The sequence below is a fragment of the Arvicanthis niloticus genome, chromosome 9, assembly GCF_011762505.2.
Source record: "Arvicanthis niloticus isolate mArvNil1 chromosome 9, mArvNil1.pat.X, whole genome shotgun sequence".
Taxonomy (NCBI): domain Eukaryota; kingdom Metazoa; phylum Chordata; class Mammalia; order Rodentia; family Muridae; genus Arvicanthis; species Arvicanthis niloticus.
In genome coordinates, this window is record NC_047666.1 from 83,623,791 (window position 1) to 83,679,648 (window position 55,858).

The 55,858-nt window shown below is 46.5% G+C and overlaps 1 protein-coding gene across 6 annotated transcripts; it reads left to right on the top strand.

Annotated features, from left to right (window-relative positions):
* Positions 1–203: 203 nt before the first annotated feature.
* On the top strand, positions 204–43,972 carry Bmal2 (basic helix-loop-helix ARNT like 2). 6 transcript variants are annotated; one of them, XM_076940857.1, is made up of 16 exons: positions 206–614; positions 8,294–8,441; positions 11,035–11,136; positions 14,464–14,621; positions 17,669–17,748; positions 20,199–20,291; positions 24,895–25,009; positions 26,623–26,766; positions 31,516–31,756; positions 32,207–32,313; positions 32,699–32,882; positions 34,973–35,031; positions 37,123–37,231; positions 38,946–39,030; positions 40,594–40,702; positions 43,670–43,972. In XM_076940857.1, the coding sequence occupies exons 2-16, from the start codon at positions 8,329–8,331 to the stop codon at positions 43,804–43,806; spliced, it is 1,836 nt and encodes a 611-aa protein (XP_076796972.1). In that variant the 5' UTR covers positions 206–614; positions 8,294–8,328; the 3' UTR covers positions 43,807–43,972. The 6 variants fall into 6 exon arrangements, with proteins under 6 accessions (XP_076796975.1, XP_076796974.1, XP_076796972.1 ...); XM_034511920.2 differs by having other exon boundaries at positions 209–614; positions 32,732–32,882; XM_076940860.1 differs by lacking the exon at positions 20,199–20,291 and having other exon boundaries at positions 204–614.
* Positions 43,973–55,858: the final 11,886 nt, after the last annotated feature.

A 55,858-nucleotide genomic window follows, 5' to 3' on the forward strand; every position in this document is an offset into this window, starting at 1 on the left:
GATAGGAGCAGCAGCTCTGGAACCCACTTAACTAAGAAGGTCCACACCCTCTGCCCTCTGGACCTAAGAAGAAGACTCTGCAACCCAGTCCTTGGAAATCCAGTGGCTCATGCCAAGCCCCGCATTTTCCGCCCTGTTGCTTTAAGTGGGCAGAGTGTAACTGAGGAATCCTCCTCGCGACCAGTGGGCTGGAGCCAGTTTGTGTGTTCTGGAAGTATCTCCGTAGGATGAAGGGAGATCGCAAGCTCCAGGGAGTCTGGATTACATATGTGCCTGTTTCAGGAGTCCTAGGGCGGTTATTGACAGAAAAGGGCCGAGCCCACGGACGAGTCTTTCTTGCACCATGCAAGGGTCTCTCTGTCCTCCACCTCTTGCAAGGCTTTTCAGCGCCAACGAGGGCGTGCCTATTGACTTAGGGCGGATCTCAGTCCGGCTCCACCAGCCTCTGCGCGGGGCTCGGCTGAGGCTCCGCCCGTGCGGGTGCCTAGTCCCGCCTGGTGCTTGCTAAGGGTCCCCGGGCTGCCGTGGCCAAGCCCGGTGCCCCCGGTCCGTATGCAGGTAGCCACGGGGCTACGCGCGACGTGCTATAGCTGCAGCCGGGGCTGCGGCGCCAGGTGAGTGGTTTGCCGAGACCCCGACACTGTGTTGGTGGGGTCCCCGACGGCGAACCAGGACCCCTATCTCATGCTGGGGGGAGGGGTCCCCGCATGTCTACACCAGGGTCTTATCCGATGGCTGAGGGTCAAGGCGGTGGGTCCTCCGGGATCCAGTCCCAGGTGTGGGGTTGAGTACCAGCTGCGTCCTGCAGTGGGCGAGCTGCGGGCACAGTCCGGAGTTTGTGTGCTCTGCAGCCAGCAGCTGGCAGCTCAGTTTGCTTCTCTCTGAAAGAAGCACCGGTTCCCGGGTGCTGAGGGAGGCCTGGCTGCGCTGTGTCCCATTGGTCAATTCCGGGCCTGGGGAGTGCAGAGGAGCGCAAACACCCTCTTATCACAGCCTCTGTAAAGCGCAGTGGGGTGGGAGTGGGGAAAACAAACCCGTTATCTTCTGGGATTGAACCCGGGACTCCAGGCCAGCGCTGTAACCTCGGCTTCTTTGATTTTGTGAGTCTCGTTGGGAGTTTTGCCTCACCTGTCCTCTGTTGCTCTCAATGGTAAAACTTGGAAGTGTTTCCTCCGGAAAATGGTGACCATTATTTCACGGAAGATAATCATAAAAAGCTGTTATTTATGGCAGGCTGGAGTCAGGAGGAAAAAACCCACCAATACATAAAAACAGGCTGGGAAGTCAAGGTCGCAGTTATTTTGATTGACAGGCTTGTTGGCTGAGATTGATTGATGATTGATCGATTGATGATTGATCGATGATTTATTTCTTGCTGTGTAGCCCTTGGCTAGCCTGGAACTTACGGTCCAACCAACTTAACCTGGACTTGCATCCCAAGAGCTGGTTACAGGCTTGTCTCACTTTCTGATGTAACTTTAATAAATGGTGGGAAATCTCTGCCTGTGACCTTTCAAAGGTTCCTGTGGTCTCCCTGCATGGTGCTCAAAGCCATTTTGTTTAAAAGAAGGTCCCTTCTTGCTCCGAGTTCTGTTTCACGATCCTCTAGGTGCCTCAGTTTCCTCCCTGTAAAATGGGGCAATGAGTACAGTGGCCTCTACATTCTGCAACTGTAAGGACTGCAACTGTAAGCAAAACAAAACAAAATAAAAAACCAAAAGCCTTACAACTTCAGGGCTGTTTGGAAGGTAGCCACAAAAAAATTAGGTGGAGCCAAACATAACTTGCCTGTTCACTTAAGGTTAGACCCTGATACTGAGCCTGCTGCCCTGTGGCTAAGCATCCTCTTGGAAGATGGTTCCAGAACCCTTGGAGCTAGAGAGAGGGCCCTTCCAGAAAGCTTTGTGCTGGCCAGAACTGCCTGCGCAGCCTCTGAAACAGCTCACACCCCTTCCCCCGCACCCGCACCCTGATTCTCAGCTACTCATCTCTGTGAGGTTACCAGACCAAGGTCTTTTGAGTTGTCATTTTGCACCGGTAGTGGCTTAAATTCATGCTCCTGACTCAGAAAGTATCCCATTCTGCTTTGCATAAACTGTTGTTCCTGGCCTGTGTTCTAGGCAGTTCCTTCTAGGAGTGCATCACACAAGCTAATTCAGGACGGCTTGGGGCCTGACTTGCTCTGGTGTGTAGGATCTAATTCATCCCAGAACCCTCTCAGAATTATCAGGGACTCGAGTGTTAGCCTGCAAGGCTCAAGGGAAACTGAGCCATCTGCCTGCTCTGCAGGTTCGCTTCCCTGCCCTGTTGTTTGTCAGTCTGTCCCCTGCTCCTCCCAGCGTTCAGTATCTAGCTTCTCTGTAAAATGGGGACAATGGGGGCTTCTGCTTTATGGGATACCTAGGATCAGGTGAGACTGAGGTGCATATTTAGGGGCTGGAGAGATGGCTCAGTGGTTAAGGCACTGCCTGCTCTGGCTAAGAGCTTGGGTTTGGTTCTCAGCAACCACATGATGGTGCACAACTGTCTCTAACTCCAGATCCCAGCAGTTTGACGCCTTCTTCTGGCCTCAGTGGGCTCAGAGGGCACACGTGTGGTACATATACATACATACAGGCAAGACACTCATACACAAAACTCTGTTGGGTAATTTTTTCAGTGTGTGTGTGTTTGGTGGTGCAGGGGATCAAGCCCAGGCAGGACCTCCTGCATGCCAAGCTCATGTCTTACCATTGGGCTCCACCCCAAGGCCTGTGGAATCTTAGCAGACTCGAGTCCCGAGCCACAGCCTATTTTTCTTTCCTATTTGTTTATGGTGGAGATCTGTTTAAGAAAACCATTGTTTATTAGCTGTGAGATTTTGGCCAAATTATTTCGCTTCTCTGAGTTCCACTTTCCTTCTTTATAAGATTGTACTAAAACTCTCAGACTCTTCAGGTGGCAGGGCAGTTAAACAGGCACTGATTACAAACTGTGTGGAGTACGCCAGCTTTTCTGCTGAGCTCCTCCGAGGACATCATCTTTACCTCAGAAACCCTTCCTAATTCCTATTTTCATATTGCAACGCTTTTGTCTTGGGAGCATTTCTGTCTGTCTGTCACGAGTTGTTTGTATGTGTTGATTTTGTGGCTCCACCTTCGGTGGTCCTAGGAGGGCAGAGTTGCTTCTTGTCCACCCCTTCCATCTCTGATTCCTTCTCCTAGTAGGTGCCCAGTAGAAACTGTGGGTCTTAAATGAATGAGGCTTTGCTTAAGGTGCGCACGGGGCTGATTCACTCATGAAGCACCCATCAAGTTCACACTGTTGACTCAGCAGAAAGATAGAGCCCTGGTCAGAGATTTCAGTCGCAGCATTAGTCTGGGTGAGAGGTTACTTTTATTACTCTTCTCCTTACTCTAACTGAATATGTCACAGAAGTGACTCAGAAACAGGTCTGTTCTGGCTCACAGTTCAAGGGGAGACAGCCCACCATGGTGGAGAAGGCACGGCAACAGAAGTGTGAGGCCAGTGGTCACCTGTGTCCACAGGACACAGAGAACAGACAGGAAGCGAGGCTGGGCTTTAAAACCCCAAGGCACAGCCCCAGTGATCCAATGCTCCAGCGAGGCTCCACCTCTAAAGGTTCCACAAGTTTCCAGAACAGCATTACAACCTGGAGACTAAACGTTTCAATAACATGAGCCTATGGGAGAGAGTTCACATTCGAACTCCAACAGAAATGGGCTTCAACATTACATTGTGTTAACAAAACAAAAAACAACAGGCCAACCACCGAGCATGAGCCCCTCCCTCCTCTAAACCGGGGAGACATTGACTAGTTTATGCAGAGGGAGCATGTCAGCATCTGCGGGTGGGTATCTCTCAGAGAAGCAACTGCACATCTTTCAGGGGACAGAATAGGAACAAAGATGGAAGATGGCGGGTAACTAGAGTGGTTTTTTATACATTGTTGCTTCATTGTATTGTTTGCATTCATTGCTTTGAGTAGAATCTGGGAAGGGAAGGCCAGCTTTGCCGAAGTTGCCTTGCTGTGTGGTGTTGGACTTCCCCTGCAAGGTCTGGGGGTGGCGAATCAACACTTAACCTAGAAAGTGCATTTGAAGGGCACAGATGTTTCCAAAATGAAAATCACGTGGGCCTTTTATTTTTTTGGTTCCTGTTGGTAACAGCATTTTCTTCACTGCAGGAGAGAATAAGTTGTACCTGCCCACTGAGGGAGAGGTCTGGGAAGCAGAGGAATGCCTCTCATCACAGCCCCTGCCTCCCTTCACACCCATCTTTCCTTCATCCTCTCATTTTCTGGGAAAGCAGCTGTTTATATCTTCCAAGCTACTTCCCATCTGTCTTTCAAAAAGCATTCTTAGGACTTTTCATGGGGTTTGTCCCCATGACAGTGTTTTGGAAAGCAGGTGCCTGCCCCTCTCTGTCCACATCACAGGCCACATTAGCTCACAGTTGCCATTTCTTCTGCCTCCCAGTGGGGTTCTGTGGTCTGTGCATTAGCCAGGAAAAAACAACAAGCAAAAACTGCATGGAGTTCCAAGAGCCTTCCCATGGAGCTCTGTAGGGCAGAGCTGAGACCCTCAGCCTTGACGTCTAATGCACCTGCAGAGTGAATGCTTATCCAGGAGAGGCCCCAGGCAATCAGTGTGCAGGAGAAAACCACCTGGAAACCCTCATCTGCGATATCAGATGTTCCTGAACCAACTCAGTTGTGGGCCAGAGGCTCCGTGGCTTACGGGTTTCTTCAGAGCAGTGAGTATGGTGAAATAATCACATCTGTGATTCTTAGCCTTCATGAGGCAGGAGGATTACTACAAATTTGAGTCTAAACTAGGTTACATGGTGGTTTCAGAGGCGATTCTGGGCTACCAGGGAGATCCTTTCTCAAACAGGAAACAAACCAAAAAGCTCCAAATGGGTGTGTGTGTGGCACTAATGAGCAGAGTCTTCATCCAGTTCTTTTAGTTGGAGGCTGTAAGGGGCTCTGTACCGCTGCCCTCAGAGAAATGTCCAAGTTCTGCTGTCTTTCTTAGAGACACAGATCTGGAGAGAGGCTGGGGAAGAGACTCAGCCAATAAACTGTTTGACAGCATGAGAACCTGAGTTTGATCCCCAGAGCTCATGGGGGGGGGGGGGGGAAGCCAGGCCTAATGAAAGATGCTGAGGACGCAGAAACAGGAGAATTCCAGGGGCTCAGCCAGTCAGCCTAGTGGACTTGGTGAGTTCCAGGCCAGAGACACTGTCTCAAGAGGAGACAATCTCACCTGAGGCCCCAACACACTATTGCACCTGAACACATACATATATACAAAATAGACACAGGCCCCACCCACCACCCAACCACCTTTTCTTCTTATTCAGCAGGTTCTCACTACATTTCTTAAGCTGTCTTGGAACTCATGACATAGCCCAGCTTCACCCTGAACTTCAGATTCTCTGGACCCAGCCTCCTGAACACTGTTTACAGAGCAGTACAACGGATGGTACAGGTGTTTAAAGCTAGTATGCAGTAAATGCAGCTGATGTTGACTGAATGCTCTGTCTAAGAGGACGGAAGATTGTCAGGGCCCAGAGGATGCTCCGATGAAATATTAGGTGTGAGCCCCCAGGTCCGCTTTCACTCTCTGAATGTATACCATCTCCCTGATTGGAGACTTAAACTTCCTGCCTGAGTTTACATGGCAGCCAGGGGCCAGCAGCCCTTGCATCACCATGGAGACACACAGGACTGTGCTCTAACTAGCTATCACTGCTTTAAATGGGTCTCCTAGGCAACCGCACTGACTTACTGGAGAGAGACAAGACCCAGCTCACCTGGTGTCATGGCACTTCCCGTTTCCTTCCAGTTAGCACTTCTGGCTTATCACTTCTTTAAAGATTTTTTTTAAATTTTTGTTTATTTGTGCATGCATGTGTGCACATGCATGAGTGTGTATGTGTAAGTGTACATGCTGAGGCACACTTGTGAAGATCAGAGGATAACTTTTGAGACTCAATTCTCTCCCTCCACTGAGGGTTCCAGGGATGGAGTCTCAGGCTGGTGTGGCAGGTGTATTTACACCCTGGGCCATCTGTGTGGCCCTTATTGCTTCTGTTACACAGTCACCACAGTTACCCCTGGGACATGTGACAGAAAGCAAAATGGCTGATGGGGGTGTGTGTGTGTCAAATCCACATCTCAGAACTTAAAATACCGAGAGGGCAAGCTATTCAGAGAAAGAGTTAGAAGTGGCTTGTTTTTTATTTCTCTATGGGCTGACAGCAATTTTAGATTCTGGGCATCGTTGTTACTATGGTAACAGTGGTGTTAAGGGTATACATGATAGGGTTATTTTATTGCTTTTAAAATATTTATTGTGCTGAGTTTGGTCACATAAGCCTGCAAGCACACACCTGCAGTTGTGACTCAGGAAGCAGAGGCAGGTGGGTTTCAAGCTCACGGCCAAGGTCAAGTTTCAATGAACACAAATTCTTGTCTCATAAGAAAGCAAACAAAACAAAAGCAATCCCCCCAAAATAAAACACAGGGCACGCACACACGTGTACACACATACACACACACACACCCCAATTCATCCACGAGGGCCCGGTAGAAATGAGACTAATGCTTAGATTACCAAAAGGCTTTATAAGTTTGGTAATGCTCAATAACAAGACGCCCACACAATCAGAGGTGTAACCTAATACCCAACCTAGATATACCAACTACCTTTGACTGCTAGAGACATGTGAACGTCCGCTGCCACGTTTCCTCCCCCTCTCTCTCGTCCTCTTTCTTCCTCTTCTTCTCCTTACTCCTTCCACCTTAGCTCCTCCCAACTTTCAGGAAAATATGCTGCTACAGATCTCCTTGGAAGCACTGACCAAATCCAGTGTACATGAAGCTCCCTGGCGTGTTTCTGACCTCACAGGCTCATGAGAGGCTTGCACACTGTGCTGGTGCTATGGTGGAACAAGAGGTAGAAGGCCCAAACCACTGAGATCTGAGATTAGTGAGGGAGATCCCGCTGCCCAGTCCTAGCCGTGTCCTCTGTGACAGTCCATACCTAAGCCACTGCCCAAGTGAGGGTCTGCTGTCTATGCCTCCTGACCTGGTCTTGTCTCCAGGATGAGACGGCTGAAGCTTGGCAGACACAGTGCCTGATTCTGACTTTTCCTTTGATCCTGTGGTTTATTGAGGATGCTAGAGGATCTGATCTCATAGCTGATTGGCAAGTGGGATCTCCTGTAGCCCAAGTTAGCCTCAAAACTGCCCTCTCCATGCCTCTGCCTCCTGGATGCTGGGGCTGGAGGCTTGCATGTCATACCCTGTCATTGTGGATGCATTTGTTAGAGGAAAGTCTTTAGTGCATCTCTGGTATTCCAGGGTCAGTCAAAGGGATACATGCTGGCTCAGGTACAGCCTGTGCCATGGTCCTCAATACCATGTTTCATTCAGATTGCTTTCCAAAAATTTACAATTTTCATGCGTATCAAAGTCATGGGGAATGATGCGGCTGGCCCTGCCCTTCCTAAGCCGCATTGGTTTGTATTTTTTAGCATTAACTGATTGGTGGCTGTTACCACGATATAAAACCTTTGTCTGTTTTTGTTATGGGTTTTTGGGGTGCTGAGGGTGGAATCCTTGGCCTGTGTGTACTAAGTGTTCTACACTGAGCTACAGCCCTGGTGTTATGTCTCATTCTTGAATTCAGCAGTTCTCTCTCGTAATAGACAGCTCTTAGGCGACCACAGGCTTGGCAGGAAAGCCGATCACAGTCGTGTGCTTCAGAGCCAGGAAGTGAGGCTGCCATTTATCTGGCCTTGTTACTGTCCCCACTGTCACCTAACTCTCTTCAGTCCAGCGGCCCCTGTGCCGCGCGCCCTTGTACACCTGTCTGGCTGTCTTTTACAGTCGGGGGAGGGGAAGAAACATTTGAAGATGGATGAACACTAATATTTAAATTCTCTAGATAACCTCTCATCCTGTCATGGTTTTTCTTTTCTTTTTTTAATTTTATTTATTGTATGTATGTGAGAACACTGTTGCTCTCATCAGACACACCAGAAGAGGGCTCCCATTACAGATGGTTGTGAGACACCATGTGGTTGCTGGGAATTGAACTCAGGACCTCTGGAAGAGCAGCCAGTGCTCTTAACCACCGAGCCATCTCTCCAGCCCCTATCATGGTTTTCCTTGGCTGAGTTTTCAGATATCAAGTCAGAACTGCTGCTTAAATTGTGGAGCATGATGACACGTATGATGAAAGTCAGCATCTAAAGCATGTGTCCTGTGCTTCCTCACCTACAGGGAAAGGGCTGCTAGAGAGCCAGAACCTTGCTCTTATGCTGTCTAGTCACACGAGCCCAGGGACAAAACTCACTGCTTCTGGACCTGTCAACTCTCTTGTCATGGAGTTTCCAAGGAAACGCAAAGGAAGTGACTCAGAGCTGCCCCAGTAAGTGCACGCTGTTCTGACTCCATGACATTTTTCGATCAGAAAAAGGGAGCTATGCTTATGTCATTATTTTTGAGTCTGTGCAGCATGGCAGCTGGCCACCGCCTACCGCTGACCTTTCCTTCTGGTGCTGGTGACGATGGACACCTGGGAGGGTCAGCTAGAATCTGGAGGAGATGTTGATGCATAATCAATACACAATGCTCATGGTCACAGCTGACTCCCCTCCTTCCTCTTCAGAATACTCCGCCAGGAGCTAAATATACATGCATGTTTGGCTTAAAAAAAATAGTTCTCCCCTCACTGGCCACCCAGCTTATCAGTTTCAGGCTAACTGGGCCTTGGTGATCGGTTTAATCCTACAAAACTCTTGTTTCTATGTTTACTAAGAACTGTCATTACCAGGTCAATGATAAAGAGAATGTCCAGTCTGCGGTTCCTTGTTGTTTGTGTTGCTGGAAATAAACCCAGGATCTCAAGTGTGCTAGGCAAGATTTGTGTTTCTGAGCCGTACCCCAGCTCCTCGCTGGAGGATTCTAGGCAGGTGCTCCACCACTGAGCTGCACTTCAGCCTGCCCCGACACTCACACCGTCTTTATATTTTGATAAGCCTTAAGCAGTGCAACAGCTGGGCCTCTTCCTAACTTCCACGTGGTTAATCCATCTCCTGCCAATAATCCTGTTATTACTTACTGAACTCTGTACTCTACCTGGGTTGCCCTGGACTCGGAGGGCTGCCCATCTGGGCCACATGGTTCCGGCTCCTTCACATGCCGGCTATGCCTCCCGGTCCTCCACTCTTCTCAGGCATGGCGGCTCTCCTCTCCTTCTCCTGGCATGGTGGATCTCCTTCTCCCCTTCTCTTTGTCCCAAGCCTGGGAATCCTAAAAGTTCCGCCTCTGTCTTTCCTACCCAACCATTAGCTTCTGGCATCTTTATTTACCAATCAGAACCAACTGAGGGCAGGGTCCTGCTAGCTACTTGCCAGCTGGTCCAGGCGAGAGGAGAGAGAGGTCCAGGCCCCACCAGGCCTCTTCTCTGGGGCTGAGCTGAGCGGGACGGTGAGTGTTGATGGCCCAAAAGAAACACACTGAGCCCGGGGAGTCTTGTCGAAGGAGGAACTCAACTCTATTGCATCAGCCTCTCACTTATATAAATTTGGAACATAGGGAGGAGGATTTTTGGTGAGGTAGGGGGTGGGGAAGGGTGATGGAGGGTATGGGGTGACTGACAGGGCCAATGGCAAAGCTTTACATCAGCAATGGCAGGGCAGAGGCAGGGCCAAACAGTTCTTGCTGAGTCACCCCATATGGAAGTGACTAAGATAGGTCTCAAAACTCAAGCCAGGCTTAGGCTCTCCCATAAGGCCGCAGAAACTCGAGCCAGGCTGGGGTTTGTCCTCAAGGCCCAAACCAGGACCAAAATGGGGCCCAACAGGGTCCCTAGTGTCTTACATGCAGACACTCCTGTAAGCAGTTTTGGGGACCAAAATTAACATTATAATATAAGCAACATTGGGCCACACTCTCTCTGTCTCTCTTTCTCTCTCTTTCTTTCTTCCTTCTTTTCTTTCTTTCTTTCTTCCTGTCTCATCCCCTCTTTCCCCTCTCACTTATGCAGCATGTAGCCTGAGATAGTCTTTAATTACTCTCCCAAATCTAGGATTATGTAGTGAAAGCATTAGGGACAGATCTGAGGCTGGCACTGCACGTGAGTGAAGAAGCCATGAAGTTTCCCACTTTACTCGAAGGGCAGAGTTCTGAGTCAGCGGGGAGAACACAGAAGATCCTAGATCTTTATAACCCCCTTCTCATCGGGATCTTTCATCTCTTAGCTCTGATCCCCAGGACAATGGTGCTGGTGTGATTCGACTACCAGCCCCACAGTACTTCCCAAGCCAATTGCACATGACTGGAAGATTTCTTCCTCTTCTTACTGCCTGTATTCTTTACCTTTCTCCTGTTAACAACATGTACAAGTGGACAGCCACAGGCCTACGAACATGTCCCTTCATCCTGAGTTATCAATTGATAACAAATGACAGTTCCCTCCTATTAGGATTTGGGGTTTTGGTTTTTGTATTTTTTAGATTTTTGGGTTTCGTCATTTTTTGAGACATAACTTCAGTATGTAAGCATACCTACACTGGAACTCACATCGTAGCACAATGTAGCTCAGGCTGGCCTAGAACTTCATACATTCAGAGTGGGTCTTCCTTTCTAGGTTAAACCTCTCTAGGAATACCTTCTTAGAAATGCCCAGTAGGGCTGGTTAAGAGCACTGGCTGCTCTTTCAAAGGTTCTGAGTTCAATTCCAGCAACCACATGGTGGCTCACAACCATCTGTAATGGTATCTGGTGCCCTCTTCTGGTGTGTCTGAAGACAGCTACAGTATACTCATATAAAATACATAAATAAAATCTTGAGAGAGAGAGAGAGAGAGAGAGAGAGAGAGAGAGAGAGACAGAGAGACAGAGAGAGAGACAGAGAGAGAGAGAAGAAATACCCAGAGGTGTGTCTCCTAGATGATTATAACAAGGTCAAGATGGAGATTCACCATCCCAGGGGTGACCCACGACCTCTTTCCTTCCAGGTCAGAATTCATGACAGACACAACGGTGGAAAGCCTTCCCCAGAATCCCTTTACCTCTCTTCTTTCAACAAGAACAGGAGAAGCAACGCCCAGTGGCATCAGGTAAGTTCCCCTGCTGGTCTCCCTGCCATGAAAGAGGGTGTTGCCTGTGACTAAGCTCTGTGCTCCTCAGGGGTTCACCCTGCCCCAGTCCTCCTCTGCTCCCACCATTTTCTGTGATTTTTCAAAACATAGTTTTTGCCAGATGCTGGATGTCCCTGGTGTCTCACTCAGGCTGAGGAAGGCAGTCCATGGACATGTGAGCATTTTTGTGCCCATAGCCCCAGATTATTTTTATATATTTGTAAAGAAGATCCTGTGAGACTGGCCACTTTCCTATGGTTCTATTGGCTTTGGGTAGATAGCTGATCCTCTCAAAGAAATGGTGACCAGATTCTGTGGTATGTAGTCATCTGACGCTTATCAAGAATCTACTATGTAGTGTTAAAGAGATGTCTCAGCAGTTAAGAGCACTTGCTCTTGCAGAGGGCCCGAGTCTGGATCCCAGTACCACAGAATAACAAAATCAATCTTGGAAAAAAAAAAAAGATTTACATATCTGAGTGTTGGCCCAAATGTCTGCACCACATGTGTGTGTGCAGTGCCCACAGATCCCAGAAGAGGGTGCCGGACTCTGGAACTGGAGTTACAGGCAGTTGTGAGTCACCTGTGGGTGTAGAAACAGAACCCAGGTTTTCTACAAGAACAGCCGTGCTCTTAAGCAATGAGCCATTTCTTTAGCCCTCAATTAAAGAAAAAGAAAAATAAAGGAGCCTACTGTGTGACACCTGGTAGAGTAAGTCACACTGTGTTTCAAATGGAGAGCAGTGTCCTTTGGGTGAGGATTGTTGACTGGCAATTTTGGAAGTGTGGGTAGCACAGAGCAGGAGAAGGAAGCTCGATTTAAAAGCTTCGGGAGCCATGCACAGCCCCAGAGTGAGGCTGATGGTGACTGGAGACGGGGAGACATAATTGTGGAATATGGTAAAAACCAGACTCTATTGAGCTCCGTGACAGTTAGACCCTTTGAGGGAAAGAAAAGGGAGGGTTGGGAATGAATATCTGTGTCTGGACATCCAAGGTCCACCACAGAGAGGGAGGGGAACGTGGGGGGGGCAGGTGAGGGGGGCAGGTGGGTGGAGCACGTGGGAGGGGCACGTGGGAAGGGCACGTGGGAGGGGCACGTGGGAGGGGCACGTGGGAGGGGCACGTGGGAGGGGCACGTGGGAGGGAGGGAGGGAGGAGATCCGAAGGGGGAGGGGAGATGCAGGGAACGCATTTAGTTTGGAATTTTTTTTTGTTTTTAGTTGCAGATTTCTTGGGAGGCATTTGGGGGCAGGACTGCTTCCAAAGGCCGAAGGAAGAATTATGACAGATGTTTTTTATAGTACATAGCCAGGGAGCCGTGGGGAGCCCCAAGGAGCCATGGGGAGCCGTGGGGAGCCACAGGCAGGGGTGCATTCTCCTCGGTGCTCTGCAGAGTGGAGACATAGGCACCAAGCACAATCATGGTGGCACTAATATTTAAGGCGGAGTAAGTTGTCTAAGGTGCTGAGCCTGGCAAAGAGAACCATGGAGGCCGAGGAGGGGGAGGAGTCACCGAAGCCAAGGGCTCAGAGGGCAAAGGTCCTGTCAGTTTGATAATTCGAGTTCAAGCCTTAGAACTCATGAAAAGTGCAAAGAGGCCCAACTCCTCAGAGCTGTTGCCGGGACTCCATCTGCGTGCTGTGGTGTGCACCCCCATGATGATGATGATGGTGATGGTGATGATGGTGATGGTGGTGATGGTGGTGGTGGTGGTGATGATGATGGTGGTGGTGGTGATGGTGATGATGGTGATGGTGGTGGTGATGGTGATGGTGGTGGTGGTGATGGTGATGATGGTGATGGTGGTGGTGATGATGGTGATGGTGGTGATGGTTGTGATGGTGGTGATGGTGGTGGTGGTGATGGTGGTGATGATGATGGTGATGGTGGTGATGGTGGTGGTGGTGATGGTGATGATGGTGATGGTGATGATAGTGATGGTGGTGGTGGTGGTGATGGTGATGATGGTGATGGTGGTGGTGGTAGTGATGGTGATGATGGTGGTGGTGATGGTGATGGTGATGATGGTGGTGGTGATGGTGATGGTGATGGTTGTGATGGTGGTGATGGTGGTGGTGGTGATGGTGGTGATGATGATGGTGATGGTGGTGATGGTGGTGGTGGTGATGGTGATGATGGTGATGGTGATGATAGTGATGGTGGTGATGGTGATGGTGGTGATGGTGGTGATGGTGGTGGTGGTGATGGTGATGATGGTGATGGTGGTGTTGGTAGTGATGGTGATGATGGTGGTGGTGATGGTGATGGTGATGATGGTGGTGGTGATGGTGATGGTGATGGTGATGGTTGTGATGGTGGTGATGGTGATGGTGGTGGTGGTGATGATGGTGATGGTGGTGGTGGTGATGGTGATGGTGATGGTGATAAGGAGGAGGAGAATGGTGGTGATGATAGTGGTGATGGTGATGATGAGGAGGAGGAGGAAGAGGAGAAGGATGGTGGTGATGGTAATGATACTGGTGATGGTAGATGTTGGTGATCGATAGTAGCAGTAGTAAATGAAATATAAATTGTAAAATATTTTCTAGGATGGTAGGCAGGGTGTGGACTTATCATTGGTCTGCTGCTTTTGAGACAGGGTGTAGTTGCATAGACCAGGCTGGCCTTGAACTTGCAGTGGTTTTTCTACATTGGTTTCCAAGTGCCGGGCCTGCAGGCTTGAGCCACCATGCTCTTAAACATGGAGAAGGGCCTGGGAGTGACGGCTCCAGTGGAGACTGCGTGCTTTTCAGGAGCTAGCTGGAAACCAACGACTTGAGGTCAAAGGTCACAGTAACAACAATGCTAGAGTTAGCGCAGGTGTTGTTCAGAGGAGGGGCTCAAGGGCTTTCTAGACATAATCAGGAGCTGGATGAGAATGGAGCGTGTGCTGTGCACATACCAAGACAGCTTCAACTAGCAGAGGCCGCCTGCTCTCCCACAGGAGGGAGGAAGGAAGCCAGGGCCTCAGAGCACAGGTGTCTCAGCTTAGAAAGTTCATGGTCAGAGGCATTGGATATGGTGGAGGTGTGATGGTTTACAAGCGCTTTTCTCAGAAGCTCTGGCTTCTCACATAAATCTGGGAAGGAGAAGATCCTGAATGTGGTGGGCTGGATCCATACCCCCAGGTGCCTCTGGATGGTGGGGTTTACATTAGCCAAGGAGGTCTGCTTGTCCTTTCTTCACTCAATCCCCCCTCCCTCCTTCCCTCCCTCCCTCCCTCCCTCCCTCCCTCCCCCTCCCTTCCTTCCTTCCTCCCTCCCTCCCTCCCCTTTCCTTCCTTCCTTCCTTCCTTCCTTCCAGGGAAGCCCACAGCCAGACAGAAAAGCGCCGGAGAGACAAGATGAACCGTCTGATTCAGAAACTGTCATCTATGATCCCTCCACACATCCCCAAGGCCCACAAACTGGACAAACTCAGCGTCTTGAGGAGCGCAGTGCAGTACCTGAGGTCTCTGAGAGGTAAGCCAGAACGAGGGCTGCTCCAGGCCAGGCATTGACTCTGTACCAGAATGCTGTTTCTCTGGTCGGTCCTAGCTGCGAAGATTTGGTACAAACATGTCTGCCCACCTTACCCACACACATGCTGAATGGTGACCCCATCTTCATCTGAAAAGGTAGCATGTCAGACACCAGAAATCCCAGCACCAGAAGGTGGAGGCAAGCAGATTAGGAGCTCTGGGCCAGCCTGGGTTACATGAGATCTTGTTTTAAAGCAAAGAAACAAAAGTATAAGAATGGTGTGCACAATGGCTGCCTTCTGTCCTATTTAGAGATCTCTGTCTGTGAAGCCAAACACAGAGCAGGGATTTCAGAGATGAGGTTGTTCTGTGGACATTTCCAGCAACCTGACTGGGCTGCGGCTGCTGCAGAGCAGAGCTGTCTAGATGTCTCTTCGGGGTGCTTGGAGATCTGGTTTCATGAGCCTGTTGGGAAATGCCAGTCTCTATCAGTCCTGAGGGTTGGGCAAGTCGTTTATGTTTCCCTTGAATCCTTAACATTCTCAGGCTCCATCGAGGCCATTCGATACCAGCCCAGAGATCACCCAAGTACCTTCACGTTAGCCTTGTCCCAGGGGGAGGAGAAGCGATGCCACGAGCCAGTGGGCTCATTCGACCCTCATGAATCCAGCACCAGCTGCAAACCTATTCTGTACTGAGCTTGAAGAGAGAGGGGACAGGCGATGAGGCAAAAGTTTCTGTTGTTTTGACGAGGGGGCCAGACCCATAGTGAGGTCATTGTCACCCAGTGCAGGACTGGTAAGATAGCTCAGCAGGTAAAGGAGCTTGTCAGCAAGCCAGACAACCTGAATTTGACCCCCAGGACCCACGTGGTAGAAGGGAACTGACCACCCCCTACACACACACAGACACACACAGACACACACAGACACACACAGACACACATACTCAGACACACACACAGACACACACACACACACAGACATATACACACACACACAGACACACAGACACACACACAGACACACACAGATACACACACAGACACACAGACACACACACACACGTGCAGGGAGGGACTCATCAGGAGACCCATGGTGGTTCCCTGGAGCAGATGCTGTAGTTCCTCTCAGCTCACATGTGGTCAGCTGCTGGTCCACACAGCCTGAGCAAGCCTGACCAGCACAACACTCATTAGTGGGACTGGTTAAGACGTTTGGTTCTGTGATTATATGCAAGCATGTACCCTTATACCCGGCTCCAACAGCTAACTGCTACGACTGTTTGGCTTTTCAATACAGGGTTTCTCTGTGTAGCCCTGGTTGTTCCGGACTCTCTCTGTAGACCAGGCTAGCCTCAAACTCAGAGATCCATTTGTCTCTGCTTCCCACACACCTGCCTTAGAGTGTATGTGTGTGGTGTGTGGTGTGTGGTGTGTGGTGTGTGGTGTGTGTGTGTGTGTGTGTGTATACATGCATACAAGTATTCAAGTGTTAGCAAAGACCAGAAGGAATGCTTGGATCCCTTGGAGCTAGAGCTACAGGCAGATCTGAGCCACCTAATGTAGTTGCTGGGGACCCAACTTGGGTCCTTTGCAAGAGTAGCTCATACTCTTAGCCACTGAGCCATCTCTCCAGTCTCTAATAGCTTATTCTTAAGTTCCCAGTGTGCATGTATTTGGCCAGACTCCCCATAGCTTCAGGCCTAGCTACACAGCCCTGGTTCTGTCTCTAGGATGCCCTCCCTCATCTTCCTGGGTGGGGCTTCCATTTTTGGTTTCTAACTCACTTCTGCAGTGTGTTCTGCTAATCTGTTTCACTGCCCAGTCCTAGGCTGACCCTGGGACTATATGCTTATCCCTCCCTAGATCCTCAGCGTCAGCCCCAGGGCTGCTGTGTGGCAGTAACCAGGGAAAACATAAAATTCAGAGCACAGGCAGATTTCCATGAGTTTGTCTTCTTATGCCAGGGTTTTCTGGTGCTGCTGCTCCAAGGAAACTCTGCCAAAGTATAGGAGGCTTCCTTGTTTCTGGAGTGGGCTTCTGGGTCATCATGGAGCTGGCTTCCAGGTCATCAGTTCAACACTTAGGTTGCAGCTAAATGTGACCTGCAAACCAAGCCAAGGGCAACTTGTGATTCAAGTGGATGTAGCCCCTCCTATCATCGCCAGCAGGAAGGGCTGGGGCTGGGGTGACTTGGTTTATTAAGGACTGCTGGTTCCTAGTCTTCAAAATGACCCGTGTTCTGGGGCGTCTTGACTTTGTGGTGTGACCACTGTGTCCCCTTGTAGCTACCACAGCCACCACACGTTGGCGTTGGATGTTTTGAGAATGTGGTTCCGTCCTGTTCTTGTCACAAGCCAAGCATGGCCCAAGCTTTGCCTTGACGAACTTCTTACCTTTTTCTTCGACTGTCTAGTTGTTTAGAGACTTCCATTTTAATATAATAAGCTCTGAAATAAGATCTCAAATGATTATGTTAGGTACATTTATTTTATTTAGTGCTGGACATTATCAGACGTCTCTATATGATCTTTAAAGGGGTTTTTCTTTCTTCTTCTTCTTTTTTCTTTTTAAAGTCTGTGAGTTTATAATGTTTGTTAAATATTCCAGAATACTGTAGTCTGACACAGGAGGATTGTCATGAGCTAAAGGCCAGCCTGGACTGTAGAGAGAGATTCTGTCTCATGTAGCTCAGTTGGGAGAGCTCTTGCTTAGCATGCATGAAGCTCTGGGTTGCACCCTTAGCACTACGTAAACTGGATGTGGTGGCGCACACCTGTAAATCCCAGCACTTGAGAAGTAGACGTCATGAATGACATAGTGAGTTCAAGGCCAGCCCAGGACACAGAAGCCCGATTTCACAAAAAGAAGCAGAGGAAGAAAGAAAGGAGGCGAGGGGAAGTGAATAGCCACAAAAGTCCCAAGAGACTGTGAATGCCACCTCAAGTCATTGTATCAACAGTGGCCAGGCACTGGCCAGTGTTCCCCAAGCAATTGCTAAGTTTCTTTCTCTGTATTTTTAGTAACTCTGGCCTGTTTGTTTTTAGGCATGACAGAGCTTTACTTAGGAGAAAACTCTAAACCTTCATTTATTCAGGACAAGGAACTCAGTCACTTAATCCTCAAGGTAAGTGGTTATAGCTAGGTTTGGATGGGGGCAGGTTTTCTTGAGTCCACTCTGTTGTAGACACCAGAGAGCCTTTGTCTCACATCTCTTAAATTAGACATGAAGACAAGAAGCTAATGCCTTATTAGTGCATTAGGGGAGAATGCACACTTCCTACAAGGAAGAGCGGTGGACTTGTCTATAGCAGACCCCTGGACTTGTCCACAACAGATACCTTATACCTGGAAACACTCCCCTCAAACCAAGGACCAGCCATACCTGCCACCTCCTCAGAGCCACCCACCTCGAGTCCAGTTCCTGGGGATCTGTCTTCTGAAGATTAGGGATGAGTCATTTGGAGATCTGCTGTCTAAGCCTAGTTCCTCTCAGGCAGGGCTTCTCAGACTCCACAGTGGAGAATTTGATTGACGGTCTTGCCAGGTGCTATGACATCTTACTAACTAGAATGTGCATGCATACTTTTGTCCATTTTTCTTTAACTTTAAAAAAAGTTAGTCTTTTATTTTAACTTGGTCTTTAAGATTTATTTTATTCATGTATCCATTTGTGTCTCTCTGTGCATATGTGGGGGTGGGGTGCCCTCAGAGGACAGAGGTTCTCTTGGAGCAGGGTTACAGGCAGTTGGAATCACCTGACGTGGGTGTTGGAAACCAAACTCTAATCCTCTGACAGAACAGCAAGTTCTCTTAGCTGAACTGTATCTCCCAGTTCCTGGACGGTTCACTTAAAACATTTTATTATATTGGTTTGTCAGGGGAGGGGAATGCATGTCGCAGTGTGTGTGTGTGTGTGTGTGTGTGTGTGTGTGTATCAGAGAACAACCTGTGGGAGTGGGTTCTCTCTTCCCATCATATAGCTCCAAGGATTCTAATTCATGTCATCAGGCTGGTCAGTGAGTGCCTTTACCCACTGAGCCATCTTGCTGACCCAGACAGTGAAGTCTGTGGCTACAAAGGAATCTTTAGGTTGGATAATCATACAAAGTGCTTTGAAAGCCCAGCCGCTGTCACGAAGGTCTTTTCCACTGGCTACTCCTGCTACCCAGCTCCCTGCAGCGTGTGTCTGCCTAAGTCTTCTCCTGATTGTTGCATGCAAGCATGAGTCAGGGCACTAGGCATGTAACTCAGTTGGCGAGTTCCTGCCTATCATGCACACAGCCCTGGGTTTGAGCCTCAGTTCTATGTGCACCCAGTGTGGCGAACGCCTGGAGCCATTGCACTTGGGTGGTGCAGACGGGGATCAGAAGTTCAAAGTGCTCCTTGACTACATAGCAATGTTGAGTTCAGCCCAAACCACATGTGACTATTTTAAAAGAGACAGAAGGACACTGCCCCATGGAGTACTATACCTGGGTCCTGTCCAGCTGTACCCTCTTCTGTGCGGGGTGGACACTGCCCCGTGGAGTGCTATACCTGGGTCCCTGTCCAGCCGTACCCTCTTCTGTACGGGGTGATTAGCTAGCTGAGCGATACAGAAATAGAAAATATATCAGAATATTGAAAATTTATTATTAACATGTGACATCATAATTCAAAAAGCAGAGACAGGGTTCCTATCAAGAATGTCCAGTCTGGAGACATGACCTACAGGTTAAGATCACTGGCTTTTCTTCCAGAGGATCCGGGTTCGATTCCCAGTACCCACATGTGGCTCACAACTATCTTTAATTCGAGTTCCATGGGATCTGATGCCCTCTTCTGCTTCCGTGGCCACCAAATATGTATGTGGTGCACAGACATACATGCACACACACATGCATCTGCACACATGCACACATATACCCACACATATACATACATTCATATGCATGTGCGCGCGCACACACACACACACACACACACACACACACACCATTCAGCCCTTCCTCTCCTGCTTTGCTCAGCATGCCCATAGCAGCGGCTGCAAGCAATGTGTTTGGAGAACTTTGCAGGGTTTCTCTGTGTAGCAGGTGGAATTTGGCAAGGGTGGTTTTATTTTAAGATGTTATCATACAAAGTAATGGAATTTACCGTAACATGGGCACATACATTTGTTTACACTTTGTCCGTCTAACCTTTCCTATCCCCTCCTGTTCTCTCTTGCTGGCCCCTTTCTCACCCTGAATGGTGATTCTGTGTCACGTTGCCCAGCTGTGCCTCTTTTCCTCCCTTTATCCTCCCATCCTGTCTCTTCACCTCTCCTGGTGTCTGTCTACATCCATGGCCCTACATACATGGTAAAGTAGTTTGATAATAAGGGATAGGTCAGCTAAATAACCTACAACTAAAAATTTCATGTTAAAACCTTTATACTAGAATTCATTTGGCATTCTTTACACATCGTATGAAAACTTTAGACTGAAATCTGCTGGCTGTCTAATGGCTCTGGGAGCTTTAGTGCCACAGTAATTTTCTTGAAATCTGAGTGAGTACGAGGGGAATTACTCAGTCTTGGCTCTGCTTTAATCCTAGACAGCAGAAGGCTTCCTATTCGTGGTTGGATGCGAAAGAGGGAGAATTCTTTTTGTTTCTAAGTCCGTCTCCAAAATGCTGCATTATGATCAGGTATCAAACTGCCATGTTTTTCATGTGGTACTGGTTTCTTTTTTTAACAAATTCTACGTTGAAGCTGCGTCTGGTCCCTCCTTCCCTTTGCCACTACATTAGAGCTTGGAGAGAGATGGGTGACGGTGGGGAGAGTGGATTCTCATGACCATCACTGGCATCTCCATCAGGCACTGAGAGGCGATGTCATATGACCATCACTGGTGTCTTCATCAGATACTGAGAGGCAAAGTCATGTGACCGTCACTGGTGTCTCCATCAGACATTGAGAGGCAAAGTCATGTGACCATTACTGGTGTCTCCATCAGACATTGAGAGGCAATGTCATGTGACCATCACTGGTGTCTCCAGACATTCAGAGGTGATGTCATGTGACCATCACTGGGGTCTCCATCAGACACTGAGAGGCAAAGTCATGTGACCATCATTGTCACCTCCTGCAGACATTGAGAGGTGACATCATTTTCTAGGCCCTAGTTTTGTCCAGTGTCACGAGTGGTGCCTGGGGTCAGGAGGCAATGACTAAATAAGACGCCATACATGAGTCTCTGAAAAGTGTGGGCCATCCTTCTTGGTCCCTTCCAGAAGCTCCATCATTGCTTATTACTGAGCTATATGCGTTGAGTAATAGCTTTGATCCAGCTGCTGGCCACACACTTCAGCCACACTGTCCGTGTAGCCAGCCTGCTAACCATCTCCTCATGCTAAGGTCCACTCGCTTCAGGGAGCTGCTGGGACACTTGTCCCCAAAGCAGTCCCACAGAGCACTTGTGTATGTAGCTGCAGAACCCAGGTGGAGAACAGCTTTGATGGGGGATGCCTCCCTCCAGCTTTTACTGCGTTCAGTTCTAGGGTTAGCAGGCAAAGGGACAGAGGACAGAGGGGAAGTCTGAACCTCTGTGTGGGAGGCTGGAGACCAAAGAACCCAAAGTTGGAGACAGCTAGGTGTAAGAATAGATGATCCATCCTCAAATTGGAACATATCACACATACATACATGCTGTACACACATGCACACACACATGTGCACACACACATAGGAAACTAATAAGTCAAGGTAACCTTAAATTCCATATTAGTGATACTGGATACTGACTGTATCTGAGGCCATCGATGTCACTCCCTGTCTGCTCTGGATGACGTTGGGTCCAATGGTTACAAACCTTTGTAACCACACAGTTCTCAGCTTTCCAGAATCAGAAACCTGACAGTGCTGTGTGAGTTCTCCAATTGAACGTATATGAACAGAGCATACGATAGACTGATATAAAAGGTGGATCTCTGGGCTTTTTAGTATAAGCTGTGTAACTGGCTGGTCCGCCTGTTCTGTCTCCTGTAGAACATCTACTGGGGACCAAGGTGAGAGAGGATGGACTAAGGTCTCAACTTCCATGTTTGCCCTTATGGTCCCACACAGGCAATCCATTGGACACTTTGTTTTATTTGAGATAATTTACCAATTCCTATAAGCTGTGTATAAACTCTCTGAAGTGGCCATTCGGAATTCCAGGATTTTGGGGAAATGATAGTCGTGTCAGCTCCTATATCCACTAAACCTAGTATTTCAACACCATTTACTTGAAATTTTAATTTTGGTCTCTGAACATTAACCATTGTTTGCCAGAACACGTTTTCCAGTGATCCCAAATTCCCTCCTTCTTTCTACTGGAGTGGCTTTGCCATTAATACAGGGAAACAGTGACAGCTGAGAAGTCCTGTCAATTGCATTCATTTGCTTCTCTCTCTCTCTCTCTCTCTCTCTCTCTCTCTCTCTCTCTCTCTCCACTTCTTCTCTCTCTCCTTCTCTCTTTCTCTCTTTCCATAAGCCATAATTTTAATTTCTTCTTTAAAAGCCCCATCTATAATACCTGGATACACACTGAATCTTTGGGAAGTTAATCTACTTCTTCCCAGCATCACCCCTACTGTCCCTGGAGGCAAAGGACCATAAACTCCAGTGGATATGTCATAACTCTGAATAAACTCCAGTGGATATGTCATAACACCGAATTTTGAGGGACAGAGTAAGACATTTATCTGTGGCCAGATCCAGACCAGCACCGCCTTCAGCACTGTGTATGAGATAAGCAATATTTAGCTGCTGTTTGTTTTCTCCTGGCTGACCAGAGGGAAACAGCTCATCTTTTTTTTTTTTTTTGCTGTGGGCCCTGGAGCTGGCAGCCCCCCATTTGATTTCCCAACTGTGAGAGATTATTTCTCTTGGGCCTGCACTCACTGGCCCAATGACACCCCTTACCACATCTACAAACCCAGGAAAGCCTAGGTATTGTTTCCAAAGAACCCATTGGCTAGAGGTCCACATTTAGCCTTGCTGCTGGGGTGTGTGAACTCCGCTCAGACTGAAAAAGCCCAGGGGAACTAGGCTATACAACAGCTTCATGACCATTGGTATCACACCACTCAGGGGAGGCAGAATTCAGACTAAGATGAGGACCCCAGCCCCTGTCTCTCCAGGTGAGAAACAGAGGCCCAGGCTGAGGCACAGGCTGTGGTTCCCAAACTCCCAAGACACCAGATGTCACTGGGAACAGAGACTGGAGGGATGATGAAGAGCCTGGGGCTGGGGGAGGAGGAACTGGGCTTAGCTCAGGGGTGGGTGTCTGGAGTGCAGATGCTCCTTCTGCAGGAGACTTAGGTGGCATAGCTCTACAATGAAGAGAGACAGTCCTTGCTTGTCCAAACTTTATTCATAGTGGAAAATGGATCCATACAACTTATTCAGGGTGGACCAGAGTTTAAATAACTTTTGCAGAAAGGAATGTCTGGGAAGGGAAACTTATTGGCTAAACCCTCGGGGTGAGCCCATCTAGAAACCTCATTATCATGGAGAACTCTAGGCTCTATGCTATGTGACTAGTTGTCACTATCCTTATGTGGGGTGTCATGGTCACATGCTCTAGGACAGGAACTGGGTTGGGAGCAAATGCAAACACATACTGTTCTCAATTATGAGACTTGCCGGGTTCCTTAATCTACTTGGCCTTCCCAGTTTTTTGTCTGGTGACACGGTTCTATTTGCCTCACAATTGGCTACTTTATATTAGGTTCTTATATCTACCACCCTTCTTCACCCCAATTCCTTCCAACCCCCGACACTAGGTAGTGAGAAAGAAGGTTACTACTTCCTGCGTCTAGTTCCTTGGGGCAAATCCAATCTTCATTATCATGATATCTCTAACCAGCACTCTAGCAAACAGCAAAAGCAACCAGCAAATAGCAAAACCAGCAGCATTCTCGGGGCTCTGGCCTTTTTAACCCCTCTCAAGAGTCCCCAGAATTCCAAATGTAAACTGTCTTCCTCTGGCAGAATCACACCCCTGCCAGAGCATGAGACAAATCACAATCATCTGCTGTGGGCAATCTGTAGCAGCCCGAATCACACACCTTGAGATTAAAACAAAAACATATACACACAAGATAACTGGTTTTTTTTAAAGAAACCAAAATTCTCATTTTATACATGGGTTGAGTTTAGAGAGAAGGGCAACAAATTTTATGTGACACATGCCCAGTGTTGGGAATTGTGGAGTACAGAGGATCCAGTGTTGGGTTGTGTTTTCTTCACATGTTGAATCGTGATGTGGCCGATGCTCTGGGCTTCATTTTCTACTATGATGTAATTCTTTCTATTGTGTTAAAGGTGATAGATCTTACAGGCTGCGAGATGCTCGGTCAACATAGTGCTTGCAGTGTTAGCATGAGGACCTGAGTTTGAATCTCAACTACCCATGTTGTTGGGTATGGCCCAGAATTGAATAGGAAGAGACAGGATGATCCCTGAGGCTCCCTGGATGCTCATTCTAGCCTTATCAGTGAACTCCAGGTTCAGTACACACACACACACACACACACACACACACACACACACACACACATATACACACACACGGGGTGGGGAGAGGCAAAGGGAGAGAGACAGAGGGGAGGATGAACACACATGGCTGGACACACATAGATATGCATGCACACACATATATATATACAGAGGATTATTTAAATCCTAATGCCTTAGAAACGATCCTAAATTGAGAGCTATCAAGTAAGCTCACACAGTAACAGGATTTAAAAGAAAACCAGGAATTTCTGTTTGTGTGCAGCTTATGTAACTCTGCAGATTTGATTTCAAATGCATTTTCTTACATTTCGTTTTATGTATATGAGTGTTTTGCCTGGTTGTATGTCTGTGTACCACAGAAGCCAGAGGACTGTACAAGATTTTCTGGGACTAGAGTCCTGAGCAGCAAGTGCTTCTCAACCACAGAGCTACCTCTCCAGCCCCTCGGAATGCATTTTTGCTTGTATTTTCGAACAGAACCCGGAATTAATGTCATGTGATGCAATGTATGCATATTTGAGCTTTTAAAAAAATCCACCTTTTGGGGCTGGGATGTAGGTCACAGTGGTAGAGAACTTTCCCGGCAGGCACAGGGCCCTGGGTTTGATCCTCAGCACTGGTAGTGGGTGTGGGGAGGTGTGGAGAATCAATCTTTTACAAGGAAAGGGTATTTATCTTATGTGTGTGTGTAAAGGAATGTCCAAAGTGACATAACCGATACTGACTGTGTGTCTGCTATCTCAACAGGATAGATTAATAGGACAGAATTTGTTTGACTTCTTACACCCAAAAGATGTCGCCAAAGTAAAGGAACAGCTTTCTTTTGAAGGTTCACCAAGAGAGAAACCCATAGACACCAAAAGTGAGTTCTTCCTTCAGAGTCTCTGTCCTGGCTTCTTTTTTATTGTTATGATAAACTACCACGGCAAAAGCAACCTACTGAACAAAGGGCTGTTTTTACAGCTTCCTGTTCCAGAGAGATAGAAACTACCACTGTGGGGAAAACAGTGTGGAAGCTGGACAGACAACTGGCCGATTACAAGTTTATCCACATATAGGAAGTAGAGGGAGGGAGGGAGGGAGGGAGGGAGGGAGGGAGGGAGGGAGGGAGGGAGGGAGGGGAGGAGAGAGGAAAGAGAGGAAAGAGAGGAGAGAAGGAAGAAGAATTCTTTTACTCTACAGACATATACACTAAATATATTCATGTGAAGATAATCTTGTGGGAATATATGATTGCTTACAGTTTCAATCCAAATAAGAGTTTTATAAGACAATATTACTTGAGGTTAAAAAGTTGCTGGGGTTTTATTCTGTTTTGTAGATGGCCCAGACTTTCCTGGTATGAAAGGTCTTGTATAATTGGGCTTAGGAAATATACATATTCATTATCCAAAGATACCTGACTTATGAAAATGTTTAGTGCCAAGTGAGTACCTGTGATCTAGACACAGCAGTAAGAGGTGACACTACTTAATAGAAGCTGCAGCTTTTGCAGATGATCCGGGTTCTGTACCCGGCACACACGGAATTGTGTGCTGGAATCTTGCCTGGAATTGCAGCTCCAGACCATCTGATGCCCTCTCCTGGCCTCCATGGGCACACACAGGCAGGCACTTGGTGCACAGATACTCACTTAGATAAGTACAACATACATAAAATAAAAATAGGTTTTTAAAAATTAAAGGAAGAATTACCTAGCCTGTTTTAAATTTTTGTTTGAGACAGGTTTTACCAAGTAGCCTTTGTGATCTGCAGCTCCCTGTGTAGACCAGGCTGGCCTTGAACTCACAGAGATCTGCCAGACTCATAGGTACTGGAATTAAAGGCATAGTTTTTGGTACATTCTACAATCCCAGCGTTCAGGGAGGCCGAGGCAGAAGAATAATGAATTCAAGGCCATCCTGGGCTAAAAGTAAGAACATTTCTCAATAACAAAAACCACCCCCACCCTGCCCCAAACAAGAGTGGTGGGCTAAGCTAGAGACGTTTGTTGTACTTGAGTTTTTCTTCATTTTAAAATTTTCATTCCATTTCAACTGTATTGTCCACTCCCTGAAGGATGTATTATGGTAAATTGCAAGTGTTTTAAATTGTTGAGTGTGGTGATGCGTGCCTGCGACTCCAACAGTGTAAAGTAGGGGGTCCGTTGGGGAATACTGATGTTTGAGGCCAACGGACCTACACTCTCACCTCGAAAACAAACTGCCAAGCAAACACAAAATGAATATAGTTGACTATGGTAAAGCACTAGAAGGGACTGGAAAGCTAACTATGCTTGCTGCTCTTCCTGAAGACCCGAGCTGGTTCCCAGTCAGGCCAGTCATAACCACCGCGACACTTGGGCATGCGCACGAGCATGCGCGCACGCATGAGCACGTGCAAAGATGAATCTCCTTTTTAAGGGAAGAAGAGTGAAAGGAAAGGGTTGTAAGCACGTCTGTGATTATTCTGTTCTCATTCCTGCTGCTGGAAAAGCCTCTCCTCAGGTTCACAGTCACCCCCACTCTGGGCGACCACGCATGCATTCTGGCTCCAGACGATCTTTCTTCTTTAGAATGAAGAGCTGTACAGTCCCCGTCAAAGAAGAGCACCGATGTTCATCCTGCTCAAAGAAGAAAGGTGAGACTCCCGGGAGAGCCACTGATTCAGAGCCCGGTGCAAAACGCAAGGTCCTAAGTAGTTTCTATCCAGGAAAAAGTAAACTCCATAGTCAAGGCAAGAAATAGAATCTACGTAAGATTGTTTTTACACTGAAGTTATTCGTACTGACTCACCACCAGGTGCACATCCTGTTGTGCTGCTGAACCTGTAGCAGACACAGCTTTAGTTAGATTTGGGGCCAGACGTGATGGCCTAGGCCTTGGGGTGTAGTTAGCACTCAAAAATAAAGTAGTAAAATAAAAACTCAAACAATAACAAAGTTCAATCTCTTTTTTAAAAAAAGTTTTTGTTTGTTTGTTAGTTTTTATATTTTGTGTTTCGTTTTTGTTTTGAGACAGGGTCTCACTTTGTAGCTTTACGAAGGAACTCACTATGTAGACCAGGCTAGCCTCAAATTCACATATCCGTCTATCTCTGATGTAGACCAGGCTAGCCTCAAATTCACAGATCTGTCTCTGCCTCCTGTGTTCTGGGATTAAAGGTGCATGCTACTATACCCAGCCCTAAAATACATTTTTAATCTTACTTTTTAAGTGTGTGTGTGTATATGTGTGTGTGTGTATGTGTGTGTGTGTAGTGTGTGTAGTATGTGTGTGCACACACACACATGCCTACACATATAATTCCAGTGCCCGAAGAGGCCATCAGATTCCCTGGGGCTGAAATTACAGTCAGCTGTGGGCTGCCTGATGAATGTGCTGAGAACTGAACCAGAGTCCTCTGAAAGAACACAGGCCCTCCTAACTCCTGAACCATCTCTCCAGCCTCCTGCTTGCTTCTTTCTGAGACAGAGTCTTACTGTGTAGTCCAGTCTTCATCCTCCTGCCTCAGCCTCCCTAGTGCTGAGATTTAAGTTATGGACTACCACACCTGGCTTAAAGGGATCTTGTATAAAGGATCACATGACTCTATTTATTTACAGATTTTGGCTCAAATCCTTTTTATAATCACGCATGAAGAAAATCACCCACGTTCACACACTTAGCATTTACTCTGAAAGCATTCCCCGAGTCTCAGTCTTAGAATCAAGGAGACACGTGAGAGGTTTAGTAAATGCCCAGGCATCTACCTGCTGCCCTCGGCTCTGTGTGACGCAGAGCTGTCCCCAGTGATTGCTGTTTTAACTACAGGTAGACCAGTTATTTGTGTATGAGAGTGAATGAATACACGGTGCTTGTCCTTCTGAGTTTACGTAACACAGTGTCCTCAGGTCTCATCTGGTTTTTCTTTCTGTGTGTGAGCAGCACTGCCTTGCTTGCACACGCCATATCTGCTCTTTATCTCTGTGTCTGTTGACAGGTCCTTGTGCTTATTCCTCTCTTAGCTAGTGAGATTGTGTGCTTTAAACATGGGGGGGTTGCGTATCTCTTTGGATACGCAAACTTTGTTTGGATACGTTGTTTCTTTGGAAATATACCCAGAAGTGGGGTAGCTGGATCTCATCCTGTAGCTTTTTGAAGAATTTCTATACTGTTTCCATACAGGCTATTAGCAATGCCTCTGCATGACTGTGTGTCTCCCTCTTTCTCCACAGACTCCCCATAGTCTGTTATTTGTCCTTTTGATCACAGCTGTTTTAACTGCGACAAAGTGGTATTTCTTCTTTCGAGCAGGGTCTTAGTTAAGGTTTCTGTTGCTACAGTGAAATTCCATGACCAAGAAGCTAGCTGGGGAAGAAGTGGGTTTGTTTGGCCTACACTTCCGCATTTTAGCCCATCACTGAAGGAAGCCAGGACAGGAAGTCAAGCAGGCTTGGAACCTGGAGGCAGGAGCTGTTGCAGAGGCCATGGAGGAATGCTGCTAACTGGCTTGCTCCTCATCTTTCTGTTCTTTACTTTGTTTGTTTGTTTTCTCCCCTTGAGATAGGGTTTCTCTGTGTAGCCCTGGATTTCATGGAACTCTCTCTGTAGACCAGGCTGGCCTCAAACTCAGAGATCCATCTGCCTCTGCCTCCCGAGTGCTAGGGTTAAAGGCATGTGCCACTACTCAGCTGTTCAGTCTGCTTTCTTACAGAACCCAGGACAGCTGGCCCAGGGATAGCCTCACCCACAATGGGCTGGGCCTTCCTCCATCAATCACCCATTTTAAAAAATGTCTCACGTGCCTGCCTACAGCCCAGTCTTATGGAGGCATTGTCTTAATGAAGGTTCCCACCTCTCAGACGACTTTAGCTTGTATCAAGTTGGCATAAATTGTCAGCACAGGTAGAGACTCTTTGGATGGTTTGATCCTTGTTAAGTTTATACATTCTTTATATTTGCTGGATGCCAACCCCTGCCAGATGAGTCAGCATCAACAGTCTCTCCTAGTTCCTGGGTTGTGTTTTCCTTTGTTGACTGTTGTTCCCTGTGCTGTGGACAAGATTTGAACCAAGTTGGCTGTTGTGTTCTCTGCTTTGGGGATCGATCCAGGAAAAGATTCCCTGTCCCAGCGTCTGAGGTATCTGCTGTGTTTCCTATATCAGTGGCATCAGAAGTCAGTCCTACCCTGGGGTCTGCACACACTTTTCATTGGCCGCTGTGCTTGCAGAGAACGAGAGAGGGCGGATGTGGGGGAGGGAGGGGTAGAGAAGGGGCGTGGCTGGCTTTTCCAGCACTGTTTGTTGATGAAGCTGTCATTTCTCAAACGAAAGTTCTCAGGACAGTGTTGAGAATCAGTCAGCTGTAGACTTCTGGGCTTCTTTCTGGGTCCTGTCCTGTCCTGTAAGTCTGTGTGTTCCTGTGCCATCACCACGCGGTTGCTACCACGACTCAGTGCTGTATTTTGAAGCCAGACACCTCCAGCTCTGCTCTTGGTCTCCTTGGTGCTTCCATGTGAACTTTTAGGCTTATTTTTTCCCAGTTGTTTTAAGAATGTCATTGGCATTCTGATGGGGATTGCATTGAATCTGCAGGCTGCTTTGAATCGAGCCAAAAGAACAAAGCTGGAGCTGTTCGATTTGGGGTGGGTTTTGTTCTTGCTTTTCTAAGATGCCATTGTGTTGTGCATCTGAATTGTCTTCCTGACCTTATTGTTCTTATGTAAACACTCATTGCTATACACTTTCCTCTTAGTCCTTTTTGCTCTATGCCTAAGTTTTGGCCCAGCTGTGTATGTGCGTGCGTGCGTGTGTGTGTGTGTGTGTGTGTGTGTGTGTGTGTGTGTGTAACTTAGGACTAAGTTACCATAGTAAGTCCTGGGCATCTCTGTGGCATCTTCATAAGTGCGTATGAAGCCCTCTCCTCTGAACCCCAGGCCCCGCCCTGCCCTCCATCAGCCCTCTTCTGCTGTCTCCTCACAGGTACATTGCCTTCCCATTTCCATTTGTTTCCAGAACATTTCAAATTCCCCTTGGAGTGAAAGCGCACCGTCCGCCTCCCTGCAGGCACCTCCCTGCATTCAGTTCTCCTTACTGGGTTACTGGCTCATTCCACTGTGGCCAGCAAAGATTCAGGATAGGATTTGATTTTGCATGAACTTGTTAAGACTGGTTCCATGGACCGACACACAGTCTATCCAGAGACAGTTCCATGTCCGGATGAAGGCGATGGACTTGACTGGCACAGAAGCTCAGAGGCTGAGCGCTGGAGCCGGCCTGTCCACAATTAGTCCTCAGCTGAGCGCCAACCCGTAGCCTTCGCTTGTCTCCAAAGTCGAGCGGAGACCCTTAGAGCATCTCACAGGTAGGTTGAGGAGACTGGACGAGTTATGTTTGCAGCGCTGTCTGGTCCATCTCACTCTCTTCATCTCCTCGCGGCTGCTAGCTGTAGCCTCTGGGACCATCCACGTCCTTTTCTGTTCACAACACCATTTTGTTAAAAAAGACTTAGTGCCGAGGACCAACGGGATGGTGCGGTGGGTAAAGGCCTTTGCCGCGAAAGCCTGGCGACACGAGTTTAGTCCCACATAAAGGCGGAAGAAGAGAACAAGTTCTCAAAGTTGTCCCCTGGGCTCCACATTCATGGCACATGTGACCCACACATATCAGACACCCAGTAATAATGGAACCTTTTGTACTGTCGGCCTTTCTGACTTTCTGAGTAGCGCCAATGGCCGTTCTGGTCTTCTGCAAGTCCAGTCACAATGAGCATTTTAAATAACCCGAGTCAGGTTTTTCCGCTGCTCTTTAACCTCTGTGTCACTTTTTATAAGGCCTGTGGCGTGTGTGCACCGTGCGTCTTCTGAGCCTGCCCAGTATCTCTTTGCTCCCATGAACTTTCCTGTATTTGAGCACACATTTTTTTTTTTCCTTTTTTATTTTGGTGGGCCAGTTTGACAAGCCGTTCCATGGGAATTAATTGTTTGGAATTTTTCTGCAAAGTATCTCCCCCCTCCCTCCTCTCTCTCTGTATATCTTTTATTGTGTTTCCAGTTGCTCACCAAATATTTCTGTGGTCCTACTAGAACCACATCTATTTATTAATCATAACCAACAGTAAGAGATTGTAAGTTTCTTCATAATAGACAGTCTGTAATTACTTAGGAGGCTGAGGCAATAGTATCAGGGAATAGAGGATAGCCTGGTGTGCAAAGGGATGTGGTTAGAGGCTAGCCTGGGCTTCGGAGTACATTTTTCTCAAAAAGAAAAAAGAAAAGGAAAAAGCAGAGAAAGAGGAAGGAGAAGGATAGGCGGAAGAGAGAGGGAGAGGAGGGAGGAGGAGGGGGAGGATGTAGGGGTAGCATCAGCATCCACCGTGACCTAAGTGTATTGCTATGATTTTTCATTAGACCATAGAAAATTCCACACCGTCCATTGCACTGGATACCTGAGAAGCTGGCCTCCGAATGTTGTTGGCATGGAGAAAGAGACGGACAGAGGGAAAGACAGCGGTCCTTTTACCTGCCTTGTGGCTATGGGACGGTTACATCCATACGTCGTCCCTCAGCAGAGTGGCAAGATCAACTTGAGACCGGCTGAGTTCATAACCCGCTTCGCAGTGAACGGGAAATTCGTCTATGTCGACCAAAGGTAAACACTCAGTGCTTTGCAGCCCAGAGGCCTCTGGGGCAGCGGAAGTGCGGCTTGGTAGCTCTGTCTCAGTTTTCTCCGAATTAGGGCTTGGAAAGAGGAAGTATAATTTAAGTGAAATATGGAAATGGTGATGTAGGTGATTTTGGTAAGGCCAGAGGGCAAACTTGGCAAAGTGTTTCCTAGCAGTGGGATTGAGTCTGCCCTGCTCCATGGCCGCAGGGTTGGCGGTGGTACCCTGTACAGGCATCAGCAGGACGGCATGGGGCCTTACCTGGGGTCCTATTTCAGTCTGTCTGTGGATGGGGAGAATCAGGGCAGCCCGTAGGAGCCCAGGCTAGCTCTTTCCCCAGGCTGCTTCCCTGCAGTTTCACCTGTGCTGGACCTGCAGCCTTCTGGAAGGCATCACTGTCAGCAACTGGCAAGATGTTTTTTCTTTTTCAAAACTAGGGCAACAGCAATTTTAGGATACCTGCCTCAGGAACTTTTGGGAACTTCGTGTTATGAATATTTTCATCAGGATGACCACAGTAATTTGACTGACAAGCACAAAGCAGGTAGGTAATTCTTTGAATGACTTGCTTTGAGGTTAATTTTAAAATGATGACTTCAGCCAGGTGTGATGGATCACACAAAAAAAATCTCAGTATTTGAGAGGTGGCAGTAGAGGATCAGGAGTTGGAGGCTAGCCTGGGCCAGATAGCTAACCCTTGTCTAAATAAAGAATGATTATATTATCAACTCTCAATTTCTCATTCCTTTTGAAATCCAAACCTTGAATTGACTCTCAAGGCCCTGGTCTGGGTTTGGTGTTTGGTTTTGGTCTGGGTTTCAGTATGGCCCCCTGGCTGGCCTGGAACCAGCATACACCCTCTCCAGCCTCTGGTGATGGAATTACAGACATGAGCCGCCACTACCAACTTGAAGGCTTTGGTTGTGCAGGCTACTCCACTGACTCCAGCTTTTCCTGTGAAGTTCTGCAGAGTAAGGAGAAAATACTTACAGACTCGTACAAATTCAGAGTAAAGGATGGCTCCTTCGTAACTCTGAAGAGCAAGTGGTTCAGCTTCACGAACCCTTGGACCAAGGAGCTGGAGTACATTGTGTCTGTCAACACGCTGGTTTTGTAAGTAGTTTTCTGCGCCCTTAAGACCTTTGACCTAATTTCAAATGTGTATCTCTGCTTCTCTTAAGACACCTTTAATACTGTATGGTTCTCTGTCTATATGACAGCTCAGTTTCTCAGGGGATGGGGCACAGATGCCAGATCTATGTGGGCTAATCCCATATTCATCCCCAGATGAGGTCTGCATTAGTTACAGCCCCTGGTACAATGTAAAGTCATGGAAGCGGTTGTTATTCCAGGTCATTTAGGAATAGCAACGGGAAATAAGCCTCTGTATTTGGGGAAGATGCAGGGTTTCCCCACAGGTATTTTCAGTCCACAGCTGGTACTCCACAGAGCAGAACTTGAGGCTGCAGCGGCCGGAGGTCTGAGAACTCCCTTTGACCATTGACATTAGTTGTTTAGATTAAGCTGAACTTTGACCTTTTATAATCTACCCCTTCATGCTTGGTATAATTCCTGGTGGCAAAAGTAGGCATCCTCATGCATACCTATGTCCTTGGTACTCAGGAGGTAGAGGCAGGAGGATGAGAAATTCAAAGTCATTTTTGGCTACATAGGGAGTTTGAGGCCAGTCTAGAATATGTGAAACATTGTCTCAGAAAAAAAAAAAAAAAACAGAAAGGAAAAGAAAGAAAGAAAGAAAGAAAGAAAGAAAGAAAGAAGAGAAAAGTAAGAGGAAGAGGAAAAGGAGAAGGAAGAGGAGAAGGAAGGAGGAGGAGGAGGAAGGTGGCATATAGCTCAGTGGTAGAGTACTTGCTTAACGTGTACATGATCTTGGTTCAGTCCCCAGCATTGGTAGGGAGAAGTCTGGGCACATACATTTAATGTCAGTACTAAGGATAAAAGGCAGGCAGTTCTCTGAGTTTGAGGTAAACTTGGTCTTTGTAACATGTTCCAAGAGAGCCAGGAGAGACCTTGTCTTGAAACAAACATAAAACAAAAAAGAAACAATGTATTTGCTGTGCCTCTGCCACAAGAAGCTGCCCAGTACAGCCTAGAATGAGCAGAAATCCACCATTGTCCTCCGGGGATGCTGTCCTCTAGGCTGGTGCTCACTGAGCCTGGTGCTCACTGCCGGTTCAGCCTGGCCTGAGCTTTGTTGCCTTGCTAAGTTTTTAAGTAGGTGTAAGGTTTTGTCAAACCAGCTCCCTTTGCTTGTCTGATGCTTAGTTTATACAGTACTAAGATATCTCGGACGGCTCTGCCCCACGCTTGGGGGCCAAAATGTCACGGAATGCTCTGTCAGTGTTGGAACCCGCACTGCCAAAAGCCTTGGGTGCTAAATTGTTAGAGCCTGCACTGCCCCAAGCTGCTTGGGTCTGTAGGTTGGGGTTCAGCAAGAGAGAGAGAGAGTGAGGATTAACTTGAAGAATGGAGACCAGATAGAGTGTGATTCAATCCCGTTTATTCTTCAGTCTCTCTTCTTCTCTCCAAGTCCCAAGTTCCTAGTACCAAGTCTCAGGTCCTAATCCTAGTTCCAGCTGTAATAAGTCTCAAGTCCTTCTCCTAGTTCCAAGTTGCTAGTCTCTTTTCCAGTTCCAAGTTACTAGTCCAAGTCTCAAGTACTTTCTTCTGTCTGCCTCTCGCCTTTTATATGTCTCACTTCTAAGTTACGCCTTTAAGTCTTACCTCTAAATCACACCTTTAAGTCTCACACACCCAAGGGAAAATCCTGGGTATCTAAAACAAACTATCAGAGTGTGCTCAGCTGTTGTAGGCTATTGTAATCAAGTCTCTTGTCAGGGTATATGGCTCAAGATGGCTGCAAGGATGATAGCCGCCTTCTGTTGGCTTCCCACACTAGGAGGCATGTACTGCCCGTGTGCCCTGTCAGCCATTCCAGTACAGTTGTGGACCTTCCTACCAGGTGAACTGTTGAACTGTGAACTGTGAACTGTTCCTGTGGAAATGACACCAGTGTGGTATTTGCCACAGAACCTGATCTTAGCTGACATGAACAATAAAATACAAATGAGTGGTAATTTGGCAAATCAAATACTTGGAGCCAGTATTTTGGTTTGGCAAACAATTTGCATTAACAGATTTCCTGCCCCTCAGGGAATGTCATGTGCTTTTCTGACCTCCAGGGGGCGCAGTGAGACCAGGTTATCCTTGCTTCAGCGTGGCAGCAGCCAGTCCTCAGAAGGTAAGCAGGAGCTTCAGGTTAGGGATTACATCTCACATGCATCATCTGGTATGGCTTCTATGAAGATGTGCTTTTCTGTCTAAAAAGGGAGAAAATTTCCAGGGGAAGTTAGAAAACATTTTGAAATGTTTGGCCAGGCCCCAGGCATTTGGCTATAAGGACATAGGGGCAGGAGAGGTGGCTCAGGATATCCAGGCACTTGTTGTGTACAGATAGTGACCTGAGTTCAGTCCCCAAAACACACATCAAGGTGGAAGGAAAGGACTGACATCACAATGTGTCTTCTCTCTTCCACCACCACACACCTACATCATATATACATCACACAAACATATATCATATACATGCATGCTATATATACATATACACATGTATATCAAACATACACATACCGTACACATGCATATTATATACACATACACACATCATATACACACATCATAAATACGTATATCATACACACATATCATATACACATACACACATATACATCATACACATCAAAACATATATACATCTTACACACACATCATACATACATACATTATGCACACATATCAAAACACATACAGTCATACACACCGACACACATACACACTGACACACACATCATGCACACATGTAAACATACACACACATAAACATAAACACACATATACATACAAACACATATATCATACATGTAAACACATACACATATATACACACATATACACATCACACATGTCATATATACATATCACACATGCACATACACTAAAAACTAAGGGCCTGTGAGGTGGTTCAGCAGGTAAAGGTGTTTGCCTCCAAACTGACAACCGAAGTTCAATCTTCAGTACTAACAAGGTGGGAGAGGACAGACTTCCACACATGGTCCTTTGACCTCCAAGTGTATGGTGTAACCTGCAGGCAGCCACATACATCATTACATCATTCACACACACAATAATGAGCAAGAGACCAAGTTCAGAAGGCACATAGAGCCCATAGGAAACTTCCAGGAACAGTAGTCCCTTGAGGTGCCAGAGCACGCAGTTCACGTCTCCACTGTAGTATAACGTGGTACCACACACGAGTCGCTGCTCACCTGACTGGTTCCCTGCTGGACAGAATTCCTCGTAACCAGACTGGTGTTGCCACATGGTCTCCCTCCAGCCTTATCCACATTGTTCATGGCTTACTGCTAGACAAATGACAGACTATCACAAGGGGCCTGTTTTTCCATCTTAGGGTTTTTCTTTTTTTTTAAAATCACAAGGATGTACTTATGTTTTATATGCAAAATGTATTTTTTAAGTATCTGAATATGGTGATGACATATGCATGAAATCCCAGCATTTAGGAGGTAGAGTCAGGCAGATTAGAAATAAGAGGCCATCCTCAGTTACTTAAGACACTAAACAAAACAAAGCAAAGCCAGGAGGCAGAAACAGGCAGGTCTCTGAGTTTGAGGCCAGCTTTGTCTACAGAGTGAGTTCCAGGATAGCCAGGGATAGACAGAAAAACCCTGTTCTGAAAAAACGAAAAGTAAAAACGGGCCGACAAACAAACACCTGGGGCTGGAGAGATGGCTCAGGGGTTCAGAGCACTGGCCGCTTTTGGATAGGACCTGAGTTTGGTTCTCAGCACATCTTGGTTCACAGTTGCCTGTAACTCCAGATGATTCCATGTTTCTTTCTGACCTTCACGGGCACTGTATGCATTTAATGCACCTACCTACGTACAAGCAAACACTCATACACATGAAACAAAATAAACATAAACAACAACACAAAAGGAACTATGAAATATGAAGTGGTGTTTCCCTGACTTTGCCGTAAGGGTCAAAAAGGAAGAGACCATGCTGGAGGTCATAGGTCATAGCTGTACCCTTGGTGACTCTGTGTAAATCTGTGGTCGCCACTCACAGTGTCTCAAACATTGGGAATTGTGGAATGAAAGGTCATGTGTTTTCTGGTATTTTAAGGTGTGGCTTTTCTATTTCTTTTCAGGAGAAAACTAGGAAATTATCTGAGTAGAAAGAAAGCCACTAACTAGTTCTGTGCACTCTTTAATGTCCTCCACTGAGTTTCTTCTTGTGCTGTTGCCTAGACTCATGTAGACAATCCTGCATCAGTGTGCCGGGCGTATCCTCGGGGACCGTCCTTGGTGCTGGCAGTATTGGAACAGATATAGCAAATGAGGTTCTGCGTTTACAGAGGTAAAGTTTTATTACTGCAAATATTCTTGTATAAATGGCTACTGTAGTTAGACCAGTACATAGATCAGTCATTCTCCTACTTGTGTGTGTATGTGTGTGCATTTGTGTGTGCATGTGAGTGTGCATGCATGTGTGTGCGTGTGTAAGTGTACCAGTTGGTGGTAGGGCGGGACAGGCTAGCTGGGTATGTGCCTATGAGGGCTTGCTTACAGGGGCAGAGGCATCAGATCCCCTGGAGCTGGAGTTATAAGCAGTTGCCACCCAGATAAGGACTTTTATAATCTTATTTTTGACAAGTTATTTTTAACCATCATGTGAAATCCAGAATTCAGGAAGAAAAATTGATAGATTTAATTGCATAAAAGTCCAAAATTGAAGCATAAACTACAGTATTACAATAAAGTTAAAATAAATGAACATAAACCAGGAAGTGTGTGCTTTGTATAATAACCATCTTTAACATACAAGATTTTTATCATAAATACATTAAATTTTATATACATATACTTTAAACTTCATGTACAGCATAAAGAAGAGTTATTGGATAATTTTGTAGGTGGCCAGAGAGTCGACTCAGCAGTTAAGAGCACTTGTTGGTCTTGTAGAAAAGCTACCTGAAGTTCCCAGCACCCCACAAGGGCTTACAGCTGTCTGTAACTCTAGTTCCAGGAGATCCAACTTCTTCTTCTTGTTCTCGTTATACATGTACACATACATGCGTGCAGGCAAACACTCATAGCCATAAAATTAAAATAAATAAAATAAAAACAATTTCTTAGAATAACTGAATTGTTTTGATGCTAAATTGTGGACATGACAAATACAGAGAGAATGGCCAAGAAATTTTAGAAATTGTTCATTTCCACCCATATTTAAATGGATACACACACAATTAAACAATGGGTCTGGAACTTTTTCACTGAGGAGAGTATGCAAGATTTGAAAGTTTTGATAATCCTCTATGTTGAAGAGAGTGAAAAAAAAAAGATCCCCAATTCTTTTGAAAGTGTAAATTAGTGAAATAATTGGATGAAAATTAGACACAATGCATAAAAAATACAAGGATAAACCAGATATGGTACACACCTGTCATCCTATGGTGCTCAGGCGAGATGATGATCCTTCTGAGTGTGAGGCCAGCCTGGGCTACATTCAGAGACCTAATATAAAATAAGATGTATTTAGGTGGGGGCACAGTAGTGCACTCCATTAATCCAAGCACTTGAGAAATGGAGGCAGGAGGAGCTCTATGAGTTCAAAGATAGCCTGATCTACATAGTGAGGTCCAGGCCAGCCTGGGCTACATAGTTGACCTTGTCTAAAAAAAAAAAAGTATATTTACACAGCATGCATGTGTGTGGGTGAGCACATACACAGCTTGCATGTGTGTCAGTGCATACACAGTTTGTGTTTTTGTGTGTCAGTGCATGCACAGCATGCATGTGTGTGGGGGTGAGTACACACCACAGCGTGCGTGTGTGTGTGTGTGTGTGTGTGTGTGTGTGTGTGTGTGTAGTGTTTTTAGCATTCCATGGTCAAAAATAAGCCTGCCCTGAAAGAAGTCAGCTGGTCTCGAGTGCTGAATACCGAGCATTCAGTCTCAGTCTGAGGATCCTTGCTGTTGCTTATCAGTGACTTATGATGCATTCAGAGGGAGAAATTTTCTTTCTAAAATCCTGTCTAAGGAATAAATATTGCTTGCCTCCCTTCTTAGGTTACACTCTTCATCCCCAGAAGATGGAAACCCTTCAGAAGTGAGAGATAATCACAGTGTAAACTGCGGGAATGCCCATGTGCCAGTGAGTGAAGTTAATGTCCTTTTCATTGTCTCAGGCCTTCCTATGAGGACACATGGACCTTTCTGCTGACTCGGTCGTCTTAAGGAGCAGTGTAGGTCAGTGGTTACAGGAGACACTGCTAGAGGCACACGAAAGGGCTCCAGGGTGTGGCTCACATACCTGGTCTTTGTAATGTTGGGTTCAGAATTTGAACTCTGCCTCAGTGTCCTTACTTGTAAGGCAGGTATGAAAATAACATATCCCCTGGGTTAGGTGATGGAATATAAACCAAAAACATCTTTTTGAGATACGGTCCCATGTAGCCCAGGCTGACCCCAAACTCACTGTGTAGCTGAGGATTACCTTGAACTGATTTTTCTGCCTCCACCTTCCCTGTGCTGGGATCACAGGTATTCACCACCATACCACTTAAAACCAAAGCTCTCCAAATGGTGGCTGCCACACCTGCTAGGTGCTCAGAGAGCAGAGCTTTTACGATCATCACAGATTCTAACTCGGAGGCCTAGGTCTACTCATGGGGTTTGAAAGAGATTTAAATAGGCCATGGAATAGGTACCGGAGGCCACTTGGTCAAACTGATAAACACAGCTAACTGAAATTCGTGTTGTATGTACAGTAATTACACCCTGGGCTGGTGGGGTACACTGCACCATCATATAGCAGCTTGGGAGGTGGAAACTGGTGAATTCAGGGCCTGCCAGGCATAAGGAGTAACCTCAAAGCTAGCTTAGGCAATTTAGTGAGACCCTGTCTCAAAATAAAAAGGTTTTAAAGATTAAAAATATGTAAAGGGGTGGATATATAGCTTAGTGGCTGGCACATGGGAGGACCTGGGTTTGATCCCCATGTGGGGTCGGGGACACTAAGCCTGCTACTATCTGAAGCCTGAAATGCATGACAATCCAGTGTGGTGTAGAACAAACAGCATGAGGTGGCCAGTCAGCTCTGAGCGTATAGGAGGAGGAGGAAGAAGAGGAGGAGGAGGAGGAGGAGGAGGAGGAGGAGGAGGAGGAGGAGGAAGAGGAGGAGGAGGAGGAGGAGGAGGAGGAGGAGGAGGAGAAAGAAGAAGACATGTAATCTGGAGAGCACGGGCTGGAAGCCGCAAACATCACATGATACGGATAAAACTTGTATGGAAATATAACGTGTCTTCCTATCTTATTATCTATTCATTTACCAAATACAGTAATCTCATAGAAATGGACATATAAGCCATTGTAATAAAATCTGGCCTCTACATGTGATAGCTGTTCATACACACATGTGCATATGCATGTGTGTGCACAAACACACAGACACACACGTCTCTCTCTCACACACACAGAGGCATGCACATACACTCATATAAAGGGATCTAGGCTTTAGCGTCAGATGCCTTGGTTTGGAATCTGGTGGCTCTCTCCGCTTCAGAAACGGAAGCTGCACGTGGATCTCGGGGTGTATGGCACATGAGTCCTCACGCACAGCTGATGGAGGCACTGGTGCCAGTTGCTCTGACATCACCCATGGCTCTCACTGTGCTCAGGTAGGAGCCGTGCTGATCGCTCTGTCCTGTCTTTCCAGGAGTCCACTAGAGAGCTCTTTTCAGTGAGTCCTTCTGAAACAGAAGGCCTGGGGGCTGCCAGGCAACACCAGAGCACTGAATCTGCCCACTCTCACGGACCACTCCTTGGTAAGTTGTCCCTGTCACCAGACACCGTGTACATTCCCAAAGTCTCCATGTTCAACACTGTGTTCTTAAACACACAGGACTTTTGAAGAAGCAGGTAGTTTTAAAAACAAGATTGTTTTTTCCATCAGGAAGTGCATTCCTGTAATCCCAACATTTAGAGTATTGCTGTGAGTTGAAGGCTATCTTGGGCTACATAGTGAGCACTAGGCTAGCCAGGGCTAATAGAAAGACCCTGTCTCATAAAGCCGCCTCCCAAAACATTCCCAGGATTCACACCTGGACTCCTAACACAATGGGCAGCAGTCACTGTTTTATGATTTTTAATTTTTATTGTATGTGTATGAGTGTTTTCTCTTACATGTATGCAGTCACCTCAGAAAGGTTATTGTCTCCCCTAGAACATGCGCCTCGGGTTGTGAGCTGCCACGTGGGTGCTGGGGATCAAACAGGGTTCCTCTGGACGAGTCCTTGACTGCTGAGCTCGCTCTCCTGCCCCATCAGTTATTCTTGATGTTAAGATGTGTGTCACTCACTAAACCTGTCACAAAGGATTCAGTCGTCAGTTGAGCCAGTTTTGGCTTTTTGGTAATTCAAATAAAGTTTTTAAAAGTATTTTCATCTGGGAAAAAAAAAAGTCCATTCTCAAGAATTACCAAGAAATTAAAAAAGACTCATGCTAAAGAAACTAAAATAAATAAAGTGAAAGTGTAGGAGCCCTGGAGAGATGGCTCAGTGGTTAGGAGAACTCACTGCTCTTGTAGAGACCCTGGTTCAGTTCCCGACATCCAGATGCTGGCTCATAACCATCTGTAACTCCAGTTTCAGGGTATCAAACCCCGAATCCGGGCCTCCTCAGTCACCAGGCACATATACAATGCGCATATATACATACAAACAACACACTCATATATAAAATAAATAAATCTAAAATCTTTATTAAAGCATAAGATTTAATCACTCGCTTACGACGTGACTGCAAGACTCCAGATCATCAGATGCGGTAGCTGGGCTCACGCCTGACTGCACTGCTGTAGCAAATGCTGGTGCCACCGGAGTCGGAGGGCTGGAGACTGAGCGAGCCCTCATCTCAGGTTCTGCTGACTTGAAACCACCCAGGGGCTGCCCTTTACTGTCTTTTAACCGTCTCTGTCCAAACTGTGTTGTATTTCAAGCTTAAATCTCATTTCAGCTTCATTCCCTGCCTGTCCTAGAACTCACTCTGTAGACCAGGCTGGCCTCAAACTCAGAAATCTTCCTGCCTCTGTCTCTCACGTGCTGGGGTTAAAGGTGTGCGCCACCACTGCCCCACTGCCCGGCTCTCATTTCCTTTTTTCTTCTTTAAAAAAAAAAGATTTATTTATTTTATTGTTATGTGAGTGCTCTATCTGTATATACTCACACATGTCAGAAGAGCGCATCAGATCCCTGGTCCGTGGTTTCCATGGTTGCGAGCCGCCTGTGGTTGCTGGGAGAGCAGACAGTGCCTTTAACCACTGAGCCATCTCTTTGGTCCCCCATTTCCTTTGTCAATCTCTGGCTTCTCAGAGTTTTGGAATTTGTTGCTCTGTCTCAGGCTCCACTGGCGGGTCTTTCTTCACAGTGTAGGCAGACTAATGTCTTCCCTGTTCCTGCATGCACAGCCTCCAACTCGCAACTGTCTGGGAGTCTGCCCTTCATTCAGTGGCATGATCTTCTACTAGGAAACACATGTGCTCATTTAAAATGTGTCAGGGCCCTGGAGAGATGACTCAGTGATTAAGAACACTGGGTGCTCTTGCAGAGGACCTGAGTTCAATTCCCAGCACCCACATGACACATCCTCTGGTACTGCATGTACATGGCGCACAGACACACATGTGGGTAAGACACATACACGTACAATAAAATAATACTTTAAAATCCAACTTCTGCAATTTAAGAGCTGTATTTCACCTTCCCTGACTTAACCTGATTTTAAAGACATGTGTTCTGAGTTCCTTCCTGTCGCTGTGATAAAGCAAGAAGCGGCTTAGAGGAGAAAGCTCACCATTCCCAATCACAGTCCACCACTGAGGGGAAGCTTTGGTCAGGCCACAGTCAAGAGTGGACAGAAGTGACTCTCACTCACTTGCTCAGCTTGCTTTTGCGTGCTCACACAGTTCAGGACACAGCCCGTGAAATGGTATCACCCACAGTCAGGGCAGCTATTTTATAAAAATTCCTCACAGGTCTTCCCACAGGCCCAGACAGTCCTTCACTGAAACTCTCTTCCCAGGTTCTAGATTGCAGCAATTTGACAACTAAAGCTAAGACTCGGGGCCGGAGAAATGTCTCAGTAGTTAAGAGCACTGACAGTTCTTCTGAGAGGATCTGGGTTTAATCTGCAGCCCCCACGTGGCAGCTTACAACTGTCTGTAACTCCAATATTTGACGCCCTCACACAGACATACGTGCAGGCAAAACACCAATGCAGATAATAAAAAGCTAAGCCTCACCCAGGTTTACCTCTTGTATCCCAGGTTGAGCTCAGACATGAACTACTGGTTCTCCTGCCTCATGCTGGGATTGCTGGTGTACACCACCATGCCTGGTTTATACGGTGCTGGGCATCAGACTCAGGGCTTCATTCATGATAGGCAAGCGCTTCACTAACAGAACCTTGGACACTGCCATTGGCTTTGCTCTTCTAGGCTACAGTTGTGTTTTTATATCTATTTTATGTGCATGAGTGTTCTGCCTACGTGTCTGTGCATCACACGCATGTCTAGTGCCTACATCTAGAGACCAGGAAAGGGCACTAGATCCCCTGGAACTGGAGTTACAGCTGGTTGTGACCACCCCCCCCACACACACACACAACCCCCATGCGGAGCCCCTGTAAGAGCAGCCAGTGCTCCTAACCTCTGAGCCATCTCTCCTGCCTCACTGACTACAGGTGTTTATCGACCATCTCCATATGCTCACATAACCCTGTGTTTTAACTTACAGGTGATGGTGCCCAGCTGGGTTTTGATGCCCTGTGTGACAACGACAGCACAGCCATGGCTGCATTCATGAATTACTTCGAAGCAGAGGGGGGCCTGGGCGACCCCGGGGACTTGAGTGACATCCAGTGGACACTCTAGCATTTTGAATTTGAACTCTAACATGAGAATCATTTCAGAGTCTTTCCCTCTACTCTTGAGCACTGTATTGATACCTTTTAAAAAATCTCTTATTAATAGTCTACCAATTTTTATATATCTGCACTTTACTCTCACAGGGATGTGCGGAGTCCGACATTTTCCTCCAGCCAACTTTATCGATCCCTCTTTACACCGTGAGCAAGCAGCTTGGGGGTCAGGCTGACATATTTTGGTAAAATATTCTGACCAAAAACTGCTACCAATCATATTGTTAGGGTTTGTTTGTTTGTTTGGTTGGTTGGTTGGTTGGTTTTTTTGGTATACTTTTATTTTTAAGTTTGGGATTTTTGTTTTATCTTGTTTTGTTTGTCTTTTTGTTGTTTTTGTGTTTCAAAACAGGGTTTCTCTGTGTAGCCCTGGCTGTCCTGTAACTCACTCTGTAGACCAGGCTGCCCTTGAACTTAGAGATCCTCCTGCCTCTGCCTCCCAAGTGTTGAGATTAAAGCCATACATCACAACTCCCAGCTTAACTACAATCCCTGGAATCATGAGGCAATGAGAAATCATGTAGAAGCCAACTTTCTAGTATTAATTTAGATTTTTAGAAGGCGTTTTAAAACAGTAACTAACCCAGAGATAGCTCAAATGGAGTAAGAAGTGGAATGATTTAAAATTCTGACCTAGGAATGCAGCTCAGTTGACACAGTCCTTGCCTAGCGTGCACAAAGCCCTGGGTTCAGTTCCTAGCACTGTAAACCATATATGGGGGGTACACACTTGTAATCCTAGCACGCAGGAGTATCATAAATTCAAGGCTAGCCTTGACTACATAGCAAATTGCAGGTCAGCCTGGGATTTACAAAAACCATGTCTTTAAAAATAAATAGAATAAAAAGATTATTTAAATTTTTACCTATTTGCCTTTCTGAAAAGTCATACTTTATTTTGTGTGTTAAGAGGGGGTTAGGGGTGGGGGTGGGGTGCCAGGCTGTTTTCTTTTTACCTATGTCTGTGTATCACTTGCATGCCTGTACCTGTAAAGGCCACAAGAGGGCATCAGATCCCCTGGAACTGGAAGTACAGACAGTTGTGAGTTGCAGTGTGGACTTCTGAGAGAGAAGCTAGTGCTCTTAACCACAGAATTATTACTCGGGGGGTGGGGGGAGAGAAGTCACACCGATTACCTTGTATTTTTTATTTAATTGTCTTTGCTGAGTATACTCACACAGGCCCTCTTCTGTGCTTTACAAATGCAAATTAGTTAATGTGGGATGGAACAGGGAAGCCCTTGGGTTGATAGCAGACCCACTCTTTCTTCTTTGTAGTGCTACATCTATCCCCACCCCCACCCCCCAACACCTGAATGGCCCTCACCTTAGTGTCCTTCTGTGACCCTGCATCCTGCCAACTCTTGGGGCTGTAGAAGATCAAGCAGAACTTCTGTCAGACCTATGACTGGCGAGTGTCACCAGCGTGCTGGGGACCTGGTGTGCCGTTTTGCAATGACTAGGTGCATAAGGATGTGTCAGCACACTGTCTACTTGAGCTGACACATGTCTTTGATGATGAGGGGCCAGCACCCCTCCACTTGAAACATCTGGGTTCAGCATGAACTGAAGAAACCCTGCCCAGGGGTGGTGGGGTAGATTTGGAAGCCTCAGCCTTGAAGAAGCATGAAGGACACCATTCTCTGGAGTCCAGCAGACAGAGGTCCTGCCACACACTTCATTAGGGGACAGCACATAGGCAGGCAGGTTTCTAGCAGCTCCTGTTAGAGGGTAATATGTCATGGTGATGTGTCCTAAAGAGCAGGACGGCCTGATGTTGCACATCTGTAATTCCATCACCAGGAGGCTGAGGCTGGAGGACACCTGTGAATCTGAAGTCTGCCCTGTCTGGGCTACACTGGGAGTTCTGGTCGTCTTAGGCTACAGTGTGAATCCTTGTCTCAAAGCAGAAGCAGGTGGAACAAGCCCTCATGATCTGAGAGGAGCTTCAGGGGCAGGGACCACTTTTTACAATGACTGTACCCCTCTCAGCCAGAGGACACGCCGCTCCTGAGACTCATGGGTAGACGGCCGTGTTCAAGCTCTGTGGATATCTTCACTCCCTTTCAGCCCACTGAAATGTTTTCCTACAGATCCCACTGGCCTGGACCAGAATCCACGCTCCCCAGCCCCACCCCCACGCTTTGTGATACTCTGCCCTCAGATGTTTAGTGTTTTCTTCCAGTGTGTCCTGTTTCTGTTTGGTTGATTCCATTGCATTGGCATGACAGACTTTTATAGCTTTCACAGCATTACTTTTTTCTCCTATATTTGTTAAAATTTTAGTAAGAAATAATTGTCAAAAATTGCATTAAAGTATCACAAAGACACCACTGTAGTCTCTGTGTGTGTATGTGAGTATGTATGTACATATGTATGTGTGTGTATGTGTGTGTGTGTGTGTGTGTGTGTGTGTGTGTGTGTGATGTGCATGTGTGTATGTAGTTTTTGAGACAGGGCCTTCCTATGTATTCTAGACTAGCCTTGGACTCACCTGTATCCCAGGCTAACCCAAAACTTTCTGCATCTCTTCCTGAGGATTACACCACTGAGCAAAGGCTCAGGTTTGGGTTTTTTTAAACCCTAAGAATTACAACTATAATAACATAGCAGAGTTGGAGAAGATCCTGGACAGAAGACCCCATCCACCTACATTAGAGAGTCCCTGTGCCTCGTGGTAAGAGGCTTGGTCTCTGGTCCTGGCTTTGATCTTGTGACTCTGACCCACAGTGTGGAGCCCACGGCAGACACAGGGCTGTGTGTCCATTCCTGCAGCCATTTGCCATGTGTGGGTTTTGTGCTGTACCCGTGGCTGACACTGTACCTGTGGCTGACACTGTACCCGTGGCTGACACTGTACCCGTGGCTGACACTGGTGCTCAAGACAGTATCATAAAAAGGCATGAAATATTGAACTAATAAGTTTGGATTCCCTGTTCAAATGGTATTTGGAATATACGAGATTAAGTGAAAAAATAAAATAAATTGTATGTGTATCCTGTAACCTTTATGTTATTTTTGGCTCAAACTCACAGTCCTGGCTCCGTCTTCCACGTTTTGGGATCACACCCATACCTTGCTCCTTTTATTTCTTTAACTGTGGCTCTATCTATGTTTCCACTGGACAGCAGCACACTGGACATCTTACTAGGTGGATATGATAATAACGGGCAAAGGGTCGAAGGATGAGGCAGGTTATTCCTGGTCCTCAGAGGCTGAGTGAAAAAGATCTCTGAGAATTCTGGTTAGAATAAGGAGGAGGGGGTTGTTTGTAGTCTCCTTTAAAAAGCCATACCTGCAATCCCGGTATTCAGCAGGCTGAGGCAGAAGGATCACTGTGAGTGTGAGGCTTGTCTGAGAACATGATGAGGCTCTGCCTCATTGAAACCAGAATAAATAATAAACTGTCAGTCCAGGTCTGCAGGCTCAGCACTGGAGTGTGAACCCGACAAGATCTCCTGAGCCTATTGTGTCCCTGGGACCCATGTCAGACCCAGGTGGAGAGCTGACTGCATCTGGTATGCCCAGCTGTAGAACAGGGCTGATGTCTAGAACTTTCCAGAGGCAATGCAGATTGCGGGCTGAAGTGGCTACTAGGTGCCTCTCTCCCTCCTCTGAGGGACTTTCCTTGGATTAATTCCCATTCTCTGGGGCCTGGGAGAAGCACTTGTGGCCTCCCTGTCTGAATGCAGTGGCCCTTTGACTGCTGAGTGAGAGATGTTTGTCGGAAGAGCCTGAAGATCCTTCTCATAATGTACGGAGAAGTTCCCGGATATACCAGTCAGTGCAAGCCTCAGAGAGCCTGGCAGGCTGGTGCCCTCTGACCTCTGAGGAGCTGTCATCACCCAGACTTCTTGAGAGAGGATTTGCATTCCACTTCCTGCTCTTTCTGACTCTCTTGCTTGTATATATTGCTATTTTTAAGAGTCTCTGGCAAATAATGAAAAAAGTAAAATTAAATTATATTTATATGAATAACTAGTTTGTAGATTTTTTTAATTTAATAAAGTTTCTCTGCTTGATGCTCTGTGAACTAGTTTCTAGTGTAGAAACAAGAGTGAGGAAAAGGTCGGTGTCTGAGTCTCTGGGTAGAGCAGTCCACACTGATGTGCTGGTCAGTGCCTGACCATTTAAAGTAGAATTTGATACTGGGCTTCCCACTGAGACATAATGTCGCTTTTTCTTATCTCTTCTTTCTGGAATGTTTTTAAAAAAAATTTATAATTTGTTTTTCTGCAGATTTCACTGGCCTGGACCAGAATCCACCCACCCCACCCCCCCCCCCACGCTTTGTGATACTCCGCCCTCAGATGTTTAGTGTTTTCTTCCAGTGTTTCCATTTCTGTTTGGTTAATTCCATTGCATTTGTGTGACAGACTTTTATAGCTTACACAGTATTACTTCTTTCTTCTATATCTGTTAAAATTTTAGTAAGAAATGATTGTCCAAAAATTGCATGAAAGTATCATAAAGACAGCAGTGTAGTTTGGTGTGTGCATATATCTCTGTGTGTGTGTGTGTGTCTGTGTGTCTGTGTGTGTGTAAGAATGTAGTTTTTGAGACAGGGCCTTCCTATGTATCCCAGGCTAGACTTGAACTCACCCTGTATCCCAGGATAGCCTAAAACGTTTGCAATCTTCCTGCACCAGCTGCCAGTTCGAGGATTATACCACTGAGCAATGGCTCAGGTTTGGATTTTTTTAAACCCTAGGAATTATAACTATAATAACATAGCAGAGTTGGGAAGATCCTGGACAGAAGACCCCATCAACCTACATTAGGAGAGTCACTGTGTTGTCCCTGAGAGAGAAAAGGAGGTCTCAGATGGGACAGAGGGCATCACCATTGGAGACCCAGGGAGTCACTATGGGGATGTGAATGAAGATGGAGATGCCAGAAAGAGACTAAGATGGCGGTAACGAACAGGTCACCTGGCTGGGAAGCAGTCCAGGCCAGCATTGTCCTGTCAGAATAGCTGAGTATCTGCCCAGCTATAGTGCAAGAAGCTTACTGATAATATAAAGGCCTCTGTCTCATTATTCAAGAACAAGGGTGGGCGTAGAAAAGCTGGCACCTTCACACTGAATGACTCCCTGTCACCAGGCACTGGCAGCCCCTGCTTTATATCTATGAGTCACACTATTTTTAGATACTGTGCAAATCCACCGTGTGAAGTATTTGTCTTTTCTTGATTGTCTCATTTCACTTAACGCACCATCCTCGAGGTTTGTTGTTGTACCACCTGACTAGGTTTTCTTCTTTTCTGAGACCGTGTAACATTCTGTTGTATGCACATACCACACTACTCACTCATCCACTGATGGTTCTGGGGCTTCTTTCTCTTGGGAATCTGATGACGTTGCATGTGCAGATATCTCTTCAAGATCCTGCTTTCAGTGTGTGCCTACCTACCTACCCACCTACTTCTATCTTTAGCTGTCTGTCTATCTATCATCTATCTACATCTATGTGTACCTATCTATCATCTACCTATCATCTATCTATTCATCTGCCTATGTCTATCATCTACCTACATATCTATTTATATTATTTGACTATCTAATCTAATCTAACCTTGTATCTATCTATATAGAGAATAAGAGAGAGATGAGTAGGATTCCATTATAAACATTTTCGAGGCAACCACACATGTTGGGTGTAGTTTTATTCGTCACTTGCCTTTATCTCTGGGAGGTGACCACACTACCAGCCCCCACCCAGCTTCCCTTGAATCCTCAGATAAAAGACACACATATACACACACAGAGTTTTTCCTTTTTAACTTGCCTTCTTGGCACAATTGCTGGGCACTGCTGTCTCCCACCTGGAAAAGTTTGCCCTCATCGATTTCTTATCTTAGCCTCTTCCACTTGCTGTAAACCTCAGTTTCAAAACTCCTCTACCCCCTGACAAACATCCCTGACCTCCAGCCTGTAGTAGTGGCCACAAGCCCCAGCTTGGTTCTTCTCCCTCCAAAGCATGGCAAAACTCTCCTTCCTTGCATCTGCCTTTTCTTCCTGGGACCCAGAAGTCCTGCCTGTACCTTCTGCCCAGCAATTGGCCCAAGGTTTCTTTATTGACAGATCAAGAACCAATTGGGGAACAGGATCTTAGCATCAGAACTGCTCTCTACACACACTCTACTTTCCACACAGTTTTACTGTTTCATATTCTGACTGAGAGCTTATACTGTTGTCAGTTGTGATGGTTTGGATATGCTCGGCCCATGGGAAGTGTCACTATTAGAAAGCGTGGCCTTGTTGGAGGAAGTGTGTCACCACAGGGGTGGGCTTTGAAGCTCTGCCCAGTATGGAAGAGGTACTCCCTCTAGCTGCTTGCAAGAGAGTCTTCTGTTTGCCTTCAGAACAAAATGTAGAGCTCTGAGCTCCTCCAGCACCATGGCTGCCTGGACGCTGCCAGGATTCCAGCCATGATGACAAATGGACTGAACCTCTGAACCTGTAAGCCATCCCCAATTAAATGTTGTCCTTTATAAAAGTTGCCTTAGTCATGGTGTCTCTTCACAGCAATGGAACCTAACTAAGACAGAAGTCCTACGCAGTCTTGTCAACTCTAGATTTGTGCTTTCTTTCCAGCTTCCTACAGGGTTCATACTTCTCCAGGGTTCCTACAGGGTCTTTGGAACTTTTTCATTGTGGTTTTGATATGTGCAAATCTGAGAGTGTTTCATGTGTTTGTTGCTGTTTGTATACATTCTTTGGAGAAATACATATTGGGGTTCTCTGATCACATTCTGAGCTCACTCTATTTTTATGTGTATGAGCACTTTGCCTGCACGTGTGTTTGTGTAGTGAGATATTTTTCCCACAAGTTGGGAGGAGCTAAGGTGGGAGGAGTAAGAAGAGGAAGAGAAGGAGTAAGGAGAGGAAGAGGAGAAGGAAGAGGAGAAGCTAGGAGAGAGAGGAGAGAGAGGGGAACATGAAAATAGATGTATGCCTGTCTCTAGCAGTGAAAGGTAGTTAATATATCTAGGTTGGGTATTAGGTTATACCTCTGATTGTGTGGGCATCTTGTTATTGAGCATTACCAAATATATAAAGCCTTTAATAATAATAATCTAAGCATTAGAGTCTCATTCTTACGGGCCCGAGTGGATGGCAGGATGGTCTGGGCACAGCCCAGCCTTGTGGAGACAGTGTGGAAGATTGGCTGAGCCAACTCCCATGCTGGCGTCTTGTGGGTGGCAGGGCCGGTGTCTCTGGCTGCCTGAGTGGGTGGCCTGAGCCATAGTAGCAGGGAGAACACTCCGCTGCTAGTGACCTCAGGCCTAGCCTAGTTAGGAACATGGCGGCTCCGTAACTACAAGCTGCCCGTTTTAAATAATTACCGCAACACTACATGCATGCATGGTGCCCACAGAAGCCACAAGAGGGCATTGGATCACCTGGAACTAGAGTCGTAGATGGCTGTGAGCTGCCATGTGGATGCTGGTACCAAACCTGTGTCCTCTGCAAGAGCAGCCAATGCTCTTACCCACTAAGCCATCTCAGCAGCCCTCTTTTTATTTAAAAAAAAAAAATTGAGCTGTGGAACACAGGCATATGCCATTACAGCCTTATGATCCATTTAGCTCTTGATGTCTGTGTTCTCACAGCTTTGGTGAGCATCTGTTAGGTTGGTTCTTTTTAAAAGCTCAGAGAAGATGTCATTAAAAAGGCTATCAGTAGGTACTGTCACCAGGCAAGACAGGGACACACCTTCAGACCTACGGTCCTTTACCTAAGTTCACATAAATACCTATTTAAAAGTTACTGTGGCCTTTTTTGGCTGATTTTTTTCTCATGGAGCCCAGGATGGGCTTTAACTCAGTCTGAGGATGACCTTGAATACTTATATTCCTGCCTCTATCTCTGGGTGTTGGTATTACAGGCCTGGGCCATCACGCTGGGCTGGCTGTTCCTTACAGCATGTGCTGTGGGCTGCTGAAGCACAAGAGCCATCACAAACATATTAACAGTGAAACAGAACTCATCAAAAAGAAATGTAAGGCCAGGTGTGGGTGTATCTATACTTCAGAAACTGAGGCAGGAGGATTGCAAGTTTGAAGCCAACCTGGGCTACCATGTGACCCTGTCAGGAGGGAGGGATGTAATGTCCACAGTGGTGCTGTCTGTGGCCTCAGGACTGTGACATCTGTATCTGATGGGATCACTTCAGAAACACACACACCAGGATTCTCCCATAGGCTGACAAGCAGAAACAGGGCCCAGCAATCCTCCCAGAAGAACATCTGTGACAAAATTAATACAGCTTATCAAGCTTGCCAAGGCTTCTCCAGGGCTCTCCTTTTGCATGACTCGATAGTAGTAGATTTCTCCAGTGGGATATGGGAAGGTGTGCCTGCATAGGAGGCAAAGACAGGAGGCTTGTGAGTTCGGGTCAGCCTGGGCTCCATAGCAAGACCAGGCATCAGTAAATAAATAGATAATTTAATGTTGAGGCCCACACTCTGCCTCAACACTTTGCCTCAACACTTTTGGGGCTAAGTGCTCTGGTCAAGAGAGAGAGTGGGGCTCTTGGGGCAAGAGACTCGAAGAATGGAGACAAGACAGGGTGTGATTCAGTCTCTTCTATTTTCTCAAGTCTCTCTTATTGAAGGGAATTCTGAGGTATTTATATACACAAGCAGGAGAACACAGGTGAAAACATTTTACCATGTGCACCATACAGCTGAGGTCACTAAACAGCAAAACAAGCTATGTGGGATAAACAATATACTTATCAGAGTGTGCTTCAGCTGTTATAGGCTTTTGAAAACCAAGTCTTTCATCAAGGTATATGGTTCCAGATGGCTGCAAAGTTGATCTAGCCGCTTTCTGCTTAAGTCAGCTCCCAACAGGTCCCCCTTTTTAAATTTTTTTCAAAAGGGAAGGCTGGGAAAACTTACGGAAACCGTGCCTGTCCTAGGTTGGAGCAAAGGACCCCAGCCTCCATTTCCCGTCCTTGGATACTCAACAGCCATTGGTTGAGCTCCTGTCTTAGGATGGTGAGGCCTCGCTTCTTTTAGGGGCAAGGGTCTCAGTATGCTCTCTTACCCGTCACTGACTATCCGGCTTAGCGCGTAAGTTAGGGGTTAATCCTCATCAGTCTTGATGACAGAGGTTTCAGAGTCCCCTACTTCCAGCCTGTAATAGTGGACCTGTATGGGTTTCATTAGAATAGCATCTATCTGTTGCCGTACAAAAGCCATCAGTTTGTTGAACCGTATCAACCCAAGAGACAAGAGACTTAGCAATGCCTACATATTCAGTATAAAAGCAACACTCTTTTTTAAGGGTATCTCACAAAAATACAGAATTGATCATAGCTTTGATCTTAACAAAACAAATAAGGATATCTCTGTTCCTGCTCAATCAATCTTAAACCCAAAAAACAACTATAATAACTGTGGTAGTGGGTTTACACAATATACCCCACTAAATCATAAGTCAGGGAATCAAGAGTCCAATAGGGCCACCCTGAAGATTCGGGTGGTGATGTCTCCTTCAGCACTGATAACTTCTCAGGTCAGGTTTGCTCGTTGATCTATTCCAGTTTGAAGGCAATTGTGAAGCATCTTCAGGTTTCCTTCATATTTCCTGCAAAGAAAAAATACGCTTCTCAGGGGGTTTCTCCTCCCTGGATTTGTTATTGTTGTCTATTTGTTTAATCAGTCTCTCTGGCAGCCAACGTGCAGCATCTGCAGTTTGGGAATATATGCAAACAGAACCTCTTCCCCAGATAAGCACTGGATCTGGCCCATTCCAGGTTCCAGTTAATGGGTCTTTCCAGAGGACTGTTGCAAAATTCTTTTTGGTATCAGGATGCCAGAATCTATCTGCAGCAGATTTTCCTTTAGAATCCAAAGTTAAAAAATTTAAAATAAAAAGTGTATGATGAAGGATATTTTGGGGGGATCCCTTGGTAAGATACCATTCCCTGTTTTTGTTACTATGCAATCACCTTTGTTTCACTTCCGAATTCAGCCAGCTCCGTCAGTCGACTGGTTCTCCAGCGCAGGGTGTCTTCCACTGTATCCCGCTTACTGGAGCTCTAACGTTGAGACTCTGTCAGTCCACTGGTTCTCCAGCGCAGGGTGTCTTCCACTATATCCCGCTTACTGGAGTCCCTGTTCGGGTGCCACTAATGTTGAGGCCCACACTCTGCCTCAACACTTTGCCTCAACACTTTTGGGGCTAAGTGCTCTGGTCAAGAGAGAGAGTGGGGCTCTTGGGGCAAGAGACTCGAAGAATGGAGACAAGACAGGGTGTGATTCAGTCTCTTCTATTTTCTCAAGTCTCTCTTATTGAAGGGAATTCTGAGGTATTTATATACACAAGCAGGAGAACACAGGTGAAAACACTTTACCACGTGCACCATACAGCTGGGGTCACTAAACAGCAAAACAAGCTATGTGGGATAAACAATATACTTATCAGAGTGTGCTTCAGCTGTTATAGGCTTTTGAAAACCAAGTCTTTCATCAGGGTATATGGTTCCAGATGGCTGCAAAGTTGATCTAGCCGCTTTCTGCTAAAGTCAGCTCCCAACAATTTAAAACACAATAAAATTCCCCACAGTTTAAGGATCAGAATAGAGAGACAACTTTCCAAATAGAACAACTAAAGCAAGCAGTAGACAGCCCTTTTGACAGAGGACACGAGTTGTCTTTGTAATTTTAGGCTAAGGAAAAGAGAACTGTCTGGCATTTTGGAAAAAGAAACTTAAAATGCATTCTCCTTTAACTCTAGAATTAGCATATTTAGCCTATAAATAACACTAAATGCACACCAGTGTGAGGAGTTTAACTACGAGCTGTCTAATGACTACGACAGCTGAACAGAAAACAATACAACCATCCAGCTACAAACAGTCCAAACTTAGAAAAACACAGTGATTTCTGAGAAGTGGGGACTGCTTCAGTCAGACAAGAGGACATCTTTGCTTTGGGCATATCCTAGACTCTGGAGCAGAGGAGACATCTGCAGGAGTATGCCTGCCTTAGAGAGGTGGTGCCTGGCATCAGGCCATTAGTGGGTGGCTTATACCAGACACAGCCACAATCTTGCACCTGCTCCCAAAGTCCAGCTGCCTTTCTGTTCATGTGCATGTGCAGTGTGAACTATGCTGGCGTGTTTATAAACACCAAGTAAGATTTCCATGTGGGGACACATCACAGTGTTGAGGTCACCACGACAGTCTGGGATTTCTGTGTCAGTATTGTGAGCATTTGTGACAGTCCTGCAGTGTGGTGTGGGAACCTGGCCTGCACACCTAGAGATGTTGGCTGCTAGATGCTGCTAGCAGTTCAGTGTGGTGACCAAACCAAACCACCACCACCACACCACCAATAACAACCAAACCAAACCACCACCACCATACCACCACCAACCAAACCAAATCACTACCACCACCAACCAAACCAAATCACTACCACCAACAACCAAACGTAACCAAACCACCACACCAACAACAACCAAACCAAACCAAACCACCACCACACTACCACTTCCACCATCAATAACAACCAAACCACCACCATACTACCACTTCCACCATCAATAACAACCAAACCATACCACCACCACCACATCACCAACAACCAAACCTAACCAAACCAAACCACAACCACCACACAACCACCACCAACAACCAAACCTAACCAAACCACCACCATACTACCAACAATAACAACCAAACCAAACCACCACCACCACATCACCAACAACCAAACCAAACCAAACCACAACCACCACATAACCAACAACAACAACCAAACCACCACCACACCACCAACAACCAAATCAAACCAAACCAACTAACCAAACAACCAAACAACAACCAAACCAAACAACCAAACAAACACAAAATAGACATCTCTATTCACTGCCCAGGCCCCTGAGGGGAGTCTGTAAAAGTCTCAATGTCCCCATACTAAGAATCTCACTGTGAAGATTTTACTTTCTTTTGCGGAACAAGGCAGGTGAGGGGAGGTGCCATAGAGA

What these genes read in the sequence shown, in the direction of transcription:
- Bmal2 (XM_076940857.1), top strand. Translation starts at nt 8,329, where the DNA reads ATGCTGTCTAGTCACACGAGCCCAGGGACAAAACTCACTGCTTCTGGA. An exon ending in TCTGTCAACACGCTGGTTTT is followed by an intron (nt 32,883 to 34,972) that starts GTAAGTAGTTTT and finishes TCTGACCTCCAG; the next exon opens with GGGGCGCAGTGAGACCAGGT. An exon ending in GCGGGAATGCCCATGTGCCA is followed by an intron (nt 39,031 to 40,593) that starts GTGAGTGAAGTT and finishes CTGTCTTTCCAG; the next exon opens with GAGTCCACTAGAGAGCTCTT.